The sequence below is a fragment of the Limanda limanda genome, chromosome 4, assembly GCF_963576545.1.
Source record: "Limanda limanda chromosome 4, fLimLim1.1, whole genome shotgun sequence".
NCBI lineage: Eukaryota > Metazoa > Chordata > Actinopteri > Pleuronectiformes > Pleuronectidae > Limanda > Limanda limanda.
This window is the reverse complement of record NC_083639.1, coordinates 16,635,457-16,692,236: the sequence shown is the minus strand read 5'-3', so window position 1 is coordinate 16,692,236 and position 56,780 is coordinate 16,635,457. Positions and strand designations below refer to the sequence as shown.

Here is a 56,780-nt window from a genome sequence, read left to right as displayed (position 1 = left end):
CAAAGTATTGGTGGAACAATCTGCTCAATTTGAATGTCCCCTTTACCTTTATTTAAGTTAAGAAAAGAATTGCTGAACGCTCCTTAGAAACGTATCAAATACACGTGTTAAGTGTCTGCAGAGCTTCTTGTTTACATGCTGAATAAAGGGTAACTGCTGGTGAATGGTCACACCTTTTAGCAGCAATGACATTGCACACCTTCCTTCTCTTTTCTGTATAAAACGATACATCTTTTCAGTTCACAGCTGTTATTTCAGGTTTAGGATAAAGCCCTTACCTCAATGTGCAACACATGCCATGAATAAAATACGGTGTTTGTTGCATCAAATGTTCTTTGAACCCTTTAAACCCAAGCACCTAATGACGTGCTGGTGTACAAACAAACATGCAAAGAGGAACTGTAGTGTTTTTAGTCATCATCATGTGTGGATCAGCTCACAATGAGATCTGTGGTGGCATTATGCACGGCTGCCCCCTGCTGGATGAAACAGACACACAACCCAACTGTTCTTTGCACTAACAATGTAGACACATGGGTTTGCCATCGACAGAGTACCTGTTCGAAGTAATACCATTCATATCAACGACCCTTCAATATGTGCTGCATATAGGAAGCCATCTAATACAATAAACATGAGGACTAAACCAGGAGCGGTGTGTTTTACAAAAGTAGTATTTATACTCTATATTAAATTGGATGATTGCACCGGTGCCTATTTTACTGGGTCCAGTTATGTTTTTTTAGATGATATAAGATAATGAATAATAACATGAGCATATAAAAAATAAGTGATACAAATATCAAGTGAAATGAGGGGAAGGAGCAGACCAATACCTGAATATATAACAACACAAGTAACTGCTACATAAACATAAAAAAGAAAACAAATATAATAAATCAGTAAGCCAAAACATAGACTAAAACTCGGAAAAGATAAGGTAGTATTGGACATGAGAAACATTTCACATAACATTAACATAAAACTGTACATTATAATAAAGGAAGTGGAATGGAACAATACATGTAATGATAAACATATAGGACATAATAATGAAAGAGTAATATTGCAGTGTGTGCACCCCACTGTGAAAGCAGATGACATATACAAGGTTTTAAAGGAGTTTATTTTTATACGTATCTATATACATTAACATTTACAATGCACTATATGCAAGAGGTACAATCCATAATAACAGTATGGCCCATAAGAAAAAGGTAGAAAAGCTGCACAGTACTTGATGATTGTGTGCTTGAGAAATTATGTGGTTTGACAGGGTGAAGGATCTCCTGTGTTACAGAGCAGCTAATGCCTTCAGGTTGGTTATTTAAGAGAAGCGATGGGGGTGTGTTCATGGTTTATCAGGAGAGAAGTGAAACTTCCGTGTGTTTCCTTCGGCTCAGATGACGAACGATGGCAGATTATAGGTAGTTTAACAGGGGCTTTTTCTCAGCAGTGTCCATAATGTCCAAGTGGTTAAAGTGTAATTACATCCAGCAATGTAAAGAGCATGAAAAAAGGCATGAATAAAAAATGGCACAATAGTATACTCTTATGTTACTGGGCAGTAACAGAACTGTTCATAATACTAGAAGGTTACAGTATACAAGACTAAATTTTAGAAAAAGCTAATGTTATCAAGGTCTTTTGTGAGGACATGACAGTAGTACAGTACTGTGATAACATAAAGACAAATGAGGAGCACAATTTCATTTCAGGCACATTCATCATCAGTTGCAAATTGCATTGCATTCAACAGGATGAAAATAACTGGCACTTGAGAACTGTTGATGTCAAACTGTGAAAGGAATGTAAGAACCTACAGATTCAAATACAAAGCAAGTTCTCATCAGCGTAGAAGGACTGTTGACTGGCTGCCATGCTGAGGGTCATTCTGTCGCTCTGTAGATTCAACGCAAGAGTAAGACTTTGTAAAAACGCCACGAGAAACATAATGTACGCACACTACGATGATTCAAATGACCTCTTACTCAAAACACAGCGTGACACCATTTTTCTATACAAATAAATCATATAATTCACCTCAGTATCTGTATCAGTAGTGTATACATCACAATATATATTCAGAATACCAAATATATATTCAGAATACCAGACAGCTCTCCAAATCTGCGGAAGATATTTTCCCTTTCATGAGCTATGAAAACTACTGAGGAGCAATGGTTGTTTTTGATCATTTTGCAGAAAAGTAACCTTGAAATGTCCCTTGTATTAGAACAGAGGATGTGACGTGACCATATCCTCCAGAACCAAAAGAGTTGCTTCATAATTCAGTGGAGACGTTGGTCAAAGACGCCAAAATACAGCAAAGACAGAACAGTAGCAGATTTAACAGGATGGCACTTGTACAATGTTGTAACTGAGGGGATAAAATGTTCTCCCTAAAATGTTCTGACCAGCCGCCTTGACTAAGACGCCCCTGGTGATCATAATGTTGTGTTATATTCCACAACAGGCCAGACATGATGACTCCTCACTGGTCTGAGTCCAGATGCAGCAGGTAGCTATGTTGTGCTCCACAGAAGAGTTCTAGCAGCCACACTGAGCGGGTGCTATAAAACAGTAGCTTCCTCAATGGCGTTCACCCACCTGGAACAAAGGGAAGTGGAACATTAGACCTAAACGGGCACAGCAAGTGTTTTTTTTAATTTATTTTAGACGTCACAATATCTCGGCCTATGCTGCTTTTCTCAAACTTTATGGAAAGTGCCTCATTTCAACCGAGAAACAGCATTAAAGACCTGCAATTCACTTTCACAGTTACACACTTTATTAAGATGAGTTAGGGTTATTTCCACGACACTTGTTTATTTTATCTGTATGTTGACTATTGAATGCTGAGATGTTTTTGCAAAAAGTGTTGATCTTACATTTTTAAAGGGATAGTTCACCGTAGCTTGAACATTCACTCATTATCTACTCACCACTATGCCGATGGAGGGGTAGTTGAACAGTTTCAGTCCACAAAACACTTTTGGAGATGCATTGATAAACAGCGCTGCAGCCAAATCCAATACAATCAAAGTAAATCGTGATGAATTCTTCTAACGTAATAAATCAACAGAAAAACACATAACGTGCCTCCATACTGCTCCTGTGGTGTCATCCAACTGTCTTCAAGCCCCAGTATTTAAATTCGACTCAAAACTGCGTCATTTATTGCAGCAGTAACTGCAGCTATCACAAGTTGTCATTGATGTCGTCACTTGCCCCTTGGGTGAGAGTATAGAGGGAAATAGTGAGCCCTGCTGGCAGCTGTTGTGTACTACAAACAAGTGTCATCTCATGAGCAGCTGCGGCCCGGGTTCGATTCCCGGTCAGGGAACACTTGTTTACTTACCCACTAATACAGGTCATTAATCAATTAAGGTTACTGCTGAAAATGTTTCTATTCAGAGCTATGACTGGACTCTATGTAATAACACTATACCTACACACATGGACATCATGACCATATTTATGGAAGCATTTAATGTTTTTTGGCTGTAGTTTTGTTTTAAATATTTTACAAAATGGTCACCATTTACTTCAAAGTTTTGGATTTGGCTGCAACGCTGTTTACACCTGGAACTCCGAAAGTGTTTCGTGGATTCAAACACTTCACCCAGCCCTCCATCAATGTAGTGGTGAGTAGATAATTTGTGAACTTTAACAAGGGGTTCATGGAGTTGCATTGCTGTTATTATGAAGATGTGAAGAAGGTTATAGAGGGAGATAGGGAACCCTGCTGGCAGCTGTTGTGTACTTTAAACAAGTGTCATCTCATAAGCAGCTGTCATACAGGCCTGTCTTTCGATTCAAGTGGCTTGACATGGTTAGGATTCGGCGCTCTCAATGCCGTGGCCCGGGTTCGATTACCGGTCAGGGAACTGTTATTTACTCTCACACTGATACAGGTCATTAAAAGAGACCAAAGCAATCTATTAAGTTACATGATGTGCTGAAAATGACTGGTTCCATTCGGATCTTAAACTGAACTATATATTATGTCACTATACTTACACACATGGACATCATGACCATTTTATGTTTTTTGTCTGTAGTTTTTTAAGTTTTTTACGAAGTGGTGGCCATTGACTTCAATTGTATTGGATTTGGCTGCAACACTGTTTACTCCTGAAACTCCTAAAGTGTTTTGTGGACTCAAACACCCCCCCTCATCGGTATATTGATTTGAGGATGAGGAGGGAATTTACATTTTGTCCAAAGCAGATATGAGACCATGGGATTAAAAGCAATATTTTCGAACTGATCAAACTGAGGCATTACCACTCACTACAGCCATCTGGCTTAAGATATTCGGGTCAAATGCAAGGATGAGGTCAGTGCTCTATGCACAAGCAACACTACACAGGCCAGATGAGTCTTAGCCTGCTCTGACAGATTTCGGAACGGCCTCCAAAAATTGATGTGTAGCTCCCTGGTGGTCTAGTGGTTAGGATTCGGCGCTCTCTCCGCCGCGGCCCGGGTTCGATTCCCGGTCAGAGAACGAGTTTTTGATATCTCTACAGTTCTGTAATTTAAAACCATGACTTCTTTAAGATAGTGCTGACCTGCGAGCTGTCTGTTGGTCCTCGGCTCTGAAACTATAGTAGAGGGTTTTCTTGTGGTACAGATGGAACACGCTGCTGCTGCTCTCCTCCCCCTCTGGTCTCTCTGTCAGCTTGACGGTGCAGCCCTGCAGAGGGAGACTCTCCGCAGCCACCTTATCCTGAAAAACCACAGTGAAGAAGACAAACACATTTAATACAAGTTTATAACACAAATCTTGCATTATGCAGATAATACATTTTTAACCTGTCCAGAAGAACATAGCGGCACTTGTTGAAAGAAAAGGAGAGATCACAGAGAATCCCTATGTCTAAGTCACATTAAGCGTCCTGCCCTGGAGGAAAGGCTGAACACTGCAAACATAGGCATTAAATAGTTCTGCACTGTGTTGGCCAGAAGGGAAGAAGACGAATAGTGGAGATGCTTCTGTGATCCTTGTGTGATTATGACATGCGTGTGAGTGAGTGTCTTGGGGCTGGTGTGGGAGACTCTGTGCCCCCTCACCTCACGGGCTGTGAAGGTGTAGAGCACCTTGTCTTTGAGGAGGAACCACAGCCGCTTCCACTTCCTCTTGCTCTTCTTTCGGCGCTGCAGGCTGCCACTCATGGTGGAGCCTTCCAAGCCGACCGAAACCTGAGAAAAGTCACGATATATTAGACACACATCCATATAGGTAGATAGATACAGAGTGTTGATGATGTAAGTGGGACCCCTTTAAAGGATTGTTCACAGAAAAATGAAAACACTCATTATCTATTCAACACTATGCCAATGGAGAGGTGGGTGAAGTGTTTGAGTAAACAAAACACTTTAAAGGCTAAAAACACGGGGAAAATGACACTGTTTCGAGTCAAATTTGAATGTTGGCGATTACGGACACTTTGATGACACCACAGGAGCAGTATGAAGGCATTTTGTTCTTTTGTTTTTTTAACGTTTTTAACGAAGTGGTTACCATTGACTCCAATTTTATTGGATTCTGCCTCAGCACTGTTTACCCCTGAAACTCCAAAAGTGTTTTGTGATCTCAAACCCCTCCATCGACAGTGAGTAGATAATTAGTGCATTTTCATTTTTGAGTGAACCATCCCTTTAACAAGGGGTTCATGGCTGCATCACTGTTATTATGAAGATGTGAAGAAGGGTATCGTGGGAGATAGTGAGCCCTGCTGGCAGCTGTTGTGTACTACACACATTTGTCATCTCATGAGCAGCTGTCAGAAATGCCTGAGATTCCGGTAGAGAAGCTTGAGTGCACCTAAACATGTCCCTGGTAGTCTAGTGGTTAGGATTCGGCGCTCTCACCGCCGCGGCCCGGGTTCGATTCCCGGTCAGGGAACACTTGTTTACTTACCCACTGATACAGGTCATTAATAAAGACCCAAACAATCAATTAAGTATCATAATGTTCTGAAAAATGAGTCTTTCCATTCAGACCTTACACTGAACTCTATGTTAAATCACTTAAGTTACACACATGGACACCATGACCATATTTACATTTAACTATTATTTCATATTTTGAAACCGGAGCACAGAAGCCATTCGGCACGTGTAGCTCACCTGATTGAGAGAGGAGCTGCTCTTCCTGCTCTTCCACAAACTCGGGGGCTGCAGGCTCTGGAAGACAGCAGAGAGGGGACGACTGGCCCGGTGAGTCCGAGGGCTGGAGCTGCCGCATGCCCCCGCCACGCTCCCACCTACAGACACATACACAGTTAATACAGTATCAAAGAGAACAACACACCAGGATGGTTTTGCACCAGTGATACTCTTATTTATCAGAAAGCTGACACTCACCTCTTTTCCTGAGCTCGGCAAAGCAGTGGTCACAAACTTTGGCCACTCGGTCTTTGAGGTACTTCAGTGGGTATCTGTTCCTGGAGCAAGCACGACACACCACCTGCTCAGAGATACAGAATGCAACGATATTTTACTAATCAGCCCTGGACATAATCCAGTTTCAGACATAAACCTATTGTCATGTTGCATCTGACCTTGCCACAGGCGTTGCAGTGGTGTCGCCTGAGTGTGAGGCTGAAGTCAGAGGTACAGTTCATGCACATCATCACATGGGAAACTGGCACCATCACAGGAGCAGCTTCACCCAGGGCCATCCACAACTTCTCACGCGCCTGTTTACACAAAGTTGGGATGATGCTCAAATGTTTGAACCAGAGTTAGTTTCCAACCATAGTTGATTTTTAAAACTATTACCTTTAGTTTCAGTATTGATGTACATTTTTCGGGTAATCAAGGTGAAACGTTGTTTTGCAGTTAAAGTTGTTGTAATCTACAGTAAATAGAATCAGTGGCACACTGCTTACTTGTTTTATATCTATAGTCTTTTATTTTAAGTTTTACTCTTGCCCATAATTTTATAGGCTATGTTTGTTGAACACAATTTTGCATAGCTTCAGTTAAGTCTTTAAATCTGTATTTATATTTGGGTTCAATCCTCAGTTACTTGTGTCTTTCAATCACCTAATACTTAAAATACGTATTGTCAATATCTCCATTAGCACATACTTCTTTATAATGACTATCTATCTATCTATCTATCTATCTATCTATCTATCTATCTATCTATCTATCTATCTATCTATCTATCTATCTATCTATCTATCTATCTATCTATCTATCTATCTATCTATCTATCTATCTATCTATCTATCTAAGTATAATTATAATATTATTACAATTATTAATCATTTACAATTGACGTCATCTTTCAGTTGATGCATTGAACCAATCAAAGATAACTTTTCATCTTTAAAAAAGACCCTCTGCTGTTTTCACAGTTACTTTCTCACCTCACTGCAGGGTCCACCAAACGTGCAGAGTCCTGCAGCATGGTCCGCTATGGCTCGACTCAGTGTGTGGAACCAGTCCTCCCTCTCTCCGACCGAACTGAAAAAACAAAGAAACAGTCACACCTGGTGCTTTTAAATGGCTTGCTATTTTTAACCTTGAGTGCTTGAGGCGAGAACGAATGTCGTGTCAAGTCCTATTCAAGTACACGCTGTTCATTTCAGGAGTGTTTGTCTGTCAGATGCTCACCTGGCGGAGAGTGTAATGGTGATGTCAGACACCTCAATTCTGAGACAGTTCAACACGTTGTCTAGAACAGGTTTGCTCACCTGAGGGACAAAAACAATTCAGTGGAAAAAATCTTTCAGCATAACGATGTTTTAAAGGTGCCAGAGAAATGAGAAGTTGTACCTTCATTCCAGACAGAGACAGTGTGTTCTTAAGCCTGTATTTCCCATCCTGCTGAGGGTAGGTGTACAGCATAATATCATTCATCTGATGAGGAAGAACACAGAAAGAGGAAATGAGGGGGTTATTATGTTATATTTTAGTCAAGGTAGATTCATGAGAAATAAACTAGGTCCCAAAAGCTGAATGACACTTCTCAGAATGTAATCCCAATAACTACCACAAGAGGGTAGTGTTGCCTAGAGGGAAAGTGTAGCTGTCACCTAATTGTTTCTTCTTTCTTCTATGAAAGCAACAGTGTGGCCTCAACTACTCAAGATTATGTTTCCTTTCAGATCACTCAAACATGTCTGTGAATCCTGTCCGCAGCAAATTCCCATGTATACACACAACAAAATCAAGGCATTACTGCGCAGAAAGTATTTATTTGCTCTTTAGCAGAAAAGTATTGTGATCCTTTAACATACCAAGGGCCCATTGTGTTAAAGAGACGCATTTCATTTCTTCCCAGACAAAAGAAATGACATCATGGGTCACACCTAATGTGTGCTCTAAACATCCGCTGGGGCCATAAAGGCAGCATCCAGGAATTCTCCACCCTGCCCCGGGCTGCAGGCCTCCCCTCGCCCTCCCTGTCTTCTCAGGCTGCACTGAGAACCAGAGCTGGGTGGAACTGGCCACCTTCACCACAACAACAACACAAACAAGCCGCAGTTACGGGTTCACTGGCCGCCTGGCTGCAGACAAAACAGTGCATGATAGCCAAACCGGGGCGCTGGCCTGCGACCTCTGGGCAGCAGCCACCGCAGCTCGCCTGCTCCACCCTGTGTGTCGCTCATTTACTCAAAGATTCCTCCAACAGAAACCCGACCGAGGGCCAAGTTAACCGACTGCACAAACGACTCTCTCACATGAGACACAGCATGCGCCCACTTGAGCCCTCGCCACCTTAAGCCATTCGCTTTCTCCACCAGTGGCGTTTTGTCTCATCCTCGAACCCTTCACCTCCTTCAGCTGCCGCTCTCATTCATTCTCTCTATCCTCTGGCGTCTTTCTAGATCGCCATCCCTCCTTCTAATCCCTTCTCTAACCCATTCAACCTTTCTTCTCTGAGCCCAGGCTTGTGACATAGTTGCAGCTTCTCCCTGTCGCTGAGGAGTGTGATGGTTTTCATTTTCACTGTTGTTTGGACATGTTTGCAGTAAAGGCCAATAAATAACACCTGACACACTGAAGTCGTCCACTTCAAGGGGGCGATTGGCTATACAACCCTCATAGCTTAGAAGTACCAACACCCAAACATTTTCAGCTATCGCTCAACCGCAATCCTGTCGAGTAGAGAGAACGAGGGCATAGGAGATGGAAAAAAATCCACCTGGTATCTTATCCGAACTCATGAACGCTGCTCAAGCATAATTCACAACATGAGACAGCACTGATTGCACATGTTTTTGATTGAACAATAGAGCGGGTCTCCCTGCTTGGCGTTATGTGTTTATGTAGCGCCGACACCCCTCCTTCGCCACCTCCCCCTCCTCCTCCCGGCATTTCTACAGGGTGTCTGGCCTTCACTTCGCTGTCAGGCCCCTCCCAATACACAGGAAGCCGGCATCCAGTGACCCACACCAAACATCCTGCGAGGAAGTGGGGCCCTGGAAAACAAGTCCTGAGAAGGGGAGGAGAGGAGAAGAGCGGAGAGGGGAGGCCCTCGCTGCACGGGTGTGGTGCTCATGGTGGAGGTCTTTGCAGCCTTGGCCTCGTGCCCCCCCCCCCCCCCCTCCTCCTCCTCCTCCACCTCCACCTTAACCTCACCTACCTCACAGACCGACCTCCGCCCAACATTCCCCCATATGTTTGCAGATCAAGCTAGCTTTGACCTATTTCACCACAGCTTTAATAATACGGCAGGTGTTGTCTACTGCAGCGACTCGCATCAAATTGCTGATGTAACAATGACTGAACCCCAGAACAAGCAATGCTCAGCAATAACAAACATCGAATAACGCCATACGTCAACATGCATTGTTTATCTGTTTTTTAACGACAACACCAAACAAACTGAACTGAAGATGAGAGAGGAAACGTCTTCAAGAAACACAATGAAGTCCAGCTGCCTATGTGCACACGAACAGTATTCCTCATTATCAGTCAATTCTAACATATTATTTTAAATTGTCATAAAAGCTCAAAAGGTGTTTAGTTTGTCCAGTTTGGGTTACTGTGAAATACATGGTGGCCTCTGTAGAGAGGACCTGTTCCCGAGGTAAATATAAAGTATTTAAATATAACGGGTCCATTCTAGGGTAAAACACAACAATAATTCGATTCAATTAGATGATCAGTAGGATTATTTCATATTCAATTTCTGCCAATAGAACCTTTCACCTAAATATTACACACTGTACCTTTAAATATGAGAGCTTGGCTTATTTCCCCTAAATGTCTATTATTTTAAAATATTGAAAAGCAACGAAGGGGAAAATTACATCTTACAATATTTTAAAAGGCTTAAACACTTTCCAAAGTCTTTTCGTGTCTGATGTGATGAAGTTATAATGATATGTAAAGAAGATAAATTACCAGAAACAGGTGTCGCGGCTGCCTGCTCTTCCTCGACACCTTCATTAGTGTGCCCTCTTTGACAAACATCTGCCAAAAGAAAAAAAAATAATTATGGCATTAGTAAATACAACATGTTTTAGGTCCTCTGAAGGCTTTTCAATTCAAATGTGGTTGTGGAACAATGTGCTGCTGTGATTGGATAGAGGACTAGTAATAGTGGCCAGACTCAGCGAGATGGTGCTCACCCTTCCGGACTTCAGGAGGTCCCTCTTTCCTTTAACACTGAACTCTATGTGGACCAGACGCAGCAGGTTCTCCTGCGGGGGGGAGGAAAGAGCAGAGAGATGGACGGAGATTATCCACTGATGGACGGAAGAGGAGACAAGAGAATGAAACCGTCCCTATTTGTGCGTGAATGAAAGGGGAGGGAATGCAGAAGGGGATGCGATAGTGAGAGCTGAATAGGGGGGGGTAAAGAGATAGAGGGAGCCTCTGTTTCCACTGTCTGTCCGCCTGTGTGTGCGTGTCAGTGTAAGTGCACAGATGAGAAAAACACAGTGTGATAAAAGTGAGGCATCCTGACAGGGAGAGGAGGGAGGGTTTGTGAATGATCTCCAAGGGCTGCTCGTGTCTGAGGGGGAGCGTAAGCCGTGTCCACCCGTCACACAGCTCCCTTTGTAATGATACACCTGGGACGCTCTGTTGACATCATCTCTCCTCGCCCCTCGCGTTAATCAGCAAGTTTCGGAGGCCACCGCCAAAGAGGGATAGACCTCTCCTTCACTCCCGCATGTCATTTAGAAGAGGGATTCACGCGCCTCAACACCACGGCGGTCTGACTCGCTCACACTCGATCTCCATCGCAAAATTGCCCTTTCATTGCCACGGGGAATATAAAGACGCATCTCAATAGCGGCGGCGCCCGGTTGTGAATATGTCAAACTCCGCAGGCTGCATATAAAACACATGGGGTGTTATCCAGATAAAAAAAACTCACCCCCTGTTTCAAATTGTCATTGGCCTGGTCGGCCAACTCGGACACGATCACCAAGGCAGCTGCAACACAAACAGGGAAACAAGGAGAGATTTATATGCAATCGACTCCAGTTAAGACACTCAGCCACTGTGACTCAATAACTGTGCTCTGATACATGTCAAGCAGCTGCGGTGTGTATATATGTGTGTGAATGTGTCTTTGATCGCTGAAAGAAAAAAGATAATTATCATGCTTCGTACCTTGTGTGTCTTCATATTCTTTAGAGTCAGGAGACAGGTTGTTCAGGTAATCTGGAGACAACAGAAGAAAGAGTAAAGGCATGAAAAATTATGATTGTAATACACCTAAATGCTTACTAAGAAAAAACTGTTTTTAACTGTCTGTGAAGGGCAGCTCATTAAGTGCAAGAGGCGAATCCATGACAATATGCCAATACTCCTCTCCTGGGTCTGTCTTAAACATTCATAGATTTTAAAGACCATAGTAACCACATTTCAGCAAATACTGCTCAGACTTTGCTTTACAGAGTGTGTGTTACCTGTGAGTAGCATCCGGTACTGAAGAACTCTCACTATGACCTGCAGCAGCTGGTGTTTCAGTGGGACCTCAGTTTCTTTTGGGGCGCGTGTCTGTGCACAACACACACACACACACACACACACACACACACACACACACACACACACACACACACACACACACACACACACACACACACACACACACACACACACACACACACACACACACACAATTCACAGTAAGTACCAATATCACAGCTTAACATTTGTTAAAAAAGTTTTTCTTTGTATGATAGATATTGCAAAGGTAAGATAAGCGGGCTAGGTAATATGGATCTTATGGTAATAAGGATGGATGAATGGATGGAGGGAAGGAAGGTAGGAAGGAAGGAGGGAAGGATAAATGGAAGGAATGGACGGATAGATGGATGTAAGGAAGGAAGGTAGGAAGGTAGCAGGTAGGAAGTAAGGATGGATGCAAAAATGTAAGGAAGTAAGAAGGGAAGGAAGGTAGGACAGAGGGATGGATGGATGGATGGATGGATGGATGGATGGATGGATGGATGAATGGATGAATGGATGAATGGATGAATGGATGGGATGAGGGATATAGTTCTGCATAGTGCTTATGTCCCATTAATATATGTATCGTGTACTGCATGCTTCAATTTAAATGAAAATGTTTTATTAGCATTCAGTAACTGAATTGTTTAACCGTGTATCGATGACTTCTAATTATTTTTGCAGAATAAAACTGGAGCAAAATGAAACTCTCATTACTCTTTGGCCTGCCACAGAACCCCTCTGTATCCCCGAACCACACGCACAAAACCACTGCCCTGTCTCCTAAAAGGGACGACCTCTAGTATTAGATGCTATAAGTCAAGGTCACAGCTAACAAAGCGAACACTGTCGGACAGGATGACCTTCACATATCTTTTCCTGCAACAAAAAAAAAACTGAGAAAATCCCATTCTTCTTCTAAGAGCAGTCGTTTGCAGGTGAAAGAGGCTGAAATTGGCACAATCAAAGAGAGAAAATCAATCAGGACCTAATTGTATCTGACAGGTATTTATACCCTGAGAGGTGGAGAAGCAACGGGGGACTGACACACACACACACACACACACACACACACACACACACACACACACACACACACACACACACACACACAAACAAAGTCTTTTTTAAAATCCAATGAAGTCCTACCCTTCATTAGAGAGGCACAGATAGCACCCTGCGGGAAACTGAATTTCATGCTATTTACACTGCACACACACACACACACACACACACACACACACACACACACACACACACACACACACACACACACACACACACACACAGATAACAGTGGCTGGGCCTGTAAAGAGCAGAGATGGGATGCAAGCTACACACTAACCGCTCTTTGTCTTCATTATCACAAGTCCGAAGTAAAGCAGAGGGCGAGCTGGTGGCTCTTTTAACGAGCAGGTCTTCATGTTTGCTTGTCTTTATGTCTCGTGCTCTTTCCTTTTCTGTCTTATCATGCTTCCCTCCTTAACTTCAGCCCTCAGCAACAACACCTAATTGAGATTCTCTCAATTTTCAGACCCCCCCTCTCTTGCTCCTCCTCCCTCCCCATCACAGCATGATGCATCGAGCACAATAATAACCAGCTTCTCTTTATTACTGGCTTCAGAACATCTGCTCTCCTCAAGTGTCGCTTGTAGATTGTCGTCCAATTGACACTTGTTCAGAGGAAGTGGCTTTCCAGAGATGGTAATTGGCGCTCGGTTTGTTTGGGTGAGCGAGCCAAACGGAGGAGGAGAGAAGAGGGTACGTGTGATGCCTCGTACTGGGAGATACACACGCACTCACACACACACACACACACATATACATGCACGGACAAATACACCTTTCAGGGTCCGTCACGGCCAGCTGATTTCCTGCACGCACACACACAACTGCTCTAATTGGGGAGTTGTAAAGGGGGCTGCTTCTCTAATTAGCTTCTGTCTGCCTCATTGCCCAGCTGCCTTTACACGGAATTCACTCCATCGCTCTCCCCCTCCATCTCTCTCCCCCTCCATCGCTCTCCGTCCACCTGCTGCACAGCCTCCTCCTCTCATCCTCCTGGGTTTCCCGCACGAGAGAGAACACACACACAGGCTTTGCACAAACCCAGAGGCCATGACATGAATATAAATTCAAGCCGAAGAGATCTCCTTAAAAAACTGTTTCACAAGATCCACAAGATTTGGTGTCCGGACATGCCCCTGCAAAACAATCAGGCAAAAATACACAGAGGCGCAAACACACTTACACACAGGGGACACGAGCGTACACAGACACACACCATAGTGTCTGCCAATGTTTATAGATGGTGCTGTAAACAAGCAACTGGCTGTGGAGAGGAGGCTTTAATCCTGTAAGGGTCTAGCACTGATCTGATCAGGGTCTGCGGCTACTTCATCACTGTCATCACCACATCCACAATGAGATTACTTTTGGACCTTGGCTCGTAGCAACAAAGGTGGAGGAGCAGGCGGGTGGAGAGGAAAGGGAGGTGGAGAGGCAAGTGAGGGTTTAAAGCAAACTGAGAACAGAGAAAGAGAAGCAAAATAGAAGCCAATGCTGAAAATGTTGAATTTGAATTTCAGCACTGAGTTACACAACCAGCAGACGGATGACTGTTGTCCTTCTCAGTCTTATCTGTACTGTATCTCCTCTCTGAGCCCACCTTCTCCTTTATTACAGAGCGGTCACACACGCCACGCAAGTCCCAAGGCAGTGATCCGATTGAGCATGGCATCAATCATCACAGACACACAAACACACACACACACACACACACAGTAGGTTGGCGACGACCAGGAGGACAGACCCCAGGTTACAGGTTTTATGCAATATGGGAAATGTAAAACCAATACGCAGTGCGTATTTGCAGTGGCAGGTGCGGTGAATCTGCCAGTGGACTGAAAAGACCCAGTTGAATATGCCTCTGGGTGTAAATGTGTGGAGTGTTACATGAATCACAGTCTTTACATTGACACAAATGAGCGTCAATGAAAAAACTAAACAAAACAGAAAAACAAAGGCAAATTCTTATCCACACCAAACCTGATTAAAGATGACTTTGCTGCTTAGATAAGATGATGTCCATTCATGGTTTTATCTGTTGTTGCAAATCAGCCTGTTTATGGCCACTGCAGGTAGCAGTTAAAGGTTTATGTAGTGTGGAAAGAGGAACTCAGCGCCATGCAGCTAAAATGCAGAGGATCATTAATGAGTTTGATCAAGGTTATGGGAGGTTAAATTATTGGCTGACACAGACCAAGTGTGAAAACCTGCTTTAAGATACTAAAGGCGAGTGTTTATTGAACGTGATGACGGCACGGAGACGCCATCTCTCACCTTCACCCTCTTATATTTACATTAGTCCCACTAAAGTCTGGCAGAGCCACCTTGTTTCTGGAATGGGCCAGCTGCTGCTGAATATTCATGGGCGGAAGCATTTGGTGCATTGTCCGTTCGCTTTTCTTATCAAACTCGAAACGCCTGGAACCATTGTGGCAGCGGCTCACGAGCGAATCAAAGTACAGTATGGAACTGCGTGAATTTGGGTAGAGAGATGCTCCGTTGAATAGGTTTAAATGAGCTGTGGCACAAAAATGCATTCCACAAAATCGGTAAATAACGCAGGTAAAATGACCAAAGATTAAATCATTATTATTTCTATACAGGCTGAGCTGTGTGCTGCTGCACAGCAGTTATAACTCTGTAAGTGGTGAATCAATTCTTTCCACAGAGCCTGGCTGCATGGAAATGAGAAATCTAGCGCTGTATCTCTGTGGTCTTATCTATAGCCTCTCTTAATATCCTGTCTTTTAGTTGAAACATGTCTATGTTACCAGCACAGACTATCCACATTCCTATTCAACACACTGATAAAGGGTTGATTAGGTGATCCAGGAGCACAATTAATGGGCCGATGCAATGACATTCAAGCCCTTCACTGCAATTTGATCCCCTCCAACAAATCTCACCCCTTCAATCTCCTAGGCCTATGTGGGATGAAGAGATTCATGCTGGACAAAGAGTGAGTATTTTGTGTTGAGCGAGTGTAAAATATGTGAGCATGACAGTGGAAAGGTCAGTCCCACGGAGAGGAGCAGGATAGAGAGGGTTTAAAAAAAGGCCATTATCTCCCACTGGAAGCTGGGTGACAAAAATATAAGTTGAGAGCTGCTGAGCGAGAGTCAGGGGAAATACCAGGTTTGAGCTCTGCTCCGCGAAAACACTCACAAGGCTTTACTTTCCCTCCACAAACATGGAAACTGAACCTGAGATTTAAATATGTGACTGTCAAAACACTTCCCCTCCGAGTGAGATCTCTGGGTATCATGCGGAGCTCCGATCCCACGCTTAGCTCATACTTTATGTGTTTATAAAAAGAAAACAGATGAAAACAAAGCGCTAAGGATATTGGCAAGAAATCACATTCACAGCAACAATGATTTTTACGTCAAATATTTTACCTCAAACTTCTTGACGATGCTGGCGAAGGCTGGGCTGTTCCTGCAGCTCTCCTCCAGTAAGGACATGCTGCGATCATACTCTGAGATGTACGTGTCAAACACACCGAAGTCCTCCCGACGAGACAGGATCACATCTACCACCCTTTGGCTCTCCTCCCTTCACAGTGAGGAAAAGCAAAGGTGAAGCATTCTGTCTTTAATCACTCCGGGAGAACACTGTGGTTTAAAAGGACACATCCTTCAATACTCTGACATTTTAAAACAAGTCTGTGATGGTGACGAAAGCTTTAGGGCAATTTATTTTTCAGTAGTAACCACTTCTTCCTCAACCTGCTGCTTGTACCTCAGTTTATAGTTTCCAGAACAGTGTCTTGACAGTCAACTAACAGATTAGAAAAGGTTTGCTTTAAGCCATTAACTGTGTGAGAGCGTTCACTGTGAATATACAGCATCATGGTCTCTAAGGTATGGTGAATGGGCCTGTTATGGTTGTGAAAAGCTGAAAAGTTGAGTCTGTCGGGAGGCTACAGTTGACTGTCTCGTTCTGAACAATAGCTTTGATTTAAAGGCACAATTCAAAACTCAGCTTATTTGAGCAAAAACACCTGAAACAAGGGGAAACAGAAATTCTGGCTTTGTCCAGAAGCAACAAAATCTGCCTAGTAAACCAAAAATATAACTTGATGACAATGATCGGAACGACCACAGAATATAATCCCTACACATTATTGATACTCATTGACTCATTCAGAAACACTTTCCTGTGGTTTTGGTTTTGTTCCATGCAACACTTCTGGTTTAAAAGAAGAGCCTCTCCCATTATTAAACCATCTTTAAATCAGGGTTCTTTTTTTGACCTCAGTGAAGAGTCAATATCTTTGTTTCAATACTTCATGTGGATGTAAATCGACATTTTTATATTCAATCATTTGAAAACTAAAGGATGAACTATGGCACTGTTGTCAGTCATGCAAGCGGTGTTTCTTACCATTGAGTGATGCGTTCCTCCAGCTCAGAGAGGATGCTGCTGTGGAGGGTGTAGACCTGCGGGAGCACGCCCAGTATCTCCCCCAGCCTCTGCTCCTCCAGCACCGGCTCTCCTCCCTCACCCAGAGTTTCAGCCACCTCTGACCTAAAGTCCTGCACAAGAGAGAAACAGGATTTACAGGGACATGTCTTCTTCTTTTTGAGGGGCAGAGGAAAACGAGAGAGGAATGGAGGAAATGTTTGTGGGGCTGGAATGAGGAAGGGAGGGAGAGCAGGAGATATGAACGGCAGAGAGGAATGAGGAATGAAGAGTGGGGGAGAAAAATGGAAGGAAGGAAGGTCAGATCCTCCTAAACATCCTTCCTGCCACCCTCCCGTCATATCACCTCAGTACTTTGGGCTCTGTCCAGGCATTCAGGAAAGGCGGCGCTGCTCGCACAAGAGTTACACACCAGGTGTTGTTGCATAATGACCTTGGTGCTCGATGACACAATGCTGGTTTAGACATAGTCCTCACTTTTCATCTGATTTGGGACAAGGACCCGAAAATTCACTGATATACAGTGAATTTAAGTCTACTGCAGTCTGTTCAGCAATCATAAAACATGTGCAGCTGGCCTTAATAGCTGCATTGTCAGTGACTAAGAGGACTAATATGAGGAGTTATTGCACATTGGGGGTGAAAAACCAAGGGAGAGGTTATTTATCTACTCAGCAAATGAAGGCAAAAAAAGGAAAGAAATAAAAGTGGATGAATTGTCGACAGTTTTCTCTGTGGGTAAAGGAACTAGCATTGTATATATACATAAAGCCTTGATGTGTCTGGAGCCCGTCTATTCCTGTTCTGAGCAGAACACAGACATAGAGCAAATAGAGAGACGTCCCAGTTGGACGCCAGATAATGTGGCGACAGTGGGCGCTTCAGATCGGAGCCGTTCATCATGCACAATCGATGGTGTATGGGTTAACATTCATCACGTCTTCTGGGCAGACAAACAGCTACTTTAACGACTCTTGTTGACTCTGTCTCCCAGGTTACACACACACACCACACACACACACACACACACAAACACAAACACACACACACACACACACACACACACACACACACACACACACACACACACACCACACACACACACACACACACACACACACACACACACACACACATAAAGCACACAAGCACTCAGATGCATGAATGAGAGGCGCTTTGCTCTTTCCATTCCGACAGTCCACTCCTCACCTTATCCCTATTTTCCTCACGTCAGTCGGGTCAAAAAAAGCAACGCTAAGCAGTGGGCCGGGCAGCCAGTCATGCTTCGCTATAAGTCAGCCCACAGAATCTGTTCTGGGGTCCCGGGTCACAAACGAGCAAAAAAATAAGTCTCGAGCCTTATATGCTGCAGCCGTTACAGGGAAAGTCGTTTAGAAGAGGAGCACGGCCTCCCTTCCTATGTGGAGACAGGGTCTGGAAATTCTTTGTATTCTTGTTATTCCTTATCAAACAATGGAACAATAGCTCATGTGTGCCTCTCACTTAACGCCGCTCCTGCGACCGACCCCCCCACCCCCGCAAAAAAAAGTGTGTTTGTACATGTTGTGCCGCTGGAGCGTTTCCCGGCTGAATTACCGTTTCATGCTAATTACGACATCGGTCTGCAACAATCGGTAACTAACACTTCGACGTCTTGATCTCCGCTTGAAGTCTGAAGACTAACATCCTGACATGGTTTCTATACATTATGCATCAGTGTGAAGAAAAAGCCTTCAATGTCACCTTCGAAAGGTGGCGAACAGATTCAATTAGGTGGAGCGGTAACACCGAAGAGGAGCGCGAGCAGAGGCGCAGCGCCGTCTTTTCAAGTGAAAACGTGTGAAAACACACAATTAACACTGAAAAAATTATTTCGGCTAAATTTGGAAATTACTTTCAAACTGTAATTCCTGAAGCTCGTCTCCATCGAAACTTGCAGCGTGGGTTTCTGTCTCTACTTAGACCTGCAGGGACTAATTGGTATAATTCAGCATCACGATGAGACTGGAGATTTATGATTATTAGAGGTGATCATTGTATAATATTTGCATTACTTGCTGAATTGCACATCACACAAAGCAGCTGCTTTTGTGCTCGCAGCAGGCTTTCATAAATCATAGCGAGGGGGCAAGCATAAGAAATTCATCTCATGACCTTATTCAAGGTTAGCAGGTACAGGCTGACTGATGGGCTGCTCCGTGTTCGGTGACTCTACCTGTCAGAGATGTACTGGAAACCATCACTGTAATAGAAACTCTCGCACGCTATCCTTTAAAATGAGCTGCCTGCCATTCCTCCTTTCGGACTTTCCTTTCTCATCAAAATGAAATTACACACACAGTTTCAGTGTCCATTTTGGGAATGTCCTCCTTTGCATGTAGCTCTGCAGGGATGTTGTCTTGTTTTGACAGGCAGGGGGTGAGACGTGATGGAAATGGATGACGACAGTTGGCTGTGATGCATAACTGACCTCGGGAGGCTTACTACAGCTCACCTTTAAATCCTCCATCCTTCCTTCTTTACCGTGTTGAGTGGCAAATTCTCTGCTTAATGGCCAACCTTGTCATCGTGAGTCCAATATAACCACTAATAAAAAGACCCACCGACAACCTTTACATGACCTTCAGATTGCCAGACGCGTTGTGTATCTACCACATACAGTATCAGTGGAGCAGGGGACACAAGGAAAGCATCAGCGAGAGCGCCTGGTGTACGCAAACAGCGTCATCTTACAACCGACCACACCAGAGTACACGTCAACATTGTCAAGACCAGGAAGTAGATCTCGCTGCAACAACATTGATAAACCTGAGCAGAGCCTAACAACAGAGGGGAGGAGGAGAAGAAGGAGACAGAGACTGGGGAGCAGACACACAGGATATGATGTTATCAGCAGCTTTTTAATAACCTTTAAAGGGATAGTTCTGATTATTATTTGAAGAGGGGTTGAATGAAGTGCCTCACCACAGCGTAGTAACTGCAGTAGATTTGAGGTGTCATGCTCCTAATTTGGAGAGTTAGGACACAGAAGCTGAGCAATGAACGTCTGTGGACTGGGCGAGCAGTATTTAAGCCATGTTTAAAAAGTAAAAGCTATAGTTATGCTGTCAGATGACTCAGCACTGTGAGAGCAAAGGGAAACTGCCGTGGAAAGTGGAGGCCAAGCTGGACCCTGAGACGGAGCTGAAGATGTGTGAGCTGTCAGCCCAGGTCCACAGACCTGCAGAACTGACTGAGTGGGACTTGGTTGGATGCCAGTGCCTCACATCCAGTCTGCATCACTATCCCTGCCTGGCTGGATGCACGTGTCTTTTACGAACAGGCACCACTTTTGAAATCTTTACTTGAACGAAGTTTCGCTGCTCTGCTGACACAAGCAGCTGATCTGCAGCTGTGACATAATACAGTGAGAGTGGAATGTGGGCTTAGGTATAAGAACAGGGAAGTTGAGCAGTTAAGAAAATGTACCACCAAAGGAAAGTTTGGGTTGGTAGCAAAACAAGTGATAATATTACAAATAAAATGTGCACTTTAACTTATTTTGTCTTTTTTCATCCACTGGGCCAATCACTTTTCAGCTGGAGCCCCGCCCTTGATACAACCCCACTTTACTGCGATGCCCACTTTCCTGGGGTTGTGTCACTGAACTGTCCCTTTAATCAGCCTTGAATCAGGATGCATTTAAAGCTAATGCAGCAGTTTGTGGTAGCAAAGGTATTCTTACCTCTTGAAGGTACTTGATGGCGTCGACGTGTCTGCAAAACAAGAACAGAAAACCGAAAGATTTACCCATTAGTTAAGAGGGAAATTACAACCTTCTGCAAAACTACATTAATCTTACAAGTCTCATTAGATTATCTAAATTATGCATGGTGAGGAAACTACATCAAAGCAGTGGTTAATTGTGGAGCAGTGTCAAGGGCAACGTTTAATAAGTTTCAACAGACACGTTTGTAAGTGGCTGTCGGTTACTGTACAGGCATTAGCTCGGGAGCAGGAGAGATATGGTCGGAAGGAATGGGAGAGAAGACAAAGCGGCAAAAAATGAGAACCATCTGATTTGGATGCAGCGTGTTGGTGTGCGATGACATGCAGGAGAGCAGTGCAAATGGGGGAATTCCTCGGGTGCAGATGCTCACAATCTCTCGGAGTCGACGAGCTCCTTGGCGACGTAGAACGCTCGGGATCGGCCATCAATCTGCGTGACAAGGAGGGAGAACGGTGGGAGATGAATGAACACAGCTAATGTTTAAAGGGTCTCTGTGGGCACTTACTGCTCTCAAACATTAATAGGAACTGCTATGTAGCAGCCAGGGAGAGTGGCGAAAAAGCAAATTCACTTTCTTTTATATTCCTGCTGTCAAAATAAGACTGATTATTTCATTACAGTGCAGCGCAGACATGAAGCCTCTCTCACATGCGGGACTTTTAAATTTAGATGCATTATGGATGAGCGGCTATGTGTGAGGTGACAACAATGCTGCCCATTGATTTAGAGGCTAATCACAGGGTCTCAAAACATCCAAGCCAAAACATAACACTGAAGCCATTTAGCTTTTTTTTTTTTTTTTTACTGGCAATGCTCCTGTGTTATTTTTTCCTCTGTGGTGCATTTCACAAATACTAAATGAAAGGAACTGATCCTCATTTCCTCGAAATAACAACCAAAACACGCTAAACGAAACTGTTCCTGAGGCCAACTTAAATCTATCTGCTCCTCTTCCTCTATGTGTTTTCTTCAGTTTATTGTGTTTCTCCTTTGAAGACACCCTAAACAAGGAAATGCACGTCACATGACAGGAGCAGGGGTCTGATGTTATTGTGGCAGCAGCAGGACGGGTGGGGTCCGTATCTGAGCCACGGTAAAATGGCTGTGTTTTACTGTACGGAATTCTGGGGGGGAGGGTCGAGGCGAAACAGTACGACAGTGAATTAGGGGGAAATGGTCATATGTATTAGTGTCACATGGATCAAGACCTGTATATGTATCACAATATAAGCAAGTCTGTCCTTTTGTTTTATGGTATGTTCTCATTTTTATTCAAATCTGCAGGTTCATGTCTCAAAATATGAGGTCAATCAATACAATTAAACCATTCAACGGACTATTCAATCATGTTTTTGCTCATTATCTTACTTTGATGGATCAGACAAATGAAACTATCTACCTTGATTTGGTTGATCTCACCTGTCGGTCATAACTCTGCTCCGCCACCCCCTCCTCTTCCTCTGAGGTACGGCCGTGGTCCTCATCCCCAGACAGCCCAGCAGAGACGGAGTTCATTGGGAAAGGCTCGGTGTAGGCACTGCCAAGGAGAGAGTGGACGGTGTGAATACAGCAAAACAGCACTGGCACTTATACGCATATTCAATAGTATAACAGCACACATACATATACAATGCAATCATGATAAAGGTCCCTGAAAGTCTCTTCAAGTGGGAATACAGGGCAGAGAGAGAGGACACACAAATTCCAAATAGCACATTTCCAGTTATAAGCCATTACTTGTGTACTTTATTTATAGCAGCATATTTTCAAAGCCCTGAGCAATATTCCAAATCCTCTGTTTATGTGCGTTTTTCCTTTTCCTGTGTGCGTCTCTGAACATTTAGATTCCCAGCATGGTGTTCTCCGGTGGCACCTTGTAATCCCTTTCCTGACTCGCTCTTCCCACAGATGGCACAGCTGTGTACGTACAGCCGTAATCCTTTTGTGCGCCGCCGCTGTACCTGAGGGGGGGGCACGCTGTAGGTCACTTCACATGTAATCCCTTTAAATGTTACCTGTGGTAATTATTAATGTCCTCTGGCCCATTAAGACCCATTCAGTGTGTTTGACCTAATTCACTGCCAGGAGGATAAATGGATAACAACACGTTTTGTGTGGGACTGCTACACAAGTGGAATCATTGTGCGGAAAATTAATCATCATGCAGAAATGGTGCATGAATGGAGAGACAATTCAAAATCACATGGACAATTTGTTGACTTAATTTCTGCTACAGTATGTAATGAGTAGGCTTCCAGTTACTGGAATGAAACATCGTATGATGCAAATTAAATGTAGTTAAAGATATTAAAAGAAAAACAAACCCCTTGGTATTTTACAATTGTTCAAAGGGCAATTTCATCTGGAGTTGCTTTGCATCCTGGTCATTGAACTTAATCCCTTTGTCCATTTTACAAAAAGATTTATACATTTCTACATGTCTACAGCCTACTTGTCTATTCCAACGTTCATTTTGAGGGGTTGATTGTTGAATATGATCATTTAAAAATAGATTCACTTGGTCACTTCGGAGAGAAATCTTGTGTCAGTTCATAATGTTTTACTGATCATCCAACCAAAACAGTATAAATATTTTTTTCCCCATGAAATACAAACAATTACTTTAGTATGTAAACTGATATACTTTGGGTTTTGGTCAAATGTATTCATTAATTATTTATTTATTTAATTTAGGAAGTTGTGATGGTGAGAGATTATGATGTTTACCTTTTTGTGGCATTTTACAAGCTAACAATTATTAAACTTAAAATAAATGGCTTATTAATCACTTATGAAAAGTATCATAAGTCATAATCTTATAGTTAGTAATCATAAGTTGCAGCCATATTCCTGTCAATTTGTCCTTGTGCAGTGGAAATCGTGTGATCTGCAATGCAATCATTTTTATTTCAATGCAATAATAATTCGTGCAAATAAAGAAAGTAATACACACACACACACACACACACACACACACACACACACACACACACACACACTTAATGAACGCTTGCTCTGGGGTGATAAACAGCCTCCTGTGTGTGCAAAGAGTAGACAACGATTGTAGGACCAAAGGTTAACAAAGTTACCCACTGGACTTCATCTCCATTCAGACATACAGTACTCTTGAGATTCACACCTCACCACACACACTCGCGCACACACAAACACACACACACACACACACACACACACACACACACACACACACACACACACACACACACACACACACACAGCAGCCGGGTTGGGTGGGCTGGAGAAAACACCTACAGCCCATTACTCATGGTTGACCTGAGAGTAGACAGGTCAGCCTGGTGTGGGCTGCTGGGCGATGTAGGGAAGTAAACCTTAGGAATGAGTTCAAAGAAGAATTTTCACTCTTTCGCTCTGATTTATTGTCCGAGCTTTCAATTGTCCGAGAGAAACTCTGCGCCGGGAATTCTCACCTTCACCTTTTCACCTCCAACCATAAACAGCACAATCTTGGAAAACAAACCTTTTGTTCTGTAAGGTCGTGACCTTACTTATAACGACAACCCCTTGTAAAAAAGAACGTAAAACTAAGAAAGCATTTGATCTAAATTTTTAGTGTAGTGTAATTTAATTAAAATCTTCTTGCACAGAAAATTGTAATAGTTGCTTATATTGGATTTGATTTCTTTACAAAATCTAGCGTATCAGTATGAGCAGAGGACACGGGGCCTCTGTAAAAAGACCTTTACAGCTCTAATCTCCTGTGGATTTGATGATGCCTTTTATATGCAATTTAATTGAGCTAAACATTGAGCATTGAAATATATATTAGCAGCAATCAGCCGTGCCTTTTTGTAATTATAACGACACTATTATAGCAAATAGGAGCAGATGAATAGGTTCATTAGATGTCTAACTATAGACGACGTTGATACTAATGGAAGGATCAAGAGGATGGGAGAAGGTTTTCATTGTTTGCTGCTTTTAGTGCATGATGATAAAACGTAGCCTGTGGCTGTTGTGCTGCTGCTGCTGCTATGACACAGTGAGATGAAGTGATTTGTGAAGATGCTGGTGCTCTGACTGCCGCAGCTTTGGTTAATAATAACCTCACATCACGTGAAAGGCTGTGACCCAGACACATACACTGTATCTTAAATGCAAAAAAGGCCTATTCACCTGTAATTAACCTGTGTTTTCCTGATGACTTTTTCATTTCACCCGCTACATTTCAACACAAATATCTGTATTCGACTCTTTACATTTTCAAAACAGGCTGGTTACTTTCCCCTTTAATGCATTTGAGGGAAACTATCTGTGTTTTAACACGTATCAAAAAGAAACAGACAAGAGAGGGAGACTCAACCGTGGAGAAGAGGTGTATACTGTACGTCTGTGACGAGGAGGAACAACATGGAAGAGAGTGAAGAATCAGCAAATGATGAAGAGGAGCAACAAAACATTCCCCATCCCTGGCCTTTTTTATAATTAAGAATATCTCATTCAATACATTGTCCTGTTTCCTCCTGGACAGAGTAATTGTTCTTCAGAGGGGAACCTTTTAGATTTTATACTTTGAGTAGCTTTCAGACTTTGTACCTACACTCTTACTTGAGTAAAAAGGTTAAATTAGTACTTGTCCCTTTACTGGAGTCGTTTTTGAGTATAGATTCTGTTCACTTTTGCCACCACTGACTGTACACACTCTCTGGTTTACATTCTTGCAGCAACAAAAACAGCCGACCTGGCATTCCTGACGGGACTACACCTCATCTTGTTGTTCAAGGGAGAGGTCTGGGAACCTCCACCCCACCACCCTGACCCCCCACTCCATCCTATCTGTCCTCCCCTGTCTCCACCTCTCCTGCCTCCCGCCAGAGTCCCACCCTCGTCCTGCATTTCCTGTAAACAGGCTGGTGGGAAGCTCCGAGGCCGGACGCTTCCTCCCCGGGGGATGACCTGGCAATGACCTCAGAGCGCCTGGCACCAGGCTTGGCGAGCCAAAACGACACGCCCTGTCCACCACCTCGCCACACAGCCACCACCCAGTACAACAATGTACTTAAGATGGCTCCCTCATCACTACTAACGCTAACATAACAGTGGGTGGAGGTGCTGTTTTAGAGGCCACGGCTTTGTATTCACGCTGGAGAGGTTCATGGTGGAATGTTTGACGTGAAAATGACGCAAAAGGTTAAATGTATTTCACTGATTACAACACAGAAATAGTATTTTCTTTCATGTGTAATATTACTATTCATTTAGCATCATATTATGTTCAATATCGTGTGCAATATTACATTACATGTCAACGGCATTTAGCGCCATGTATATTTTATCTTTTTATTTTATAACACAAATTTTAATTTTAATTTACACAGAAATTTTAATTCCAATTTTTAACACTTTATTACTTAAAACTTATTGTTTTATTCTATTCTACCTTATTGTATATTGTACTGTTGTTGAAATCTTGGAGAGAGATGGCTTTCCTTCAGGATTAATATCCTACCTGATCTTATCTTCTACCTTCTGCTATGTGTGCATGGAAAACAAGACACCTGCATCATTGCTGTAAGTTTAGCAGCAACCACTTCAAGTTGACACTAAGAGCAACTGATGTGCTCTGAGTTGCGCACAATCATTAATCGTGGGCTTTCTTTTCTTTCTCAACACTCATTTGTTGCTACATGGCGCCGAGGACAGTTCTGCTGACACAGCATGCTTAGCACCAGCCTCATTTTTTGATAACAGCGCAGAGCTGCGACTTAATGTGCATGCACATATGCACACTCACGCCTACAAACGAGCACCTTGGCTATGCTTGGGTTGAGTCATTAGGGGGAAATTTCTTTTCCCGTTGTACTTTGCGGAAGCCCGCTAATGAACATGTTTCTTTGCTTAGCCTGAATGCTTGTGCTGAAATGTCTTCTGAATGGTGCTTTACATTAATCACACACGGAGAAAAGCCCAGCCTGTGGCAAAGCAGCTTTGTAAGTTTGCTTTAAAATGCATGCCTGCTACTGTAGGCACGGTCCTTTTGTGTGCAGCGGTCTGAGGCCATTCAGTCATTTTCCTCGCCACAGAAATCCGCCGTTTCTCTTTAGATGTACAAACCACATTGGCTGTTGAATTTGTTCTCAATAAATCACTGCCGTCATCAGCCTGGCGATCTGGGACAGTGGCCATGTCAAGCTTTGAACAGAGTTTAGTGCGAGAGATGCACACACAAAGACAGGGACAAATTACTACACATGAGTTATTTTGGGGCACACACATATGCACTGGCACTCAAATAAACATAAAGACACTCCACAGAGAGGCCCTGGCAACAGACACGTCTCCAAGGGGGATGTGGTGAAAGCGAGGTGACAGGACAGATTGGTTCTTTGCCTCACTGGGAGCGGACTGAGACCATCTACCACACAATGAGCCATGTCGATATCATCACTGCGAGAAAAAGAGCCCTCACTGAGGGACCATTGTCTGGGAAATTGAAGGGGTTCAGATGTTGTGATTAAAAGTATAAATTCTTAAGTACACAGGGCATGAAATCATGTTACCTGGAGGTAACTGATCTTTAAATGTGTGAAAAAATATGAAATTGCATGCACTGCAAGCTGAGGCCATTTTACATAGGGGGAGATGGTTATAAAAGGCAGAAACTACAAAATAAAACATGCACGACATTACATTTAAACAAAGGACACCACGGAAAAAAAAAAACAAGCTGAGGTTGAAGCATTTTGCCCCAAGCTATCTGAAAGCCTTTAAGGGAGCTCTTGGTATTGACCCATCGCTTTGACTGCACACAGGCCATCAAAAACAACTTTTTTATTAAGTCTGGGGGAAGACTGTGGGCCTCAGTGGCTGGAGCTGTGGCACAGGCCAGGGTAATTTGGTACAGCTTGACCGGGGTGATTTCTCACTCTATCACACGCTGCTGTAAATCCTGTGACCCCTCCAGGGCCCAATGAAAGAGAAGCACTTGAGAGAGGGCTACTTTAATAAAAGCCTTCCTAAACTTAACCATAAGTGTCAGGTACAGGAGAGCAATTACACCGCAACTGCTCTTTCTCCCATCCTTGTTCTCACTTTCTCCTCCCCCTCTCATAGCGTGCCTTACCGCTCCACTCTTTGTTTTTTTTTTACTCTTCTGCTCCTTTTATTAACACATCCCCTCCCCTCTCTCACCTTTTTTTTCTCATCCGTCTCAGCTTCCGCGTGTTGAAAGAACTCCCCCACATACTTTCACTTTTAATTGCCGACCATAATTACTTTCTCTATGGTGAATAACCTGTGCGTAGTGAGCCACCCACATGCCATAACCTGTTCTATCACCTCAGACTTGCAAAGGAAGCAGTGGCACCAGATGTGACCCCTAAATCTTCCAAATGAAGAAACTCGAGTAAGCTCTCCCACATGCATTGTCCTGAGGCAGCAGCCTGCTCATCTCTCACTGAACCCTCTGCTCCGAGAGGCAGCCAGGTGATCCCCTGCTCATCTGAGGTGTGGTGTAAGAAAATCTATCAGCTGTTCAGAGGTCAAGATTACACCTGTGAGTGGTAAGGTCCAGGCCTAACAATTCAGATGAATGATGAAAGTCTCATCTCGACAAGAAACGGGAAATTTCAGGATGTGGTTGATTTCCAGAATTTCACATTAACTGAAACACCATATGGGATCATAAACAAAACATGTTAGGTTAATCATATTAAAGAGGTACAACATATGGGTTTTAAATGCATCTTAATCAGCCAATTGATAATTGTTTAATCAATTATTGATTTATGGTTGTGGTTTATGGTTTTCCCAGAGTCCATGGGGGCTTCTTCAAATAATAAAAGCCAAAACATTATTTCTTTTGAGGGGGTTGTGCCAATGCCAGTAGACAGTTAGATAATTCTAGATGATTAAATAATTCAATAATTCATCAATGGTAAAAAAAAACAGTTGCCTCTTCATTTTGCTGATATTTAATACACAAATGTTTCCAAACCTGGTCACATAAAACCATAGTATCAGAATGGCTAATGTGATAACTTACTGTGTGTGCCGATGTAAGTTGTGTGACTCAACGCTTTTTAATATATACTTGAGATGATAAAAAATTATTGTATTCATTATGAAGGGTTACTGTACCTTTCAGTGTCATCTTTCAATGTCTGGGCTTTGCTGTCAATCCCAGGGAAACTGTTCATATCCACATAGCCATCGTTTTCATTGCAGGCAACTGTTGCGCGGTTTGGATCCTCAAAAAACTCTGTCACAGTGTGGGATCTGGTGGGCCTGGTTGGGATCTGGATGTTCTCATAGTCTGAGCTCAATGCTGGGATGTTTTCATAGTCTGAGGTGTCTGCACTGGGAAAGGAGATGGAGCGCGGTTTAGTCAAAGGCAGAGGCATCAATGAGCGGCGAGAACGCTCCTCAAAGGACTCCACTCTGGAGACGCCCCTGCCATAAGCCTTGAGGTCACCTTTCCTCCTCTGGTGGACATTGTCAAGTACAAAGCTGGACGGCAGGTCTGAAGGACGCTGATGTGGGTTCACTAGGCGGGACTGGAGCTGAGGTGAGCTGCCAGTGCTCCTACGGTCCAGCTCTATAATTCTTGCTGGGCCGTGGTGGCTGGATTCAGAGGAGGAACGTGAAGAGCGAACACTTCCATCACTGAATCCCTTCGAATCTGACTTCCTCTTGAACTTCAGTGCCAGAAAACGTTTAAAGGAGGACGTCTTCTTCTTAGGTAGGTCACTGGGTTCATGTTGGATCAGCAGGGATGGGGAACTCTTGGTGACTGGTCTTTTAGCAATGTATGCCAGCTCAAATGGTGGTGGGATGTCCACTAGAGAGGTTGGTGTTGAAACCCCACTGGACGATTGATGGCTACGCTGGGAGAAGCTTCCAGAAGAGGTTATGACACATGGGAGGGAGAGGGTATCATCTCTCCTCCTCATCCTGATCTCATCCTTCAGCGACTGTTTGAACCCTGTTGGGGAAGTCAAGGACAATTCTGCACCCTCTGCAGACCGAGAGTATAACAAGAAGCGGCGGGAGTTCCTTGAAGGGATCACAGCGTTGACCCCTGGCTGCCGTGAATGGTTGAGCGGTTCACCGTTCTTATCTAAGGCCACTGTACAGTAGTCATGAGTCTGGTACTCTGTCCCGGTCTCTTCTGGTACAGTTTCGGGGACATAGCCTGAAATTTTACCAGAATAAGAGCGAGATCGTGTGACGATGGTTTTCCTATCCAATGTTACGAAGTTCTCCCCTTCTGAGTCAAACCCAGCCTCTTCGTAAATATGCTCCTCACTCTCGGAGTCTGTGTTTTCATAGTAAGGCACAATATGGCAGTCCAGTTCCTCAATGTCTTCTTCAAAGGCTTCAGTTGTGTGGGCGAACACCACTCTGTTGGTGAGCTCTGGGGTGCGACCTAGGTCAAGGTCTGTTGGCACTGTTATGTTGCACAATCTAAGGCGAGGCTGACAGCTTTTTCTCTGGTCGTGATAGGCCTGGTCTCGTTTGGCCGTTCTCTCTTTCGCACTTTTTCCTTTGATGTGTTTCTTTTCCTGTTCTTCCTCTTCATCATCGTCGTCGCCTATCTCCACATAATCCTCCGATGAGACACACTCCAGCTGCTCGATGTCATCCCCTTTGGGACAGAGAGAATCGTCAATGTCTGCATACTCATCTGCTGACTCGCTCTCTTTTGCTTTTTCTTTGTGCTCATTTGACAGCTCTGTGCCCTCCTCCGTCTCGCCCTCTTCTGAGAGGGCCTGCTTATCCTTTAGCTTGTCCACATCATCTGATGACACATAATAAGGTTCCTGGTTAGAAGCAGCTGGAGTTTGCAGTTCACTTGAAGGTTTGTCATCAGTATCATCCTGACTCCACTCGGGGTCAGCAGTGCCTGTCATATCTCCCGGGACAGCTCCGATCATTGAATAAGGCCCAAACACATCCTCTGTGCTGGATGTGAATCGAAAACAGCCGGAAAGATCTTTTGTGGCCCGTTCGGGTTGCCATACCTCTGTTTCAGCTGGGTCACATGACTCACATGTATCACTGGCATCATCCGTGGGGCCAATCACATCGTAGGGATACTCCTCGGTTAATGTTGGAAGCACGCAGAATCCAAATGCAAATCCTCCAGCTTCCAGCTCAGTCTTGTCGGGGAGTAAGTCTAAATAGTCCTCACTTCCAACATCACTGTCCTTATCACTCTGACCTTGTGTCTGATCAGGGGTTTGCTCGTCTACACGTTCATCAGAGAGTCCTGTCGAATCACAGCATATGTCTATCTTTTCACTAAAACTCTCTATCTCCTCTTCCTCCTCCTCTAAATCTTCATCCTCTGTTTCAGTCAGAAGAAGTGAAGGCGTTGATGTTGTGTCATCGTCGGTGTGATCGCCACCTTCAGGCGTGCTCAAGTCAATGTCAGTGTTTTCTTCTTCAGTAGTGTCGACAGCAGAAACATCGTCTCCTTTGACTGTTTCCTCAGAGCCTATACTGTCTACATCACCATCATTATCTAATATGTCTGCTTCTTTCTCCGTTCCTTCACTCTCTCCTTCGTCCTCTGTATTATTTTCTCCGTTGCCATTAGCCTCACTTTCCTGTTCTTTGTCCTGATTCTCCTCGACCATCTCACTGAGCTCTTCAGTTTCCCCATCAGAGTGGGGCCGGTCTCCGTTACTGAGGCTCTGTTGAGGGCAGGACTCTCCCTGTTGGCAAGGGTCATAGAGGGGTGTTGGCTTGGGGGCGACAGGAGGTTTTGGACCACGGAAATGGGGACACGGCCTGGACATCAGCTTGGACTGTACTTTGATGGTCAGATGACTGCGGATCTTTGTCTGAGGGACTTGCAGTGGATTTTGAAAATCTGCAACAAGGAGAGTGAAAGATCATTTAAAAGCTGTAAAACCACACCAAAATAACATTTCCATGTGAACCATGTTTCTGTGTAGAATACAAAGAGGAAGGCCAGACCTGCACAGCAGTCAGTGACATACAGAAAGCCGCAGGGGACATTATCAGCAGGAAAAACAACAGAGTCACAGGGTACTTACAGGAGGAACAATAACATCACCCTGTCTGGGGAAATGACACGTAGGCTGTTCTCTTATAACAGGGTCGGATAAACAACCGATCATGGTTTTAAAGCTAATTTCAGAATCTTTCCACAGATTGAAATGGAAACATAAGGGATGATTAGGGCACGTATTTTCCTAATTTTGACACTGTGCAGAAAAACTTAGTTTTAATCTAGACTATACAGCAACCTACTGATTCCACAAACATCTGTCTGTGTCTGTCTGTCAGTGGAATGCATATCCTGCAAACTGTTCATCTTATTGGCCTCATATTTGACATGTCTATCGTAAATTTCCAGAGGAAGTACAGTGCCAAGTTCTGTGCGATTTGACTATAAAATCTTCATTGCAGATAAGCCAGGTTGGATGATCACTTACTTCACTCTGCACAATGTTAAGGAATAATTCTAAAGCAGCTACGGAGCATTAACACAGGACAAGAGAACAGACCATTCCAAAACAGGAATGTTAAGAACGTACACTGCACTAGTTAGTTTAAAACCTCTGAAGTCATTAAAGACCACTGCCTACAAAATATGGAATTGTCACGAGACACACCCACACTTAACAAAGTGTGTACACCCCTTGGGTCTTCCTGTTATTTAGTACCTGGCCTGACGCACATCCTATTAAACCCTCTGTGCACTTTGGCTATCTCTGAGTGATTTCACTCTCGCCTATCTCGTTGTCTCTCTGGACATCAGTCTGAATTGTCTTTTCTGAGAATCTGTCATTCATTCTGCCCACTCTGACAGGTACATATTTTTTTCTCTGTGAATGTCACCACAGTCCGTGCTCCTCCAGCAGGGCCCGCTAACAGGACTCCACACAGGATGTCAGAAGGGGGAAGGACATTAGCAGCATGGCCCCTCATCACTCCTCCATGAACCTCTCCAGGAGCACACATTTTTCACAACACAAATGGACTTCCTTCTTGTCATTCTTCCCCGAATTCTCACGAAGCACTCTCACACTGCCTGATGCAGACGCACACACACACACACACACACGCACACACACTCACACTCACTCACAAACACACGCACACACACCACACACACACACACACACACACACACACACACACACACACACACACACACACACACACACACACACACACACACACTCTCTCTCTCTCTCTCTCTCACACACACACACACACACACACTCACACACACACACACACACACACACACACTCACACTCACACACACACACACACACTCACACACACACACACACACACACACACACACACACACACACACACACACACTCACACACAGAAACACACACTCTCTCTCTCTCTCTCACACACACACACACACACACACACACACACACACACACACACACACACACACACACTCACACTCACACTCACAAACAAACACACACACACACACACACACACACACACACACACACTCACACTCACAAACACTCACAAACACAAACACACACACACACAAACACACACACTCACACACACACTCATACACATAAACACACACAGACACACACTCTTCTCTCTCTCTCTCTCTCTCTCTCTCACACACACACACACACACACACACACACACACACACACACACACACTCTGTCGTTGTCTCTCACACACAAACACACACACAAACACACACACACACACACACACACACACACACTCTTTTTTGCGGGGGAAAGGTCTTATTGAGTGTGTCAAAGAACAATAAAACTGGGAGAGCAAACAAGGGTCCCGCTCTGACAGAACACCCAGCTGCAAACAACAGGATATGAATTATGCAACAAGAATTCAATTAAAACAAATGTTTCTAAAACAAAGGAAGAGATACACACTGGGACCTTGGCTGTGCAAAAACTCCAGGATATGATTTCAGACCGTGTCCTCAAATGTCACCTGTCAAATCTAAAGAGAAAACTGCGGACAAAAATTGGATTCAATTATTGAGAAAAATTACTCTCTTTGAAACATAATACAAGAAATCCCAAAAGAAAACCATCTCTCAACTCCTTTGTTTTGAGAAATAATAAATATGCAGTACACTTGACTAGACAGGTGACCTTCTGTATTGAACAATGGGGCTTGTCTGCTTTTAACAGATTATAATCCCCAAACCGACCCAAACACTAATAATAGAACAGAACTTCTTTCAAAACCATGCACATTTTAACATTTCATTAACATTAAACACTTTACCACTGCAAACCCTCACTTAAAGAAACTGAAACCCATGCAAATCTAAAACTCTCCATAAAAAGTATTCTGATCAGGAAAAATCTGCTAAATTATTTTGATGAACATTTCAGCAGTTCAACCAATCTATAGTCGTGTCAGTACTTAACTATCAATGAAATAACTGGCATCAAACACTACGACACACTGCACCAGGCTGTGCTGGATAAAAATTGGCATTTGCATGTTAAATATGTTGAAAATGAACCGGTGACAGGTTTTCAGACAGAAATGTCACGAATTAACTCAAACACGTTGGTGAGTCCCACTGTCTTCTGGTGTAAAACATTTAAAAAGTTTTCTTTTTTCTGAGCTTCTCAAAACGAACATTCGCCACCAACCTGCGTTCATCGTGGGAAATCATCATCCACGGGATCCGACACTTCTCCTCATGGTTCCCTCTCGCAGCGTCCCTCCGACTGACGTGGGGACTTAATCCAAACCCACTGCGGGAGAAATCAAGTTGCAGCGGGAGAGTTGAAGAACATTCCTTTTTTCTTTTCTTTAGAATGAGAAGAAGACGCGTGTGTTTCTGCAGAGTGGGAGCAGCGGAGCTCTGAGGCGGCGTGTATCTCCAGTGCGGATGCGACATGAGACTGGTGCGCTCCTGTGTGGAAACGGGAGGTGCTGCTGGGCGCTTCCTGAGGCTGGACTACAGGAGACAGCGCGGACCACAGTCACTCTCTGTGTGTTCTAAGTGTTTGCAATGCACATCGCTGCAGCTCAGATATCGCACTGTCTGCCAGCATCAGTGGAGGACTGTACTGTTCGTGTTTTGGTTCTGGACGCTGCTCCACAGATGCGCACCGGTGCCATGAACTGATTTAGAGGCAAAGGGCAAGGCTGCATGAATAAGAATAAGACCAAACCCACTCAGTTTGGGAGATTCCTGCTACAAATATATGGCACAGCCCATTAACTGTGTTTTACTGGGTTCACTGACATCTGATTACATCCCTGAAATCTGCAGCTACTGTCTCTGTACAAATCATTTTCTTAAATTGCATCTGCTCTTCTTCTGCTGCACAACACTTGTCACTTCACTGATATACATTTTTGTAAAAGCTGGAAAGTTAAGACCCATGTTACATGAGCTGCTGAACTGTGCCATGACATACTTTTTATTCTTGGAAAAATGAAGTCTCTATTATAGCCAGAAATCAAGCAGAGATTTGTATCAGTGTTTTCTTTAACCTGTTTTCCTCACTCATTATTTCCTGGACCAGAACAGTATAAAGAATGGTTCCTAAAAGCAGTTTCCAAAAAACAGTTTCTCTGGGACACCAAAGCTTTTTTGCTATTGGCCACGGCTTCCTGGCGCAGCATCTGTTGCATGATTGAATGAATGCAACCCTTTAAAAACCTTTCTTCATAACAGGAAACCGCTCTCCCTGTTTCCTGCACAACAGGCAACACTTCCTTAGCAACAGATGGGAATGGTTGCAATGTTAACCCCTTCGCTTGGTGCATGTGCACAGCCATGATGGTTCGAGGAACAGACAAGCCCAACTCTCAGCGGTCTTTCAAGGACAGACACACCTTGGGCAACGCACCAGGAGTCTGGGATCATTGCCCACTTGGGGTCTTTTGATTTGACAGCTCCCAATGCCGATTAAATGCCCCCATATTGGGATGGGAATATCTCACCTTTCCTCATTTATTTTTTTCCTTCTCTTCACTCACTTGAAGGTCAAACAAAGCAGCAGACCTCAGGGATTTTTTTTGCAGGAGAGTTGAAGTGGCTAGTGATGGAGAGGAGAGGCAGAATAAAAGAATCGGCTGTGCTGTATCACTGCAGGGCTCTGGTCAGACCTGCTGCAGCGGCACACTGACCCATGCATTATACACACAGCAAAACTCCCATTCCAGATGGTGCGGTGCAAGAAGGATAAGCTCTGCTGCAGGTGCACAGCTCTGAGACTCTGCATGGTTAGAGAGTTAATTTCATAATCCCCTCATGCTATCTTTGCACTTGCATAAGGGTCATCTCATTAAAGCCTTACAATTTTACCGCATGGAATGATACATTGGTAATTTATTATTATCTCCCCACTAATTCCACTAGTGTCACTCTGTCTGTATGTCTTTCTGTATTTCTGTCTTTCTGTCTGTGTGTCTGTATGTGGACACATATCTCACAAAACATTAATCTTATTGCTTTCACACTTGGCATGTGTATTGAAAATTACCTGAGAAATTGAACTGCCATTGTGCGATTTGGACATGCTATAAGTTCAACTGTAATCAAAACTGAATAAACAAGTGAGCAGCTCTCTGTATCAGTCAGCGGGGGCGGGGCAGTGTGCCCTCAGTGTGTGGACCAAAGTCATGTCTTCCTCTACATCCTCAGATAAACTACTGCAGTGGTCAATGGGTCAAACAGATCATTTTGATTATTTTGTTTTTCTATTTCACCACATCGGACTGACACAGACATTCACAGGAGTCAGGGATGCCATCCCACCGTAATGACAACATTTATAGAATCATCATTGTTGCTGCAATGCTTGCAGCAGGAGAATTACAGAGCGTGTAGTTTTTAACTTGGGTCTGAAGATTGTGTCGATTGCTTAACAGACCTCTCAAATAGCCGACATGCAGCTGACATGCCATGTAAACAATAACACCAGTTCAGAAAATCATTCAAACCACACACGTGAACAGCAATGAAGAAAATTCATTTTAATTTTCAGAAAAACATCCACCATAAAATCGTCATTGCAGATAAACCATTCTATCAATGAAAACAAAGTTTCCTAACTTCACTCTGCATCATAGACTGTTAAGAAAACATGACATATATTGAAGAACTATTTGAGGAGGACTCACTAATAATGAGGAATAATTCTTAAGTAGTTCAGGAGCATTAACACAGGACAGGGGAACAGTCCATTCCAAACAGGCAGGATTAGAACAGACACTGCGGTCTCATTAAAGCCTCAACAATTCATTTCAAAATCTAAATTATTAAACTCGTCACTAAAGAGGGCAATTATTAGTTGTGAAATGATATGTGTAGAAGATGCAACCATTGTGTTTGCTAGTAATTAAGCTGTGTATATGCATAAGTAGGATGCTGAGTAATCTATTTTGCAAAATGCTACAGCACAAACACAATGCAATCACTGTGACTCAGTTGTTTTGTTTCCATTTGCTACAGTGTGATTCTGTAACCATTATTGAGGGTTGGAGCCAAGACCATTTTAATGTGTCAGTAGTAGCACATTTATAGCTGCCATAAAGTAACCTTTTGTTTTTGAATAGGAACGACTAAAGATAGCCCTGCTCTGGTCTTTTTGGCAGTGCCCCCTGTGACTCTCAAGCGTATTCTACTTCCAATTGACACACATGACCCCTTTTTAGTGTTTTCATTAGAGCAAAATATGTTTTGCATTTGCAGCGTGTGCAAATAGAAGCTGTCAAGAGTGTTGTGCATGAGAGTGCAGAGAAGAATGGCTTGAGGAGTAAATATCCCCCCAGATGTGGCACAGACGGTCAAAACATGTTTTTTGGACTCAACAGGGACACAACATTTCCTGGACTGCCTCTGGCTGTGCACCACGCTCTGTCAGCCTACCTGGAACATGACTTGACAGGATGAAAATAGGGGAACAGAGGCATTATGGGAAAAACATGCCGTAGTAGCAGGGAACAAACTGACTCCTGCTCCCCCTCCACTCGGCTGCTCACATACAGCCAAACAGGAAGGGACGAGGGAAAGGGGTCAGCAACTTGTTCCCAGAGCTACGACGATCCACAACACCTGCTTTGCCCGAGAGTGGAGGCTGAAATGAAGCAATGTGACATCACACTTTCATGCAGCTGATTAATGGAAAGCCCTTGTTTTGATTTTCAACCTCATTTTGGCACAGTGTCCTGCCCGAATGTGTGTCAGTGGAAACTTGCACCAGGATTTATTTCAAAGGTTACATTTATACTACTGTTGTCATGTGTGTTGTCATGGTGTGTTGTTATGGACGGGGATTATAACTGATATGGAACCAACATGTTCGTATGGACAGAGATTGTAATATCAGTGATTTCAAACTAAAACACAGTAGTGTCGATGTGGCCTAAGAAAAGATAGCACTCCATCACATCGTTAAGCAAATGAGCTGTAGGGTATTAAGTTCAGGTATTGATTTATGTGATTCTCAAGTACAATCAAGCAGAGGTCTCTCACTCTTTAAAGTGACCCACACACCCTTGTAATTAGGTGGCAAAGCATTTGACTGCAGCAATGGATTGAATCATTATTGACATGATTTATTGATTCCCAGCTGTGCACAGTCAGTAAGGAGTGCTCTTCTGAGACGTGTGCATCTTCCCCGAGCTTTAGATTCTGATTAAGAGACTTCAGAGCAGAGGTAGGGGTTATAAACAACCGGACCGCAGACTTTATTAAAACGTCAGAAAACTGAAAAACACAGTGATTATTTTAGGATGAATAGAGTTAAGTTGTCTTTGAAAAAGGACTGTGACAAGATAGACAATGCATTATTAAATAGAGCCAGAGGAACCCTGGAAACTCAGGTGTCTTTTTAGATAAAAATAGTTTTTTGTAAGCTGAGTGGAATTAGAAAAACCCTGTTGTCAGCAGTGTGTACCCCAGTCTCCCAACAATATAGAGCCACACACTCGCACACACACACACACACACACACACACACACACACACACACACACACACACACACACACACACACACACACACACACACACACACAGACACACACGCAAGAAAGCATTTCATCAAAAAGCAGCACACACATAATTCCCCACAGAACTCCACAGCAAATTGATTCAATTGGCCTCTATCATATTTGTCATTTGAATAATAAAGACACATTGTATTGCGGTACGTTATTGTGCCTTCATCATCACAGCTGGGACTTCTCTCATGCATGTGTAAGCACTTTTCTATTTTAAATGACACGCAAGTTTTCTTAATAATGACTGAGTGCTCTGTCCGTTGATTTTATGGTCACATTTAAAGTCTGCTTTCAGAAGGGCTGTTTGTGTTAGGTCTCGCCTACTCTCAGATAAGGTGGCAGCACTTCTCCATCAGCAATAAACAAAGTATTACTGCTGTGTGGTAAAAGGCCATGGCTACGGCACAATAGCTGTCACCCTACTGTTAATTAGCCCAAAGCCCAGAGAGTGGGTCAGACTCTGATAACGGAAGAATTTGTTTTTCTTTCGTCTCTATTGTTGCGGAGACACTCCTCCGAGCCCCACTGTATAAACACGATTTACTGCTTCAAAATAAAATTCTCATGGAGCACTATAAAAAATAAGTAGCATTTATGCTCTTTCATAATAAAGGGCTCAGTCAAAACATACACTAAAATGCTGCATGGTGTTTGGTGTGACAGATAAAAGAGCACGGTAGAGGCCTTTCATTGCAAGAGACTGTTGGGTTTGCATTCTCTCAGTCTATGCAGGTTATTACTTTATTGTATATATATATATATATATATATCCTCACTCTCTGCGGTATGTTTTTGTTCATCATTTTAATAGCCCTTTAATAACACTCCCATGTGGCAATAGAACACAAAATTATCTGCATGGGATCTGCTCAGAGTGTGAGATAAGATAAGCTCAGACCACTGTGGGGAAATATGCCGTGTTACAGCAGCGCTATTGTGTTTGTGTTACATGTTTTTGAGCAACTGCCTACATTTGAGTGAACATAAAGTGTATTTGCTTGTGTTTTCATTAAGTACAGCACTAAAGCATCGAGAGGGAAAACAATAGTATCATGAAAAAAATAACCCCAGGCCAGAATTTACTCTTCCTGTGAGTGTTTTCACATTTGACAGCCAAAGGAGAGCGGGCGGATGCAGTAACTCCTGCTGGTGAAACACACGTCTTTGGCAAAGCTTTTTTAAAGTCTCACGCAAAGTGTGTGCACACATTGTCTAACTTATGTAACAGTAGGCAAAAAAGGAAAACATGTCATTCAAAGATAGATACCAAGCTTTAAATGTGTCTGTCAGTATTGGAATCAAATTTATCTGAGGCTTGCATTTCATACGTCAAAGTTTCAAAGTGAAATATCTTCCTTGAAGGTTTCTACACGTATGAAAAAAAAATGACATTCTGCGCAATATTGGAACAAATGAGTCAGAGCTTTGATTTATAAGTAGCATTCATTTAGAGCCACATGTGCATAAATTGTGTGCGGTTTGGAAAACAATGATACTCAAACGCAACACATCACAAGAATGATAACATATCTAGGGGCTTTCCAACTTCTTCTGACAATGCATCTTCCATCATACTGCCCCCGTGCACAGATATGAATGAGCGATGTGATGTGTGTGTTCTTGTGTGTGTGTCCAGCTCTCATTGGTCTAGATAGCTGTGGAAAACACAGATGGTTGTTGCTTTTGCTTCTTCCGCCAGACCTGTGCGACCTTTTACACAAAGATAACAGGGCGGTCTCTTATCCCCCCCCCCCCCCCCCCCCCCCGTGGTCCAAAACAGCCAGGCCTGGCAGCTCAGACAGAGGACTTCCTCTCTCCGAGCTGTCTGATGGAACAATATCAACAGCCAGCGCCACAATCTCCCTTTTGTGCCTCCACTTGGCTTTTGTTTTGGAGTAATTAAGTCCTTTCTAATCAAGACGACTCGCTGACAGACAGGAAATGAGAGATCTGCATTAATATAAGATAATAATAAGTCTTTAACTTGCTGGTCATGTAGGTTTTTGAGCTCGGACATGATAAACAAATCAGAGTGTTTAACTTAAATAATATTTAATCAGGGTTTTCAAATGTGCACAAAAAGAAAGCTTCTGCTCTGGATCATTGTGTCTCGCTGTTCTTTACATAAAATCTGCCATATGGATGTGGATGCTGATGATTATTTTTCTGTGTTGACCACTTGTGTCCAAAACCTTCAGACTATGATTTGTCACCAAATACTATGAAAAGATAACATTCTTTTTGTGGAAGGTGGAGTCAGTCCACCTTCCACAACTGCTTTGTGACCCTCAGCCTCAATTCCAAATCTGTGTATACTTTAATTTTTGTATTTTCTAAATTGATTCCTGAAACTGATCTGAACAGTGAAGGTTTTGGCAAATGTTACCCCAAACAGGATTAAATAGGGTATTTTGTGAGAATTTTTTTCAGTTGTGGATTCATACACATTTGATGGTTTTGTCGTTTGTTGGGAAGAGAAATATTAAATATAACGGCAGTCTTTTACCCAATTTAGCTAATAAGCTAATTCAGGTCACCTCAGGTCGTTGTCAATTGCCCTTTGACACGACGACTTTCTCCCTGGAGAACACAGACGTCCATTCTATGATCACAAGGTGACCCAATAGGAAACTCTTATGCCAGGACACACAAGCTTATTTAAATATTGGCTATTTGACTTTGTTAATCTCCTATTATCTATTTCTAATCATGCACTCTTTTGTTTATTCTCAGTATCTTCCTCTTTCAGGCTCTTGTTTTCTTTTCATCTGTTTCTCTTTTTATCTCTTTCTAATGGACACACGTAGGAGGTCTGGCTGTCCTGTCTCTGGTCAGATATTTCGCTGAGGTGGTTTAAGCCAGGAGGGGGTTTATTGTGTGTTCTTATGCACAGAAGCCTCATGGGATGAGGTGTGGTGGTGGTGGTGGTGCTTCACATACAAACTGGAGGGATTTCCACCAACATCAGCACAAATGGCTCGGTCAATTTTCATTTATAGAAGCTGCAAAACCACCAAGGTGTGGAATATGCCTGAACGTGTATATCTGATTGTGCAATTTATCATGACAACAATGCACAGGTCACAGCACTGCTTAGGTGTGGTGGTGCGGTCAAACTGGTAATTATAAAAAGGACAGACCTGCAGAGACCTTCCTGTGAGCTCATCTGTTTCTCAGTAGGGAACAGAAGAGGGAGAAGTCACTTAAAATAACATCATCTTTAAGAAATGACCGCCCGCAGGTGATGGGTGTCAATCGCAGCAGTGTGTCAGCTAATGTCAATCAGTAGCTATCAATCCTATAGAGACAATGTGTTGCCATGGAAACCTAGAGGTCAAAGGGGTCAGCTTTGATACAATGCACCGCAACCGATCGTTATTGTCGTCGTAACACCTCGGCAGGGCAATATTGCCTGTGTTGTCATTATTTGGTGCAGCGAAAATCCCTCTTCCTCCTTCCCTTGGGACCCACTTCTGCTCCTCACCCCTCATTGACCCAGCAGCCATTGTCTGTAATGCCCACACTCGTTTTCTTGAGCGGGGTCTTGGCTCTGCTGTGTCGTATTGGTTTATGAATTCAGCGCTCTGGCGCCAGTGCAATAACTGAGATTTAAATGTCAGGTGATGGAGCCACTTTGAGCTTAAGTGGGTAATAAAGATATATTGCAGTAGAGTGTCTCTTTAGTTGGTACATGTGTACAGGATGAAAAATGTGTTCAGACTTTATGTGAGTGTGTGTGTACGTGCATAGGTAGACAAAAATAAATTTTGTATATATATATATATTTTTCATTTACCTCTAATAGGGTTAAGTAGCCCCTGGAGGTGAAGCAGAGATGAGGTCGGAGACAGACCAGCAAACAAAATAATATGGAGCATTCATTTTGTCAGGTTTTATTCAATTGAGTCTGGTTCCCCTGCAGTGAAGCCAAATTTAAAACAAAGTATTGAGACTTGGCTAAAACATATCTCTATTATTATTAAGAAATACATACAGTTCAGACCAGGCAAATGAAATGTGACTGATTAGATTCAAAAAAAGCTTTCAAATGCTGTTAGACTAGTACTGTCAGAGAAGTTGAAGACTGTCATGAGGGACAACTTAAATTATATTATTATTAGGCTACATCCACACTACTACGTTTTCATTTGAAACTCTGCTGTGGAAACACGTGGCGTTCACACTACTCTGGAGTTTTAAAGCTGCTAAAATGGAGAAGTTTGGAAATTCTGCAAGCCTCGTTTAAGTTTGAACACTCTGAGGGCATGTTTTCATCTGAACAGGCTGAAACAGAGTTGTTTAGAAACGATGAACCCTCACAACCTCTTGCTAATTGGTTCTTCTCACAACGTATAGTCTTTGCGGATTCGTCAGGATCCCACAATTACAAACGTTGCTGACCCTGTTTTCCTTGCTAACAGTGCAGTTTAATTCTGTAACTTAACATGATACAATTGCTTACATGTTTAGGAGACACAATTTTGCTATTGCTGCTTCTCGTTTGTTTCAGGTGTGTTAGTATGGACGGGGATTAAGACTGATATGAAGCCAAAATGCTTGTCTAGACCGAGATTTAATATTAGTTTGAAAACACCATTTGCAAATGAAAACACCGTTGCATGGAGGTAGCCTTAATCTCTCCACCATGCATATTATTAAACTGATTTAACTTTAGCATAAGTTGTGTATGAGGTCAATGGTACAAAGCAGACTAATTAAATGTTTTTTGGATTGTATTGTTTAAAAGTGTATAGCTACAAAATCACCATTAAAGGAATTCTGTTCACTTGTGTTGCGTGAAAATGAAATAACTAAAAATCACATTCAGAAAGTACAAGCACCAGTGCTCTTTCCAGACCAGCAGCCATAGGACCCCACTGTGAGAAAAGCTGTACCTTCAAGCAGTATGCACATTTTATGAACTCCATTACAAAGCTTGTGCTAACACAAACATAAACAGGCCATAAAATGTGAGATAACCATCCTGGGGGCACAACTCACTATTGGATTCCTGTTCTGCTCAGGATGGACACATGCTTATTGTGCTAAACAAACCCTTGCTTCCTGCTACACAACAACACCTTTCAGCAGTTTTCCCCTCCCGCCTTTGGGAGGTGTGAATGTGTGTGCGATCGCAGGGAGGCGGCCTACATATATCCACAGCTGCACTTTTCATTACTCTCATAAGGCGAGGTCACAGGGTGAGGTCTGCTCAGGTCTCACGCCGTACAGGTGCACAACTAGTGTCGCTGAAATGAGATGTAATATCTGGCGGAGTGGCTTTTATCAAACTGTACGTCCTTGCGGCAGACAGCGAGCGGGGCGGACGGTGACAGGCAGGGAAATGAAGCTTTAGGTGGCCGCTGAGATGGAACAGGAGATGTCTCAGTCAGAGAGATAGCGGCGAGCTAACAGCAGTGCCACTGAGTTCCCTGCAGAGACCGTCAGCGGAGCACAACGTAAATTATAAAACAGACAAATTCGCAGTGGTAGACTATATGCTTGAGAAAGTGTGTGCCAAAGGGGAACACATAAACAGAATATCTCATCAGCATTTTTATGGTGTTTTCAGATGTGAGGTATCAAATTTGACAAGATTAAATCACCTAAAAGAGATTTTGTTTTGCAAAGCTGTCACCAGCGTCCTAACCTGCAGAGGACATGGCTGTCACACTCTCATCTCAGATGTGCATCCATTACTGTGTGGAATTCTAATGGGACACAGCCACAACAAGGGCAGAGTCGACCACTAACATGATTATGGTAATGATTGCCAACAGCTATCGCTCCAAGCACCAGGGAAGATGTGCACTGAAATGGCAATTCTTTACAATTAATCAAAACACATAAATAGACATAATGTCATTGACTTTCACTCTTGACAGACAAGCAATTGGTGAATGTTGTTGATACGGCCGGAGCCATTCAATCACGGTGATGCATGGGGTGGGAGGCGGGGGAATTTGTCAGGCTACATACATCATGTCAACATTTAGTTTAAACTTTGTCAGCAAACGTAATTAGCCAATATCACAATTTTACATGTCGGAACAGGTATAACATCCATCTCACCAGCCGACACGTAAGTGGCTGCTTGTAGTTGATAGCAAATAGACCTCAGGGATTAACACGGTAATGCAAACTCAGGGCGCTCATTTATGTGAGGTCTGAGAATGACATAACTAAATAACTAAACAGGCCATTTACAGCCATGTCCATGAGGCTGTAGCTGTGTCCCGATTCAGGGGCTGCCTCCTTTAGAGGACACGTTGTACCTGGCCCACGAAGGAGTGGTCCTCATGGGCCTTTGTTTCTTGGGGTAGGAAGGTCACATTTGATGGCTGAATTTGCAGAAGTCTTTGAAATGCCGTGATGCAAACAGTCTTGAAATGCAGCCTCCGAAGGATGCAGCCCCTGAACTAAAACAACTTGTATATAGCCTGGTAGCTTTAATGTTTACTGTCACTGTAGACAAAGTACTGCTAAGGCCGGCAAAACTGTCATTAGTTTGCAGCTTCGGTATTTTGTGTATTTGTGTTAGTAAGTACTTGCTTTAAATATTCTTAAAGTATTACGAGTAAAGGAATTTTACAAGTATATCCTGTTCCAGTTTACTACATCATTAACTGTGCCTTGTATGTTTTTTTTAATAAAAGAATACATACTATCTTGTAAGATGTCCATGGATGGGGTATATCATGGTAGATCCATTTTAGGTGTCTCTTTGATGCTGCTGCTGCAGGCAAGTTGACCAATTCCCCTCTTGGTTATTGATTGTTTTAAAAAATATATAAAAACATTTAATGTTATGCACTGTAGAAATAGTAGAAGTAGAAAAGTAGAAGGTACAGATATTTGCTGATCTATATTAAGTGCAGTAAAGGCGGAAGGTACCTGAAAATATATCTAAATCTAAATCTTAAGTAAATACAGATATATGAAAAATGTACTGTTATGAACTAAACTTAATTACATCCTACCATGCTGCTTAAATAGATTAAAACCAAAGATACCTTTCTGTCTAACAAGCACCGAAACGATGAAGTGAAAAGTGAAGTGTTCCTGTACCTTTATGTCTGATCACAATAATATCATGTAAATATATGCAGTGATGACAGTACAAGCTGTATTTTATGGATGGGACAGAATTATATGTGCAACACAACAAGCCTATGCTAATTTGCAGAGCTAATCAGTGTGAGGTTTTAAAACGTATTCAAACAATGCACATCTTCCTGACAGGCTGCTGCAGAGAAGAGAAGCAGTCACACAGGGTGTAAATCCCAACTCCCCCTGTGAACCCCCAGCCTCCCGCAGGATCACTCCACCTCAGCACATCTACGCACTGATCTAATGTATGTGTGATCAGCCGAGCATGCATTAAATGCAAGTGTTGAGTACTACTTTATTCACAGAGACAGATGGTGCCCTCTCCCTCCAACACCACTTTCCCTTCCGCTTCCTCTCAAAAATACACGCCTTTGATTTATGTTCTGCCTCCAGAGGCAACTTTCTCTTTTGCTCCTCTTTTAATTGCCAGGTTTTTTTTTCTGTCTCTCACCTTTTCCTCTCGACACACTCAAAGGCTTCTTTGCAGTGGAGCTGTAGAATACGGCTGTAGGCTCTGCAACAGAAGATGACATATAAAGCCAATCCTATCTCTGTTGATCCACCTGAGACTAGCCCAGCTTTATGTTATGTATATATATACCTTCCTGGAAACCTTGTGGATTGGTATGTTTATCTTTCTGGTGTGAGACAAACACAAAATCCCCAAACCACAATATACAATGATTTTTCTCTTTTCCCTCTCATTTACGTGTTTATCACTTTTCCCTGTGACACATGGTGTGATTTTCCAAATTGCTATAGGGAAATGTAGCAAGACAAATATATGGCTCTTATAAAACAGTAGTTTAAGGATTGTCTGTGTCGGTGCTCACTGATATACACCTTATATTATCACATTATAAAAAATACAGCTTTGGAACAACTGCTCTTATCTGATCACTCAAAATTATTGTTCCATTTTTAAGTCTGGATGCTTTAAAACACACTCTCCTGTGGAAAAACGACACTCCCTCAATTCAAGGCAGTGATAACGGTGCTGATAGTAGCTGTAGGCGTTGTATTAGATGAGATATTTTGGGGCACAAGAAACACCCCCCACTGTTTAACGTCTCATTTTTGACCCTGCAGCGTATTTTTGCCCCTGTTGGATTTGGTTTGTCCGTGAACGTCATTAAGTGGTTAATGGTTGGTGTTTATTAGCAGGGAGAGGATAGCTCATCCACGATGGAGTTGTATTGATCCTCCATCAACATGCCACATGCTAAATCCTCATCTTGACAGCTGTGATTGAACACTTTTTTGCCTGTGGGTTGTATGAGATCGTTCATGAAGAAATCAGTAATTCGGTGTGAAATTTCTGTAATTCTTGTGGTATACATGAGTTTTAGCCTCTTGTTTGTTTGTATGTGTAGTTTGTCCTCTTTCCAGGTCATCTTGGCAGGAGATGTTGTGGTTCAGGTCAGTGTTTGCTAGACGGAGGTTTGCACTCTATTGTCCCGATATTGTCATTCCGATTTTCCAGTGTAAATTAAATGTTGCTGTCATTCTCTATCCGATGAGACAGCTACTTCATCCTAGAGGAGGGATAGCTCCCCTGGTTGTCTGATCGAGGCTATGAGGATGTTAGAATGTCTACAGATTGTATTAGGCTTGAGTTAAACTTACACCACTATGCATTTGCATGATTGCTGCCAAATCCTACATTTGTTTTGAGCATCATTCATGCTCTCGCTAACTTTCCCAGGATTACCCACCCTAGCTTTAACCCTGTGCTTCTGCAAGATGAAAAGTGCACATGAGCATCGGAGGCAGTAGGATTGATATGTGACATGGAGGGCACGTAAGCAGTAGTCTGACCTAGTGGGGGGTGTAGTCTTGCCACTGGCTGCACGTCTCACACAACATTCTCCTCTCCTTCTGATATCTGCTGTTTTCAATCCCCTCCACTCCTTGAAACATGTGGTATGGTGCACAGTGGGGCAGAATACCAATGTGCCTTCCTGAAAACACAGTCATCGTTTGTTCTGACAGTTAAAACTTAAATGCCATATTCCAAGATAAGTTTATTTGTCCATACAGTACTGTAGCTTTATGCTAATGACAACCATTTGTCCCTCGCTGTGACAACAGAGTTCTTCACTCTGAAAACAGCCAGGTTAATCGTCTGTGCGAAGACATAAAATGTAAATAGTTACACAATCAAACCATCGGAGGGCCTGCTGTTAACTGAGTGTCTGCAGTAAAATGAATGCTGCGTGTATAAAAAAGAGCCAGTTCTTTTATACCATGTGTATTTAACTAGAAGGAGACTTTAACATTCTTTGCCTCCGTGAGTTAAAAAATGCATTTTGTGAAGTGTAGAGAGCCAACCCCCATCACCAAATTTCACATACTCATAGATATCATTTCCCGTAAATATGGCTGATCTGAGAAAAAAAAGTCCTGTGTTGTTTACCACTTTTCCTTCAAGAGATAAACAACTATTGTGAATAATAAACTGACTTCAGTGAAAAAAAAGTTATCTATCTCCCAGTGGTGGAAGATTTCAAGGACTTCATTTATGATGGAGTGACTTTGTGCCAACAGTTATGATCACTGGCTGAAACCATTATCTACCTCTACAGAGGGTTATAAACTTAATGATTCAGCATAATCTCCTTTTCTACTTCATTATTAATTTGTTCCTCTGCAGCTGTTATCAGGAGGGAGGGTCCGGATCAAAATGGATGGTTTGTTGCAGTCACCGTGGGCCGGCTGTTCATGCTCCATCACTCGCTTCCACTGAACAGACTTGTGATCAGTTATGGTCTGATGAACTTTTATTAAATTACATTATTATTAAGACGTTGAAAAAAAAATCTATACTCTTCAGGTGAGGTTAAATTGCATATGTTTTGAACATTCTCTCTAGCCTACACAGGGGACATTAACCTAATTCGACACATTACTATAAAATGCATAAAGCTTTTTACCTCTGTAATAACTTCAAACAAAAACATGAGCCGCTGGGTACATGACCCGGACACAGAACAGGCTCAGACCCTTCTGTGTCAGGGCTCTCCTGTTTCATATCTTTGGAACAGCAGTAAATCCCCCACTAGACGAGGTGTAATAAGGGAATGCTGCATGCACGGGGCGTGATCCCCTTCTGCCCGGGCTTAATGTGGCTTAACCTGCCGCCACACAACACACCCCGGCTGTCGGCAGAAAACACAGCCAGGATTTACTCTCTTTATTACCTCGGCGGAACATTTCATTTCCCAGGCATTTGGGTGGGTTAGTGGTACAAGCAGGACTGGCAATCACTCAGGGTGATGCCGGGAGACGTAGACGTATGACAGAGACATCGTTTCCAGCAGAGGAAAGAGTGAGAGTGAGAGAGAGAGAGAGAGAGAGAGAGAGAGAGAGAGAGAGAGAGAGAGAGAGAGAGAGAGAGAGAGAGAGTTCAGAAAGAGAACAATGCATTGTTTGGGGATGATGAGGCCTCAGCTGACCTGCATGTGTGCAACATAAACTCACAAGTGTCAAGTATGAATGTGTGGGTGTCCCTGTGTTTCTCTGTGTATACACATTCCTTCATTGAGTGGCCCATAGGAGCTGGTATACACCACTCGGCCACCACCTTGATAAATAATTTAGCACCCAAATTGTTTTTAATCAAGATCTCATTTTAGTTGCGCTCTAATGGATTCATTATGGGGGGTTGGGGAGCTCAGTAGCTGGTGTGCCGCTGCTTGCATCCACATGAGGGGATCGGCTATTAAGTGATCAAAAAGAGCTGAATTAGAAACAGGAAAAGAAGTGAAAATGTTGAAAAATAACAGGGCACAACTGTTCTTATCAACTTTTTCATGCAGGAGTGATTCTAGCTTCGAGACAAGGTCTTCAGGTTTTAGTGACATTAGGACAAATTAAAGCATTTAAGGGTAAAGGCTCCATTTTTGCAATGTCAGTCCAGAGTGTAAATGCCCGTTCACCCCATTTTCACTGTGATTATGGGTTGTATTAGCTGCAGTTACATGTTATAGGTGGTATTCACAGGCTGTAAAATAAAGCAGCCCTGTGGTCAACCCTGTTCACTCCGTTTGCTGCTTAGTTACAAGGTGTTCAGGCTAGAATATAATTATACACTCCATTTTCATATGCAGCATGTATTATGTAGCATTAATTATTCCAGTATAGTGACATAGTACTATTACAAAAGAGTAAAACAGAAAACAAAATATGTTCAACTCAATGCTAAAACAGATGTAAAAGTAAAATATTGATCATTCTTGGTTATTTGCTTGGATCTAAAGATGGATGCCTGGCTTTGAACTAATCTGACATGTTAGCAAGACGGTAATGTTTGGAAATCCTGCAGGAACATATTTTTTTGAGAATTACAAGAAGCACTTGCAGAGTAATCATTTCATTGGACCTTCCTTTACAGAAATGCAAAACCCCCTTTTCTGTATTTCTTTCCTGCCTACCAGTAAGTGGCAATTGTAATCCTCGAAAAACATTCTGGGATGTGGGAAGATGACATCAGAATAATATACAGAGTCAGAAAGACAAGAAGACAGATAATCATATAAATTATTAAAAAAAAGAAGACAGACACATAGATAAAGAAAACTGTTTAGGCAAATGACCGAAATCAATTTATTTGGGCTGTAAACTGTAATAATGGAACCGGTTTTAAAAATGAGGAAGATACAGTATTAACATGACACTCATTTGTCTTAGGACACGAAACAGACTACTCCAAAGTGTCTCCCCCACTCACAGATGTTTAATATGTATAACAATCACATCATATCATCATATTTTTTTTATGTGGTGATAAATCGTATTCATGGTTTAAACTATGACTCTTTATAAGACACGCAGATGTGTAGCAGTCATAAAGATAAGAAAAAAACGAATAATCGCATTCATTAATGTGTGATATGTCAACATGAGTACTGTGCATATATTGTAGGAAGCAGCTTTGTATAAATTTAGAGAGAAATGAATAAAGATGTTATTACTCTTTTTATTCTGTAAAATAGTAGATCTTGAATATCTTAATGAGTGCATATAAAAAAGACTTAATGATTCTGTGGAAGGAATCTACTAGTGCAATACTGTGAGTCCGAAACACATTTAAATACATATATTACTGCGATGACTATGCTGTGGCAGAACAGCAACTTTTCTTTTCGGTGTCACTTTAATAGTGCAAATCTCACAGGCAATTTAACACTAAGAGCTGCCAGGCTGCCACTGAGAGTTACTGTAGAGGATTTAAAGAAATATTTCAGGACCCTTTATCTCCTGTGACTGTTTCGAATGAGTATCACTTGTAAACCCACAAGAAATCAGCAGCGGCGATCAGCGCAGTGACAGAAGAGATAAGCTGTAAGTTGTTAGTGGCATCAGAGTGCTTCAGTCAACCAAACCTACAGCCTCGCTCCTCATTCATTCTAGAGAGGAAGGATATACCCCACTTCCTTAAGCTCCACCCTGCCCCATGCTCTGCGGAGGAAAGAAGAGAACATAAAATGCTCGGCTGAGGAATTCCCTCGGGTTTAATTCTGAGGGTGGGAGCGGTGCAGACAAAACACGGTAGCTTCTCTGTCGTAAATCATGGCTGTTTATTTGACAAGGTGTTGAAACATGCCACACCTTAACCCACTGCGGCTTTGACCACAATCCAATATTTGATTTGATTAAGAGCAAAAAGAACCTGACCCAAATGCAAAGGAAAATTCTGAAGCAATGTTTTCCTATTGATCAAATGAGATCATCGATAAGTCATTGCTCTGCTTTTTCACTCCAAAAAGATCATATAACAGACGGAAAAATCACAATCACCGCTCCACATATTCAGGTTCTTTTCTCTTTGTAGAGCCTGAACAGTCTCTGTTCCTCTGTGAGCTTCACTCCTGTGAGGAAATTCTTGGATGACTGCTGACAAAGTGGATGTTGTCTCTAGAACCACAATGACTCTTTCCAGCAAGGAGAGGACAATAGTGATGGAGGAAAGTAGGAATGGCAGAGCAGGAAGTATGCTGAGGAGGACAGGATATAGGAAGTGCAAAACAGGAATAAACGCTGTTGAAATAGCTGGAGGGAAATTTCCGTGCCACTGTCTTCAGGTTCTCCAAAAAGTAATTCCTCTGCTGCCCTTGGAAGGCACATATAAAAGGTCTGATAGAAGAGTATAGGAGTGTTAAGACACACACTCACACACATATATCTCATATCATTTGAATGGCCTGAACAATACATATACATCTTTATATAATTTTGATATATACTACTACTGATATTGAATAGGATACTTACAGCTGTCTATATATGCAAATGCATATTTATATAACCAACCCTAGTCAGGTCTAACTTATCTGACGACGGTCTAAACCCAGCTCACGTTCCTTGTTAGTGGGGGAACAATCCAACGCTTGGTGAATTCTGCTACACAATGATACGAAGAGCCGACATTGAAGGATCAAAAAGCGACATCGCTACGAACGCTTGGCCGCCACAAGCCAGACCCCCTGCTTGAAACCCAAAAAGCCAAAAGTATCGTGAGGCCCCATCACGGTCTGTGTTTTGCCCAATTTGTGTCCCAACTGGAGTCATGTGGTGAATATTCAGACTTATTGAAAGAACAAATTTTCAAAGTTATGTTGCCTTTAAGATATTGTTTTAAATGTCTGTAGACCCCCCTATTCAGCGTAGAGAAGTGGCAACCTCAAAGTCAACATGTGATCAAATCTTCAGCTGTTCTTCCATCTTGGAAAGGTTTTTTAAGGTTGATTGGGTACAATAAGATGTGTAACAAGGTCATGACAAGTCATCCACTCCTATAGGCAGGAAGTGGCGAGCACAAATTGTCGACGAGGCTTTGGCCATCAGAAACAGGAAGAACAAAGTGCAAACCAGCAACGAAGCCACACCCCTCCCACCACAAAGATGGATTGTGTGGCTGAACACTGACAACAACAATGGCAACCTATAAGATCAGGTATATCTACCATGATAGTTAATTTTTTCAAAAAAGAATATATTTAATTGTTATATACATCAGAAGTAGCAATGGAAAAATATATTTAATAGGCTAGATTTAATATATCTAATATATTTCTATCATCTTGCTATCTTATCTGCTATCTTAAAGAGACATTGAACCATTAAAAACAGCAGGGATGCATTTTCACAGCAAATACAGTATATCTTTATAGAACAATCGTGAATTGAAAAGACTCCAGGGAATTCCAGGCAAAGGTAAACACATCCATCACATTTGAAATAAACTGATAATAACTCACATGCATCACATTTCCTATTTTAATACAAAAAATTCTGAACAGAGGAGGTGTGAAGGCAGACTCAGATGAAAGTCACTGCAATGTGTGGTGTACAAATGTCTGAAGATAACACTCAAGTGCTCACAAACACACACACTCGCACATATTGGCATCATATAGCAAGACAACGCTGTTTTGTTGAGTGTATATATAGAGTCTAATTACATTGTGAGCAGTGGCGATAAATCACGGGAGTCTTAATCAAAGCACTACAACAGAGAGAGTCATCAATCACTTTTACTACAGCACAACACAACATCAGCCAGTGGGGTTGTGTTGCGTTGCGGCCGGCAGCACCCGCTCTGCGACCAACACGGGACACATCGCTGTGACACATTATCATTAGCACGATCAACACCACTTTGGACGTTCTGACAGAAAGCCATCAAATAGAAAATGGGTATGGAGATGCATGGCGCCATAAAGCTGACAAACTATGATTCTGTGTGTGTGTGTGTGTGTGTTTGGAGAAGAATATGTGGAAAAGTGGAGAAGGTCAGGAGCTCCACTGAGGTTCTTCCTCCAGACAAGGTTTTTTTTTCTCTTTTGATTGCCTGCTGTTTTCAAGTATGTCAAGAAATGCTCCATTCAAATGTGGACTCTTCAATCTCTGCATGGACACTTTTGCTCTACCGGGCTGTGATGGATGGCAGAGAGCTGGGTCACGTCAAAGGCACAGTGGTGACATTCACAATGTCTCTGCTTTAGGTGGAAAAATGACAGATGGCATTTCAATGGAATCTATAACAAAGTGTCAGTAGTGGAAGATGTCTGCTCCTCTGCTGCCCTACTTTAGTGTACATTCCATATCACTGGAATGTCCTCAAAATGACATTGGTTGAATACCCAATAACGGACTTGGCTTCAACCTGAAAATGTATATCATTGTAAAAAACTGTAAAAATTGAGAGTCAGAGCCAAACATTTACAGTCAAATTATAGTAAGATACTTTTAGTTATTCTACATACAACTTTTTTTCATTAACAATCATTGATGAATAAAATATTTCAGTTTAAAACAAATCAATAATTTCCTGTCAATTCACAGTTTACAACTTTTATTTTATGGTCCATTCTACTATTCCCAGAAATCACTCTCTGTCTGTCTTTATGTGGAACTTATTTCTCGAGATCTGTTCATCCTATCAGCTTCACACTTGGCATGTGTGTTGTTAGGGGCCCAAATAAGTGCAATGTCGAATTTGGTGTGATTTGGACACATGATACTTTTAATATGTATATACAGGAGATCTCTGTAGCAGCAGCAACAACGAAGACTCATCAATGTGACGTTGTCGATCACAACAACAGCACGTTCACAACAGGGGAAAGGACAATCGATTCTTCAGTTCAGGGTTCTGTCTACTGAGTCGAACTACACTGAACTTTGAATAAACAGGTAAACGGCTCTTTGTGCAGCAGTAGTGGTTCAATGTCAGGGTTCTGTGGATTGAGTCCTGCCACATGTCTTTACTTTCCGTGGCTCAACGACTGAAGGTCACTTTTACAGTTTCAGAAAGTAAACTACAATGAGCATCAGCAACCTGCTCATTCCACACTTTTTTTATAATTTGATATGAAGTGCCCATGAGCAATACCCCACACCAATGGGCCTCATCCATTATTCAACCAATTTTTAAGTGTCTTCTGGGATTCAGTTTCCCATTTTTGGATGAAATGTCTTCAAATTGCTCTGCTGCTTAGGACGAGAGAAGAACTGTGGTTTAATGAAAACGGACAAGACAGACAGCACAATGGAAAGAGAGAGAGAGAGAGAGAGAGAGAGAGAGAGAGACAGAGAGAGAGAGAGAGAGAGAGAGAGAGAGAGAGAGAGAGAGAGAGAGAGAGAGAGAGAGAGAGAGAGAGAGAGAGAGAGAGAGAGAGAGAGAGAGAGAGAGAGAGAGAGAGAGAGAGAGAAGGGCTGAGATGGTAGGCAGTCAGCTATGAAGGACATGGCCATAGCAGTTATATTTAGTTATCAGTTTTCAGACGCTGTCATTCGGAACGTCTCATTAAAAATCCCAAAAAAATAAAACGATTCAAATCATAGAGACTGTGAGAAGAAAGGGTCTTTGTCTTGCTGCATACACACACACACACACACACACACACATACACACTGTATCAATGTCAGATAATATGGGGCTATCAGTTGCACATTAACCACTTTTTGACTGACCTCTTTTGCAGGTATCTCCTCCACTATAAGAGTGGGTGGAGACAGGTAGATTAATTATGTTCCTCAGCTCACTTCACTATTTAAAGTCTATCAAAGGTTTATTAATCATCCTTTAATGAGAGATTAAACACAGAGATTGGTTGGATCACTGTAAATCATATACTTGAGGGGGATGCCCTCACTTGTGGAGTCGTAAAACATAATTACAGGATCTCAGTTTCATGTCTCACTCGTGCTAAGTGCCTCATGGAGCAATTCGCACTGAAAGCCACTCAAAGCAGTAAATCTCTAAAATTGTTCATTTTTATGCTGTTTTACAAATCTTTTTGGTTTTCAATGTTGGATACCTTCGCAATTGACTTTTCATTTAGTTTGATTGATTTGTGCCCTTGAAACAGGTTTATTTATCTCTCATTGGCCATTTTCTCTAGTTCTTTCTCTTCCTATCTGTCGACTGGTTTAATAGATAATTGCCAAAGTTATTACTGAGCTATTATACTTTATCATTCTTTTACTATTCCTGTATTCGCATACCCATTAGCTGCCACCAAGGATGCAGCTACACTTCCAGGGGTCCACATTCCACACACAGCAAACCATTAAGTACAAGACATATTACATGTAACAATAAATGTGCAATAAAATCTCAATAAAACATTTACAACAAATAAAAAACAAGTTAAAGCCAAACATAGCAGCACATCAGTTGCATTCCTTTATAATTGTACAGGTTTATTAAGTATCATGTGGTGCTATGTGGTTTGTTGTTAACTTTTTATTATTCTTTCAAGATTGCGTTACAGGGTGCCTCAGTAGTCGTAGTGGGTAACTTGTTTCACATTCTGAAACATCACAGATCTGCACATGGCCTCTATTCTGGGTTTTTGTTGAACCATACAACCCCTATTTCCCTGCCTCATAGAGGGACTTTGTTGGTCACTCACATAATTTATCTGCAGACGGTAAATGGTCTGCATTTA

The 56,780-nt window shown here is 42.6% G+C and overlaps 1 protein-coding gene and 2 non-coding genes across 4 annotated transcripts; 2 read left to right on the top strand and 1 right to left on the bottom strand.

Annotated features, from left to right (window-relative positions):
* Positions 1–1,107: 1,107 nt before the first annotated feature.
* fgd5a (FYVE, RhoGEF and PH domain containing 5a) lies at positions 1,108–35,078 on the bottom strand. Of its 2 annotated transcripts, none has more exons than XM_061070223.1 (21): positions 34,843–35,078; positions 29,315–32,051; positions 22,616–22,733; positions 21,567–21,625; positions 21,152–21,182; positions 17,389–17,540; positions 16,401–16,557; positions 11,889–11,979; positions 11,590–11,640; positions 11,351–11,409; positions 10,599–10,670; positions 10,372–10,440; positions 7,795–7,878; positions 7,633–7,712; positions 7,386–7,482; positions 6,570–6,707; positions 6,373–6,475; positions 6,136–6,272; positions 5,077–5,205; positions 4,575–4,732; positions 1,108–2,610 (listed from the first exon to the last, which is right to left on the bottom strand). In XM_061070223.1, exons 1-21 carry the CDS (start codon positions 34,850–34,852, stop codon positions 2,574–2,576), a joined length of 4,569 nt encoding a protein of 1,522 aa, XP_060926206.1. In that variant the 5' UTR covers positions 34,853–35,078; the 3' UTR covers positions 1,108–2,573. The 2 variants fall into 2 exon arrangements, with proteins under 2 accessions (XP_060926206.1, XP_060926207.1); XM_061070224.1 differs by having other exon boundaries at positions 5,104–5,205.
* trnae-cuc (transfer RNA glutamic acid (anticodon CUC)) lies at positions 4,439–4,510 on the top strand. The gene has a single exon. It is a non-coding gene; the product is annotated as a tRNA-Glu (tRNA).
* trnae-cuc (transfer RNA glutamic acid (anticodon CUC)) lies at positions 5,840–5,911 on the top strand. Its single transcript has one exon. It is a non-coding gene; the product is annotated as a tRNA-Glu (tRNA).
* Positions 35,079–56,780: the final 21,702 nt, after the last annotated feature.

Excerpts from the sequence above, each read along its gene's own strand:
- fgd5a (XM_061070223.1), bottom strand. Across the intron at positions 7,879-10,371 it reads AGCCGCGACACCTGTTTCTG|ATGAATGATATTATGCTGTA; the intron begins GTAATTTATCTT and ends CTTCCTCATCAG. Across the intron at positions 7,713-7,794 it reads TGTCTCTGTCTGGAATGAAG|GTGAGCAAACCTGTTCTAGA; the intron begins GTACAACTTCTC and ends TTTGTCCCTCAG.